Source organism: Podarcis vaucheri, assembly GCF_965113315.1.
Source record: "Podarcis vaucheri genome assembly, chromosome: 4".
Classification (NCBI taxonomy): Eukaryota; Metazoa; Chordata; class Lepidosauria; order Squamata; family Lacertidae; genus Podarcis; species Podarcis vaucheri.
In genome coordinates, this window is record NC_138762.1 from 31,089,402 (window position 1) to 31,161,232 (window position 71,831).

The 71,831-nt window shown below is 44.8% G+C and overlaps 1 protein-coding gene across 4 annotated transcripts; it reads left to right on the forward strand.

Moving 5' to 3' along the window:
• The first annotated feature begins 11,117 nt into the window (after positions 1–11,117).
• CCNA1 (cyclin A1) lies at positions 11,118–44,859 on the forward strand. Of its 4 annotated transcripts, XM_082221586.1 has the most exons (10): positions 22,070–22,268; positions 23,360–23,384; positions 25,179–25,357; positions 30,855–31,086; positions 31,404–31,531; positions 31,837–32,060; positions 33,469–33,673; positions 34,808–34,921; positions 42,689–42,822; positions 44,567–44,859. In XM_082221586.1, exons 3-10 carry the CDS (start codon positions 25,202–25,204, stop codon positions 44,616–44,618), a joined length of 1,245 nt encoding a protein of 414 aa, XP_082077712.1. In that variant the 5' UTR covers positions 22,070–22,268; positions 23,360–23,384; positions 25,179–25,201; the 3' UTR covers positions 44,619–44,859. The 4 variants fall into 4 exon arrangements, with proteins under 4 accessions (XP_082077710.1, XP_082077713.1, XP_082077712.1 ...); XM_082221584.1 differs by lacking the exons at positions 22,070–22,268; positions 23,360–23,384 and adding an exon at positions 11,118–11,244; XM_082221587.1 differs by lacking the exons at positions 22,070–22,268; positions 23,360–23,384 and adding an exon at positions 21,891–22,042.
• Positions 44,860–71,831: the final 26,972 nt, after the last annotated feature.

Consider the following 71,831-nt stretch of genomic DNA (forward strand, 5'->3'; position numbering starts at 1 on the left):
GGACCCAGCACAGAGCAAGCAGGTGTCTGTGTCTCCTGTTTCCAGCTCAGTTCACACACGCAACCTCGGGCTGTTGTTCTCCTACCTAGCAGCTATAAGGGGTGTGTGTGTGTGTGTGTGTGTGGAAAGGCCCACCCATTTGTTCTAAGTCACAGAGCATCTTCTTTGGTTCTGCTAATCGTGGTGTTTAACTAGTCAGCTGAAACCATTATCTAGACCAGTGATGGCCAAACTTGGCCCTCCAGCTGTTTTGGGACTACAATTCCCATCATCCCTGACCACTGGTCCTGTTAGCTAGGGATGATGGGAGTTGTAGTCCCAAAACAGCTGGAGGGCCAAGTTTGGCCATCACTGATAGACAAAGGGACTGCTTGGGCAAGCTTACTGTCATACATTCTACCCCCAACAGATACAGGATCCTAGGAATTGGAAGGGACTCAGGGCATCATCCAGACTGAGCCCCCCCCCCCAAATTCCCAACATTATTATTACTGCAATAAATGGTGTCAGAGACTCCTGTCATTTTCAGTTCACATGCAGTAACTTTTTCTACATGTCTCCTTGCAAGCTGAAAAAACAATCTGGCCACATGATGGAGTGACCAGATGACTAATTGCACCCTAATAGTCTCCTGTAGCTGCAATCTACCATACATATTAGAGATGCCCAGCCAAAGATGAGACCTGCCCACGTGAATTGCATCTAAAGGGGGAAATTAAGGGGAGAAACTTAATTCAGTCAACTGGCAGCTCTTATGAACATAGCTTGCACAAATCATTCATGGCTGATTCTGGTATAAGTAAGTTCTACTACATTTATTAAGATGTGCCTTGAGAGCATCTTTAAACCTCTTTTGTTATCCACCGGTATTTTGCTTTCCATTCTTAAGTTGGGTGTACTGTAGTTCCAGAATTGGCCTCCACAGTCACCTACAGACTCACAGTTAAGACCTTATTCATGGGAAGAAAATCTTACTTGGCTTCAAGTGATCAAAGAAGAAGAAGTAGTAGCAGCAGAAGAAGAAGAAGAAGAAGAAGAAGAAGAAGAAGAAGAAGAAGAAGAAGAAGAAGAAGAAGAAAGTTCTGATCTCCAAAATGATTCTAGGACAGTCCAGGGTGGAAAATGGTTGGGTCCTAATAGCTACTCCCGTAACTGGGATGTGGCAGGAATCGGGGGTGGTTCCAGACAGGCTGTTTATTCACATAAGGTTTGGTGGTTAGCTCACGCTTTCTAGTGCAATTATAACATCTATTTTTCTAGCTGTGAAAAAAATAAGAAAAGTGACAAAAATAGCACCAGTGGCCTCAATCACTGCTGTGTAACCACTGTGTGAAGATATCAGAAAACGCTAAAAGAGAGAGAGAAAGAGAGAGATAAGGTTTCGTGCCAACTTCTCAGTGCAAATGTCCCATTAACAGCCAGTCTGGAAATTTCATTTGAAGGACCCTGCTCACAAGATCACCCTGTGAAACATTTTGCGTGTGACTTGCTTCTGGCATAACCTTTCCTGTTGCTGAAGCCTTGTTTTCAAGCTTAACTTTGCAGGAGGTTTTTCCTGTAGTGTAGGCCACCTGTCCACTGTCTGGCAGCTTCCTCTGCCTCTGAGGTTCTCTCTTGTCACCTGTCAACCTGATTGACAACCTGATTGATCCAAGAGCCTCCTTTTTTGTGAATTCAAGATAGATTTAGCCAGCTGCTGTCAAGAGGACCCCAGCTTGTCACAGACACTTCATATTTTGCTTTGGGGCACATGAAAAAAAAAAATAAGGGGACACCAAAAAAAGAAAAAGAAAAACACCCACCAATAAGTAATGTGAAATATATGAAATTCAGAGTTTATATACCATTATTTTCTCCAAGGAGCTCAAGGTGTATATGGTTCCCCCCCCCATCTCATTTAAAACTCACAACCCTTTGAGATAGGTTAGCCTGAGAGCAGGGGCAGCATATTCTGTTTTGCCGCCTGCAGCCAAACAGGAAAAGTGCTGTCCTTCCCACCGCCTCTCCACCAAAATCTTGCCTACTGAGGTTGTGCACCGGTGGCAGCTTCCAGTGAGATCTTGTGAGAACTTGCCTGGTTCTGCTGCCACACCCACCCAACCTTGATGGTGGAGGGGCAAGTGGGGTGCCTACGGAATCCTCTGCCACCCAAGGTGCCTTCTTCAGCCTGCCCCATGGGTGGGCCGGCCCTAGCTGAGAGGCAGGGACTGGCCTAAGGTCACCCACTAAGCTCCATGGCCAAGTAGGGATTTGAATCCTAATCTCCCAGACCCGAGTCCAACACTAGGGAAATGCACTTAAAAAGAGTTGGACAAGGAAATGGTTAACAGGAAGACATATATACACCCCCACAAGCCAATCAGGATGAATGCTGAATGTTGTGTGGATTTTATGGAGGTTGCCCTAAACCTCCCATGACTTTCGTTGTGTGTGGAGATCCTGTAACTAGTTCCACATTTTGTTTTGTTCAAAAAATGCAGGCCAACAGGCAGCAGACACCAGTGTGGTGTAGTGGTTAAGAGCGGTAGTCACGTAATCTGGGAAACCGGGTTCGTGTCTCTGCTCCTCCACATGCAGCTGCTGGGTGACCTTGGGCCAGTCACACTTCTGTGAAGTCTCTCAGCCCCACTCACCTCACAGAGTGTTTGTTGTGGGGGAGGAAGGGAAAGGAGAATGTTAGCCGCTTTGAGACTCCTGAAGGGGAGTGAAAGGCGGGATATCAAATCCAAACTCTTCTTCTTCTTCTTCTCTCCTTCGGTGAATAATAGCCTCTGCCACTTCCCTTGCTTTATTGTAGCATTTTTGCACCTGTGTTTCACAGGGTTGTGCTGAATTAACCAGGGGAACATTACGATTCCCATTGTGCCAAGAGGAAAACTGATGGAAAGAGATACTGGCATCTCAATTAAGCCCAAGGTACCTGGCCAGTCTGCTGATTTGGTCTCATTGAAGTAAATGGGAACAAATCAATTTAAATTGGAATTACTTTGGCGAGTAGAGGAGAGAATAGAAATGCTTTCAGCACGATCCCACAGATTAGCTTTGGCACAGCAGAATCCTGTTTTAGCAGCAAGGGAGCACCTGAAACCACCAGCTCCTTGTGTTGCTTCCTCTTGAAGTTGGTTCTGAAAATCTCTAGGATCTCTGCTTTTCACTGCCGCATTTGGATGAATACAATAGATTGTGCTCTGAAGGGATTAGTAATAAGGATATTTATCTGTGTGCCACTTTGGACTGGGACATTTTTCCCGTGGACAGCCTTGTGCAAATATTCTTATCTAGCTGACAAAGATCAACAAATGAACATAGAAAAATCCTTTGAGTAAACAGTTTCTCGTGAATGCCCTTTATAACTGCTAACATTGTAAGTCAGCGATAGTCTGTTTGCTTTAGATAAAAGTGCCTCTGTATATTAGCCACTCTTGCAAGCTCATCTGAATGATCCTTGATCCATTTCAAGCTTTGCAAATGTCTCCTTTAATTCATGGGAGCAGCAGCTTTCCACATCACCCCAGAGAACCAGGCAGAGGGCCTTCTCGGTAGTAGCACCCACCCAGTGGAATGCCCTCCCATCAGATGTAAAAACAGATAAACAACTATGAGACTTTTAGAAGACATGAAGGCAACCCTGTTCAGTAAAGTTTTTAATGGTTGATGTTTCATTGTGTTTTTAGTATTTTATTGGGAGCTGCCCAGAGTAGTTGGGGCAACCCAGTCAGATGGGAGGATAATAATGATGATGATAATAATAATAATAATAATAATAATAATAATAATAATGCTAAAAGTATTTTGTTGATTCTCCAATTAGGTTGCAATATACTTCTTCAGATGCTGGAGAGCCACTGGCAGCCAGAGTAAATAATACTGGGGTAGTTGAGCAAATGGTCTGGCTTGGTGCATGACGTAAACCGGAAGCCAAAAAGAATCTTGCTTAACTACAAAATGAATAATATGCCAATAACTAAAAAGGATGCTAATGGTTTTTCTAAGCTGCTTCACTTATGATGAAATCCCTGCATCTTTTCTCTGTTCCTTTTGATAATACCTCTGTATTAAAATAAAATAAAAATGGTGCAAAAACCAAAGCATGATTAGTCAGGCAGAACATAATGCATTTAAATGAATGACTGAAAGAATTCTCTGCCTGCTCCAATCCAGGCACCTGGCAAGCACAGAATTCTATGAAGAAATCATTTTATTGCGCTTGACAGTATTATTAAACTTTAACCGCTTTCATTGTCTAATGCCGTGATGTTCCTTTAGCTGAAATAAAGAGGCTTAAAGAAGTATTTACTAGATTCTCTAACACAATGTCTCAAAGTGAAACAAAATTAAAGAGTGCTGCCAATCCAGGATTTGCAATAAATTGGCACCCATTTTATGTAAGATTTCAAATGCCACGCAGCACCAAGCAGTGTATTGAACAAGCAATGTGTGAAATGTTAAGCCTTTGGGAAGTTAATGATCAAGGACTGATGTCTCATCTCCCCCTTAGCTGTCAGTCCCAAAGTTACTTCAGGATTTGTAGAGGCGAGAGGGGAGCTGTTAGTCGTAGTAGCTGCAGAGTTTAATTGCCTGTCTAGAAGCAAATCATACACAACCCTCCCATTTGTTACTTCTCTCTTCCACTATTAAACTGCACAGGAAATGAGAGAAGAGGAACCCTCTAGACATATTATATACAGATTATGAAACATCTTCATCCTTATTCCCCCCCCCCCTGCTCATCAACTGAAAAAGCTCCCATTGGCTTTCAGAACAAGCAAGTTCCTGCCCTCAGGCTTACAATCTTAAAGGCATATCACAAAGGGGAAGGGGAAGGAGAGGGCAAAGGAAAAAAGCAAATTCAGGCACTAGTTCTTAAATTTACAGAATTGCTATAACAATCAACTAGAATGAAAGAAGAGGTCAAAAGGAGCTGGTCTCTCAGCGGTGTTGATGGAATACCCTTGCTTTTGCAGTCTGATGAAATGGAAACTTTTATTCTAGGTGACAGCAATTCTAATTACTCCATCTGAAATCCACAGATGTTGTACCATTACATTTAACATGCTTCTCAGGTCTGCTGCAAAAGATTGCGCAGCCCCTTCCTCTTTTTGAAATAATATTTTTTTTTATTAATTTTCAATTATAGTCCGATAATAGCTTCATTATAACAATACCAATTTGTTATAACATACCAATTTATAATACAATTATTAATGTCAATTGTTCAAATACCAAATTATATAATTTAGATAAAGTAGCCCCCTGCGTGCTAATTTGATGGTTTTCTTTACTTCTGCATTCCAAAATCTTATAAATTTCAATTACATTCCTGTTATAATAATAATCCCTTATACAACAACTGCAATATTAATAACTTCTATTCAAGTTGACACATAAAATGATTTATAAAAATACAAGTGAGGAACTCAAACTATATGCTTGTTCTTCCTGTGTGGGGCAATTATTCTGTCCATAGTGTTTCTTCCTGTCCTTGTAAGCTGTTATGTCTTTCTTTCCCCCTGTTGTTGCTGTTATCAGTCATGCCTTAAGCAGAGTTGATACCCCATTGTTGTTCCAGAAATTTCTCTATCGCTCCACCCCGTGCTTCATTGTTTTGCAACTTTAACAACAGCTGCAAAAGCCACTCTGTCCTAGTAAATAACCTGTTGTCACCATTTTTCCTCTCAGCATGGGAAGAAGAACGGTCTGTCGAACTGCAGATGATTCAATAAAGAACCTTATCTGTTCCTTGGCAGTTCACAGACTCCTTTCATTCTTCCTTCCAACTGAAGTTACATGAGCAATTATACTTCCAATTAAGTTAAATTCCAAGTTCTCTTAGCATTGTTCAGTTCACTTCATAAATAATATAGGTCGGGGAAGAGTCAGCTCAAAGTTTCCATCGTAAACCTTTTGCAAAATAGAGCTTCCCTCCCTTTTTCCTTTTTTTTCACACACAGTTCCCTTTTGATGTTATATTCCATATTTATAATCCAATTTCTTCCATGCTCACTTGCACAAATATCATTTGAACTAATATTTAGAGGAGGGTTACCAAATCATAAATGTAGAGAAGAAAACTTTAAATAAAACTGTAGGCTCCCCTCCCCTGCCCACCGTCTTCTGCACGGAATGAAGTCTTATCACAAGTTCAAACCTTAAAGTCCTTGCAGTTGGTTTCCTCCGCAGTTGGCGATCTCATCTATTCTAGCACATGCCTGTACTTTAGTCCAATTAAGCTCTAATTAACAGGAGAGCCCCTGCAACACAGTCCCTTCCTCTTGTCTTCCCCCTGCTGCCTGTTTGACCTAATCTCCCTCCCTAATTATTCCCCCGCCCCATAGTTTTGCCACCAAAATTAGCAGCAGCAGCAGCACTGGTGCTTTCTCCCTTCCTCACTCTGAGGAAGAACCCACAAGAACCTTCCGCAGAGCAAGGCACCCTGGTTGAGGGGGCTAGAAATGTGCCTGTACTGATCAAAAATTATGTTTGATCTTAGAAAAGGTTGAAATTACTGTGAGCCAATGAGCACCCTGTGAGCTCTCTCTCAACCCAACCTATTTCACAGGGTGGTTGTGAGCATCTTGGAGGGAAGATGAGGTTGGTGGTGGTGATAGCTCAATCGGTAGAGTATGAGATTCTTGATCTCACTGGGCAAAAGATTTCTGCATTGCAGGAAGTTGAACTATGGTCCCTCCTGGTCCCTTCCAACTCTACAATTCTATGGTGGTTAATATTATTTAGAAAGAGGGGCTCATCTAACTTTGGAATTAATCTGTCAATAGCATGTGTTAGGGCTCTCATTAAAATAAGGTTCACAAACAGCTGGTCTCATGTTTACAGGGTGTTGAAATCTAAACCTTCAAGTGGTATAGAAGGGTGCGCTTGGTATAGCTTGGACGATGGGTTTTGTTAATATGCCCTAACATTGCAGAGGGCCTTCTCAGTAGTGGCGCCCACCCTGTGGAACACCCTCCCATCAGATGTCAGACAGACAAACAATTACCGTATTTTTTGCACCATAACACTCACTTTTTTCCTCCTAGAAAGTAAGGGGAAATGTCTGTGCGTGTTATGGAGGGAATGCCTACGGGTGGCATGCCTATGGATTTTCCTCCTCTAAAAACTATGTGCGTGTTATGGTCGGGTGCATGTTATAGAGCGAAAAATACGGTACTTGACTTTTAGGAGACATCTGAAGACAGCTTTGTTCAGGGAGGTTTTTAATGGTTGGTGTTTTATTGTGCTTTTAATACTTTGTTGGGAGCTGCCCAGAGTAGCTGGGGCAACCCAGTCAGATGGGCAGCACATATAGATTATTATTATAGGCAGGTATGCAGGGGGTTTGACTAGATGACCCTCGGTGTCCCTTCCAACTCTACAGTTCTATGATTCTGTTATTCTAAGTGCTGCACGTAGTGGGGAGTGTAGTTCTGATAGTGTGCTTACCATACAAACCCAAACCTCCTTTTTTAGTGGCAGGGCTTCACAGACAGCTCATTTCAATCTAGAGATGAAAACTGTTCACTCATTCACTCTGCAAGACCTGATCCAGCGTTGTCTGAACCTGGTGGCAACAACCCCTGCTGCCTTCAATGCATATAAAACCAGGCCTGAGCATTCTTGAGTTGATGACAAAATCCATAAGAGGTAAGCTCACTTCAGAGTCTAGCTAGTGTATTTGTAGTTGATTAAAATCAATAGTTGTGAAGTTTCTGGGCTGTGCGAAGTCCTTTTTGATCTTCGCAGTCCACGGAAACAAGTGTCTGTGTCGAGCTTTTCTATTATTTCACAGGAAAGAGATCAAAGTTCAGGGGCCCATCAAGAACACACACCACATGCAATTCAATCTGGTCATAACAGTCAAGGTGCCACTGCTGTCAGGGGAAGGATAAGCAAGCTCACACAGCAACAAGCAGTATAGAATATCTGTCCATTGCAAGGCTTCACATACTGTTTCATTAGAGGCTGCACCAAGGTGTTGTTTTTGAAGACAAACATTTATTGAAGACATACTCCTACTCAGTCATAAAGGGTATTATGAAAGAAACTGAAACTTCATTAAACTCACTAGGGGAGGGGGGGAGCACGTATGTTCAGTATCTTCCAGACATAGCATGTGATCAGTGGCCTCAAAGAAAGTGAAGTATTGGGGTGGGAGAGCTGAAAATAATGCCAACATATTTCACATCTGGCAACCAATGGTTTCAGGTAGTACATGGGTAGACGAGTCTAAAAAGCCTGGGACAAAATTTCGGCAATGCACTAGTAGCTATGGTGACACTGCTAGGGCCGGACATGAGGAGCAGGTCCTTGGGAGACAGGGAAAAGTAGCCTGGTTGTCATTGTGGGGCTAATGGTCTATAGCTGAGTAAGTTCAGGGACTCACAAAGCCACTTTTGTGTGTTTGACATTAGGGTGTGCCTGGACACAGTCGGCACACCCTGTACATACACCTATGATGCTGACCCTGACAACAGTCCTGCCCTCAGACCATGCTCATCAAGTTTATGCTTTCCTTATGTCCTTAGTTGTTTAGACTGTTGTCTTTTTAGTGACTGGGTAAGCAATCCACCTCCCTTCATATAGATGTTCCTGTGGCTTTCTTTCAACTGTCCTGTATTGTGAATGATGAATTATGCATTTTGCTTTGCTCTATTTTCACCAGAATTCCTTATTTGTCGGAGTAGCTTGCCTCCACTTTAGAAGATACGAGTGACACCTGTCGCCTTCGTTGTTATGCTCTGCTAGAATCACTGAGGACATATTTTGAGAGGCCTCTATGATCCTGGGATTATAAAACTAGGCCGTTGCTTCTGAAATACTTGTCCTGTTTTCGGATTCCTTCCCCCCCCCCACCATATACTCCAGTTCCTCAGGTCCCTATTAAGCCTCCAGTTCAGTTTCTCTTTAAAATAAGCTTTGCACAAGTGCTTATTTTAATTTTTGACAGGCGCAAAAAAGCAACTTTGAACTGTATTAGAAAGGTAAACTGAATTGGAAAACAATAGCCATGATCTTCCTCAGAGACTCCATTTACTTTGATGCCCCAGCACTGCAATTTGCATTTGCAAATGATTTCTCCCCATGAACATACAACTGTGTGCCGCATTTTTAATGGCAATATCAATAAGAGCCCTTAACTGTATTCCCAGCATACTTCAAACATTTTGTCATTATGCAATGTCACTGGTTGGCCAAACACATTAATATCGAGATGCACTCAATATTCTGCATGCCAGAAGTGACTTAACTTCATTAGCAGGATGTGCATTTAGTTAAGAAATTGTATTTCTCTGACAGTAATACATGTCAGGGCTTTACATAATATGCAAAAGCATATATTTGCATGCCTAATAAACACTTTGGAATACTTGCTTTGTAAAATTGACTACAACACCTAAAATGCTTAGTTCTATTTCCAGTGAAGTTAAGTAACAAATAAGGCAACTTCATGAAGAGGGCCAGCTTCACGGTCAATATTTTAGAAATTGCACAACTACTTAAAGAGGAAAAACAGATATTTTTTAAAGGTATAGTATGGAAATAATGTGGAATACATTGCTGTCACCTCTTTTGTGTTAAGGGTTTTATAGGCTTTCACAATGCAGAGTAAAACCTTGATAATTTTTGTGGCTAGGGAAACTTTCATCCCACTATGATAGGAGAATCCTGATTGGATATGTTGTCACTGTAACTTCAGGAAATATATAAGGAATGTGGATCACAAATATGCTGCAATGCCCAAGTGATTAAAGTGTTGGACAAAGGAAACCTGGATTCAAGCACCCACTCAGTCTGGGTTTATCTCTTTTCCCATAATGGAAACTGTGAATTGATTTCCCTGTCTCTCAGAAAAACGTGTAGTAGAAGCATGGACATCCAGATTTCACAAGCCCCTGTGCTATTCTTTTTCAAAGAAATAAACAAGGAAAATCATGCTTACCAGGATCTAGTACAAAAATACTAAGCAAAGGTACCATTTTAATGTCTCTGGTAAATGTTTGTTATAGACCAAAAGTGCCCGTCACTGTGTTCTGGGACACAGCTGTCTAGGAAAGCGTCTGATGAGTTGCTTTCATCTACTCAACAAATTGCATCTGGAGAGAGAGAGAAAAAAATAATTAATTCCTCTTGCTTCAGTGTTTGTTTGATGAACTCAACTACAGCAACGGAAACAAACAGACAAATATTGGGGGAAGAAAAGTATAACCACAGATCTTCATAATGGTTTTCAAAGGTCCCAAACAGCTTCTAATGAGCTTTCAAACCCAAAGGGGACTTTAAAAGAAAAAGCAGAGAACAATTGACTTCTGTCGAATCGCTTCTTGTTCTTAGTGATCACCAAAGGCAAACAAAATAAATCAAACCGCAGGTACAGTTTGAAAGATACCGACCTAATTAAATAGAAATTATGGAGAAGCCACACACAACATTTGTAATGCGCTAGCAGATGACATCAGCGTAGCAAAAGCCAGCAGTGACTGGCTGGGTTACTTTTGTTAAGGTAATGCAGGAAAGGGGGTTTCTTATTCCCTTTGGTGTTGCTGCTTTAGGGAGCCATTCTGAGGCACCACCAGAAGTGCTCCATCGGAGAACCTCAGTGATTGAGGTGGAGTGATAATATCCACTAAAGGCGTTTTTGAAATCCATTCATCTCACAAACATAAGGTGTCAACCTTCACTTTGCCTCATTCGGGGACACATTAGCATCATGATAGCCCAACACATTACTAAAGTTTTTAAAAGACACTTTAATCAGTGATGTAATCCTGGGGAATTTTTGTATCTCATAACCTATTTATGTTGCTATCTACAGGACAAGATTTCTGGCTACAGTGAACCATAATCACCTTGCCAAGACCATGTTTTAACACTAACCTAATTGTGATATGCCATCCCTTCAGGAAATAAGAATTGTGAATTGTAATCTGATCATAGAAAAGGCATTTGTATTTGTTTTTTATTATCTCATAAATGACATGAGACCTCACAGAATACCAAGGGCAAACAGTGCCGATTGTCTAGTTCACATGGATACTACAAAGCTTGGCTTGCTCAACTCCTCAGAAGCTGTGACGGTTCCTGGCTTAGTCTCTTGAGTTAAGTATCCAAAACACAGTTTGTTTCTGGTGTAGAGGGAAACCTTTTCTGCTTTTGAATATAAATGAGGGGAGATGGCTGAACTGAAGAATGGTAGCTGCACAACAAAGGGATATACCCCAAAGTTACCTGTCTCCAAAACTGCAAGAGGTAGGCAGAGGTGACTGTTGATCTGGGATTGTGCTGCTAAGCGTTTTCAGTTTTCGATATTGAAATTTGGCTTGAATTTTAAAATACCGGTAAATCAAAATTGGAGTTGATTATAAAAAAGAGCAGAAAGAACCAAATTAATCGATCAATACATATTGTCTGTTATAACAAGGGGGAAGGAGGGTTGAATGTCCTTGCAATCAATATTATTCCAAAATCTTTAGTCTTTTTTGTACCTTTTATGGTGTTATCAACTTGCTATGTTTAATATTTTTCATATTGTGTTCCCCCTCTAAAACCTCCCAAACTAACAAAAATCAACTTGGGGAATGCATGAACTTGGATTATTTTTAGGGTTGCCATATTTCAAAAAGTAAAAACCAGGACACACTGAATGTTGTGGACAAACCACAGAGTGGTTTTACAAAAATGCCCCAAAAGACTGATTTTTCTTTCCTAAGATCCAGGACAAAGTGCCCCCTTTTGGAAATCCCCCCTCCCCGACATCAATTCCACCTTTGAAATACCAGTAATGTCCAGGAAATTCTGGGCAGAGGACAGCCCTAATTATTTTGAAAGGAGGCAACCTGTGTAGCTGCAAGAACTTGAGATGCGATCCATAGAGCTGGTCCAAATTAATAACCCAGCAGCTGAGTTTTGCACTATCTGTTGTTCCTGGAAAACCTTCAAAAGCAGATGCACCTTCAGTGCATTGCAGTATTCGAATCTGGAACTCTGTATAGTTTTGTCTTAAAGGTAAAGGTAAAGGTACCCCTGCCCGAACGGGCCAGTCTTGACAGACTCTGGGGTTTGTGCGCCCATCTCACATTTATTGGCCGGGGGCCAGCGCTGTCCGGGGACACTTCCGGGTCACGTGGCCAGCGTGACAACGCTGCTCTGGCGAGCCAGAGCCGCACACGGAACGCCGTTTACCTTCCCGCTGGTAAGCGGTACCTATTTATCTACTTGCCCCCGGGGTGCTTTCGAACTGCTAGGTTGGCAGGCGCTGGGACCGAGCAGCGGGAGCGCACCCCGCCGCGGGGATTCGAACCGCCGACCTTTCGATCGGCAAGCCCTAGGCGCTGAGGCTTTAGCCCACAGCGCCACCCGCGTCCCTTATAGTTTTGTCTTAACCCACCCTAATCATTTACCAAAATCCCTGCAAGCAATTATCCCTTTCAGAACAACACTATTTGCCTTGCTGAGTATTTGTATGTAAGGCACATACTTGCAAGTGTTCTAAAAATAACACTAATTATCAGGCTTTCATGAATCAGGAAGGCACAGTCGATAAATTATTACTTGTTATAAGTTTGATTTTTTTTTATTTAAAAAAGATTTTATATATAGACCAATAAATGATGAGCTCTTTCAGAGAGTAGATTCCATTCATTCTGAGCTCTGATAAGACACTGTCTTCCTCTGCGACATCAGAGATGGTCCCAAGTAAATAATGATGGGTCAATCAATCAGGTGGATGGATGCTAAAGGACCACAACAGCTTCTTCTCTTTCAGAGACTTGATGAATGGTTGCATTCATGCCCAACCATCACTTAAATTTATAGTAGGGAATAATTTTTTCCCCTCTGGCTAGACTGACTGGCAACTCTGGTGTTTATTTTTGTGGGAAGAAAAATAGATACAGATCACCCATGTGGGGGTAATTAATAAAAGAGTGTGCTGGACACCTACCATCCAGAAATGCAGGGCAAGCAAACTCCAATAAGAAAAAGCCCCAGCAGCAGAGTTTTAAAGTCACAAAAGCAAGCAGCATGGAAATATAGGCTGTTAAACCTTTTAAATAGCCCATCCTGAGTCTCTACCAGCACTTCCTTGTTTTTAACCCTCTTGCAATGAACAGATCACAACGCTAGTAAATTCAAACACTTTACTTACAAAACTTACAAAAATGTCAGATTCATGCATTTATCTATGCAGCAGCAAGTAAACACAGGTTGAAATCCTGGGATACAAAATATAGTGAAGTAGCTCTAAGCATATGGCCTGAACTTATAGCGAGCAAGCTCAGGTACGTCCTATCTCAGTGAGTTCACATGGTGAGGAAAAAGGGCGAACAAAAGAGGAAACAAGAGATGAGGGGCCTAGGAGTCTAGGAATGCAATTCTGTGGTCTTAACCCCTTCATGCATTAACTAGCCCTAAGCTTGCTTGTTATATTGACCACAATTTCCCACAAATTTTACCAGTGACTGGGTATCTGGGTTTCACCATGTGGCCTTCCCCCCAAAAAACTCCAAACTTCTGCTTTGTATTTAAGGCAGACCAAAGGATTTATTACTATAAAGCAAAACTGGTGGAATTTATTTCACCTGCCAACAGAAGGACAACAAGGAGGGAGCCAGTCTAGCTTCTCCAGAAAGGAAGTTCCAGGGTCTGGAAGCAGCTACCAAACTTGCCTGCGAGGGTGTTTGGAGTGAGAGAAGGGCCTCCCCTGTAGATATCAAAACCCAGACAGGTTTGTATGAGGGAGTGCCGTCTTTCCGAAAGCTTGGACTGTTAAGTAGTGGGTTGACATAGCAGATGACACAGCAATTTCTCCAAAGCAGCTCTTTATTTTGTAAGCTGGAACAGCACTAAACTGAGGAGCTCAGTCAGCCTGCTTATATAGAGCTACAGAACAATTGTAACTGTTGCAACGTTCTAAAACTATCCAATCACTGAATGTCACTTTTCGATCCTTCATTTGCATAACTATCTACAGTATCCCCCTGCTGGCCCAGGGTGAGAACTTCAGTACGTAACATGGACCTAAGCCGTATAGGGCTTTAAAGGTCATAACCAGTATTTTGAATTGTGCCGAGAAACAGACCAATAGCCAGTGGAACTGTTGTAACAAGAGAGGTCATATGCTCTCTATAACCATCTCCAGTCAGCAATCTGGCTTCTTTGAGCCAGTTGAAGTTTCTGAGCACTTTTCAAAGGCAGCCCCACAGAGAGCATATTACAGGAATCCAAATAGGATGTAACTAAGGTGTTTGTCACTGTGCCAAATAAATAAATAAATAAATCCAAAGTGTTACATTTTATGGAGAAAGAACTGATGCTCAAAGTTTAATGTGCTTTGCACTCATCCAGACAAACTTGCGAATATTATTAGGATTTGATTTTTCTCAGGAAGCTTAATAGGACTCATTACATGCTTATAATTACATATACATACAAGTGCAAATTTGGATTGGGATCTTCATTAGCGGTTATTGTAAAGTTCTTCTTCTTGTTGGTTTTGATCCTTTGCCATTACTTTCAGTTCAACATAACTTTGGTTTCTTTAAAATGCTCAGGTCTCCTGTCAAAACTGCCTTTCTAAGCTTAGGTATATAAGTGTGTGCGTGTGTGTGTGTATACATGCTGCATATGTCAGTGTACATACATACACACACTGCTTAAAAATGTTTTTAATTTTCAAAACTTTATTATGCCATTAAATTAATAACAACCTAGTAAGGAAAGTAACCCCAAGTCCTGTCTCTTATTATTTTTTGTTGAGTCAAATATGGACTTTCTTTCTGTATCAGGTCAGTTTTTGTTGCAACATCTAATTCACTCTGTGGTCTCTTGAGAATGTTCTTTATTTTATGAGGTAGTGGCTGTGAACCCTGCGGGGGGGTTGCCCCCCTTCTTTTTTAGTTATTTTATTTCACACTTCTTCCTGCTTTCAAGATCTGAGATGCAGCTAGCAAAGAGAGAAGTGCTTCGTAGTGACTTGTAACTTGAAGCCAGAGGGTCAGTTTCCAATCACAAGGCTCTCAAGTTGGGACATGAATTCCATTGAATGGAGATTAATACCAGCTGTCAAAAATATGCCATAAATGAGGGCCCCAATCCCTGCAAATGTGCTTTGGTTTCACTGAACAGCACTGTGCAAGAAAAAATCCAAGTGATTTTCTTCCCGTAGTGAAAATACGAGATTTACGATACAATAGAAAGCATACCCAGAACAACTGCATATACAAAAAAAAAAGTGAAGCATTTTCATATATAAAACAATTATATTTGTAAAACCATTGTAAAATTACAACGCATATAGAATCAATTCACATCCAGCACAGATACAGATAAAAGTCTCCACTTAGGATTGCTGAAAAAGGAACGTGTTGAAAACACAATAGAAAGCATCCAATAATTGGGCTGTTGTCATTTAACCATTTTTTGTTCAGTTCATTTGTATCTCTTAGTTCAAACCCCGCCCCCCCAATTTCTCCAAGTGGCTAACCAACAACAATCAACAAAATGCCACAAAACATGGTTTTAAAAACAGTGATATTAAAGCCAGCATCAAATAACATCAGGTATTTTTTTTTTAAAAAAATACAGCTGCAGTTAAAAGAGGCCTCTCCAAAAAGTAATTTACAGAACTAAATGTTCATTCTCACATCCGAAAAAGCTAAGTTAAGGTTTATACCAGGAGTGTCCATATCTTAAGCTTGTTCGATCTACTTTGATTTCTACTAGATCTCTGAGATCCACCAACCAGAACCAGTGTAAAAAACATACACCAAGGCTGCAATCTATACAGTGGTACCTCGGGTTAAATACTTAATTCGTTCTGGAGGTCCGTTCTTAACCTGAAACTGTTCTTAGCCTGAAGCACCACTTTAGCTAATGGGGCCTCCCGTTGCCGGCGCACCGACGTAACACGATTTCTGTTCTCATCCTGAAGCAAAGTTCTTAACCCGAGGTACTATTTCTGGGTTAGCGGAGTCTGTAACCTGAAGCATCTGTAACCTGAAGCGTATGTAACCCGAGGTACCACTGTACATGCTTACCTAGAAGTACAAGACCACCAACGGATGTGCCAACTGGGACCCTTAGACTTTCAGCTTTCTTTTTTTAAAAAATAAAATAAAATATGTAAGTCTCTACCGCCCCCCCCAAAAAAAAAAGTTATGAAGCTAAATATTTAGGTACTCTTCTAAACAAATTGTGTCAGTTAGTCAGCCTGGCTGCTCCCATCTAGCCAATTAGTGAAGGTAGAGCTGTGATTGACAGATGAATTCTGTGGGTTCCTAAAGAGCTGCTGTTTTGCCATGCCCTTCAGTGCAACACACACACCCCTTTCTGGCTTATTTTGCAGTCTGTGGATTTCTGTATTTTGCCCTTCTTTCCCCCCTCCCCCTCTAACAACCAATATGTATATTTTCTGTGGCGGATTTGTCTGAGATAAGGGATTCCCTAGGAGTTATTTTGTGTTTAGCATGGCTTGCTGACTCCCAGGTAAGTGAGTGCAGGATTACAGCCTAGGCTTTCGTTTAGGTCTGGCATTGGGGCAAAGCATAGTTCCTGGGCATTTAACAGTAGTGTGGCAGGCAGAAATCCAACAGGTTGAGCATCTTCTAGTATGGATATACAGTAAGCCCACAATTTATGCACATTTAACTTGCACACATTCAGCTTTACATGCTTGGCAATTAAAAAAAAACTTTTTTTAAAAAAAGTAAGTAAACAGGTCTTGCTTCTGAGGAGATAGCAATAGGATTGCACTGTTAGAATTACAGGATTTTGAGCCCAGGAATTTGTTGTGCCAGAACTGAACTGGTACTGAACTTGTTCTTCCCTGCTTTGAACAGTGTTCAGCTAATACAACCTGACTCATGAAAGGCAAGATACCAAGCTACAGCTGACCTTGGGGCTAGAAGCTCAACGTTGTCCATCATGCCTAATAATTAACTTCCAACGGAAGATACGAAATGCTTTCTTAGTACTCTTGTAGTTGAAGGAAACTATGGTGTCTGTTCTGTGTAACACAGCTGGACGTAAAATGATCACAAAGATGAATTTCCCTTTGAGGTAATGTTCCCCTTAAGGCTTAGATGAAGGTAATTTGCTGCCAGAACTATAAACCTGTGTGCATGTGGCTGTAAAACGTTTGTCCAGAGTTGGATGTGATGCCCTGAAGTTCTATTTAAGGAGTCTGACCATATATGAAAGGTACAGTGTGGCTTCATCTAAAATAAGACATAATTTTATTTAGGAGCATATGGTAGGTGGCAGTGGAGATGTGGTGTGTGACCTGAAGAATTACAAAGTTTCTGATATGCCTGTATTTTTTATTAATATACTGTGAGGAAAGATCCAGCCCCGCCAAAGCACTTCTGTCTCATTGAGAGAGTAATGGAAGAGATTCCATGGGGTCACAAAGAGTCGGACACGACTAAACAACAACAACAAATTCTACTGAAATCAATAAGCTGCAGAAGTGCTTAACTTTGGATAGATGATGCCCTGTCCCCTGTGTGTTTTCTGTTGATTGTGAAAGTCTACAGCTGAAACAGACTATCAAAAAGTTCCTTAGAAATAAAACATCATTATTTTTGCTGGGGTTGGAAAGAGTGCAAATCTGAAGCTATCACCCTGGTAGAAACCTAGAGGTGGCATCAAGTAAACGGATTTTTGCACTCTCTATGAGTTGATTCTCTGATGTTTATTTTGTTGTTGTTGTTGTTGTTGTTGTTGTTTAGTCATTTAGTCGTGTCTGACTCTTCGTGACCCCATGGACCAGAGCACGCCAGGCACTCCTGTATTCCACTGCCTCCCGCAGTTTGGTCAGACTCATTTTAGTAGCTTCGAGAACACTGTCCAACCATCTCGTCCTCTGTTGTCCCCTTCTCCTTGTGCCCTCAATCTTTCCCAACATCAGGGTCTTTTCCAGGGAGTCTTCTCTTCTCATGAGGTGGCCATAGTATTGGAGCCTCGGCTTCAGGATCTGTCCTTCCAGTGAGCACTCAGGGCTAATTTCCTTAAGAATGGATAGGTTTGGATCTCTTGCAGTCCATGTAAAGAAAGAACAAAACCCAAACTCCAGTTTTCCTTAATAGCCATGACTCATTCTATGCTTGAAGGCTAACAAACAAGTTATGGATTAAGGTGTGCTAGAACCAAGAATGCTAATATTACATAAATATAGGATAAAAAGATAAAGGCAAAGGACCCCTGGATGGTTAAGTCCAGTCAAAGGCGACTATGGGGTTGCGGCATTCATCTCACTTCAGGCTGAGGGAGCCGGCGTTTGTCCACAGGCAGCTTTCCGGGTCATGTGGCCAGCATGACTAAACCACTTCTGGTGCAACAGGACACTGTGATGGAAGCCAGAGAGAACGGAAACGCCGTTTACCTTCCCACCACAGTGGTACCTCTTTATCTACTTGCACTGGCATGCTTTTGAAATGCTAGGTTGGCAGGAGCTGGGACAGAGTAATGGATTTGAACCACCAACCTTCCAATCAGCAAGCCCTAGAGGTTCAGTGGTAATACCCTCTTGTGAGTGTCATAGGAAACTCTCTTATACTGAACCAGATCACAGGCATTGTCTGCCCTAATTCCAGGATTTCAGGAAAGGCTTTCCCAGCCCAGCTGAAGATGCTGGAGACTGAGCCAAGGACCTTCCGAATGCAATGCAGGTCTTCCATGGCTGCGCTATGCCCCTTCCTCAGAGGAAGGTCAGTGTGGGATAGTGGCTGGTGTGTTGGACCATGGCTGAAGGGCAGGTTACCTGTCAGAGGACTTCAGTTTCCAGAACTGTAGCAAACTACAGTTCCCAGGATGCTTTGGGGGAAGCATATGCTTTAAATGTACGGTGTGATGTGAATTTCAAATCGCTGTAGGTGAATCTAGGCTGGTCACTTTCTCTTAACCCAATCGACTCTACAGGCATGGGCATAGCCAAGAAGGGGCAGCTGCCTTGCCCCCCCATCAAGTAAAACAATAGAAATACTTAAATGACCAATCACATTGGTTCTGCCCCCCAACCAAGTCCTCCCCTCCCCCACAAAAATCTTGGCTACGCCCATGTCCATGGGGTAGTTGCAAGGATAAATTGGGGATGCGTGAAAGCCAGGTCCTTTCTGAATTCCTTGGAGGAAGTACAGGATAAACAGAGAATTTTTAAAATCTTCACCCCCTGCTCGATTTAAGTGCTGCCTCTTGCTAGCAATTTCTCAGCATTTACAAGGCCTTGTTTCCACAGGAAATGCATCAAAAACAGGATGAACTGTCCTGTGCTACGCTGTTCAGTTCTTTGCAAAGAACACCAAGGACTCAGCTGTACAGCTGCAAATAAAACGTTTTAAGTGCAATGTGCAATGTGGATAGCGATGGTGAGCCTTATGGAAAATTCAATGTATTTTTAAAAACACTTTTTAAAAAAAAGCATTTTCAGAACTTTTTTTTCAAAATGTGTGTAGATTCCACCCAAGTGGGTCTTTGGAGAAATGGCTCTTGGGCCAAGTTGTGTTTGAAGGAGCACTTTCACTCTGTTTACATGTGTCGCTGTTTCTCTCTCTATTCTGCTTCTACATCCACATGTACTGTACTCCCAACAGCCACCAGCAATGGGAAATAGCAGAAAGCCAGGATCACACCAAAGCCAAAATCCTACGTGAAGAAGCACAAGCACGACTGAACCTGTCTGAGAACACATCCCACTGAATATAAATAAGACTGACACCTGAGTAAATCTATAGAATTGGGCAGTATGGCTGCAATCTTATGCATACTTACATGGGAGTAAGCCTCATTAAGGACAGTAGAACTCTGTGTGATACAAATAACAATCTTGCTGAAGCTTGTGTGAAATCTATTTGGCAGATGAGTGAAGAAATCCCAGCTAAAATCCTGCCTCACTCAGAAACTCCACTCTCTGGGGTTGCATTTTCACTACACACTTACTTGGGAGCAAGTCCCACTGAATTCAATGGGGCTTACTTCTGAGTAGGCATGCACAAGGTTGTGCTGTAAGTCACAGTGTGTTAATCCCCCCCCCAAGCTCATTGGAGAGAGTGAAATACGAAAGTGATACAAACAGCATAGGGTTAATACAACAGTCCTACCTTTCAGGCTTGTTGTAGCAATTTCTGAGATAATGACTGCAAAGTGTTTTGAACACATAAAGCACTTGCAAGTCCTCCTTGGAAGCCAAAAGGCAAAGTAGAAATCATTTTAAACATAGAATCAAATGAAAGCTTAGCAGTATTATTGCTGCAGAAGCAAACAAACACAGGTGCCTATACCAAGGTCTCTGGAGATAGGAGTGTCAATGGTACAAAGCATCTTTCTTCAAGCACTCCTGAGGTTGCATTATGTGCTTCCCTAAAATGAAAACAGGGGTGCGGGTTGTGCTGTGGGTTAAACCACAGAGCCTAGGACTTGCTGATCAGAAGGTCGGCGGTTCAAATCCCCACGACGGGGTGAGCTCCCGTTGCTCAGTCCCTGCTCCAGCCAACCTAGCAGTTCGAAAGCATGTCAAAGTGCAAGTAGATAAATAGGTACTGCTCCAGGAGGAAGGTAAACGGCGTTTCCTTGCGCTGCTCTGGTTCACCAGAAGCAGCTTAGTCATACTGGCCATATGACCTGGAAGCTGTACGGCGGCTCCCTCAGCCAATAAAGCGAGATGAGCGCTGCAACCCCCGAGTCGGTCACAACTGGACCTAATGGACAGGGGTCCCTTTACCTAAAATGAAAACAACTCAGAAAAATCCTGAACAGGAAGAGAAGCTTAAGTATCTGTAGCTCGGATGAGATACCTGCATTTTTTTTACTCTAAAAAGTATCCCTCCCTCCCCCCGTTTTTTGAAGGAATCTCATAGACTGAGTTTGGCACTACACATCTGCTGTTATTGCAGCTCTCCATCCTTCAAACCACAAAAAACTGGCACAAAACATTAATTACGAAGAGCAGCCCTGATGATCTCAAGCAGGGAGTCTTGAACAGCCTCTCAAACACACAGAGGGAAACCAAGGAAGGAGAATAATTAGATCCTCAAGACTTGGCTTTATTCGTTTTTTCCTTTAACTAACAGATAAATGGCAAAGCAGTACTGCTCTCAGATTTACATCTGGCATCAAGTCACAGTTTGAAATATTTGCTATAAAGCCTCTTGAGGATCTTTAGCAGTTTTCTTATGAGAGTGATAGGAATAAAGAGAGGAATGAGCAAGTTAATATTTACAAACATTCTGTTGTTTTGCAGTCTGTGTGTGCATTTTTATTTATTTATTAGTGGTTTTGCAAACCCCCAGGGTTACCCAAGCTTTCCAGTTGGGCTGCTTCCCGTTTCTGCTGGCACTCAATACCTGACCTCAGAATTCAAAGTCAAAATGCTCACATTGCTGGGATCTTCTTAAAAAAGGTGCCTTCTATCAGCAACAGAAGAGCTACCAGGAGCATGCAACCCTGTCAAGTTGTGGTCCTTCATCATGGATGGGTAGAATCTCTAAAATGTTTCGCCTCGCACATTATATAGGAATGATTGGGTATTAACCACACAACCTGAGAGGCGCTTTTCGTTTTAAAGTGCAAGACTGTGTACCTGACCTGACCTGACCTGGGCCAGATTTAGGTTTGATGAGGCCCTAAGCTACTAAAGGTAATGGGGCCCTTTGTTTGTCCAGCTGTCCTTTGTCAACAACAAATTGTTGCTTTTTTTGTATTGAATATATGCTAATCTATGGACCTAACAGGTATCTGAAGCCATTTGCACATAACAAAATATGTATTTTTTAGACATGTACATGCATTTTTTTTCCTTTAATTTTTTTTTATGGGTGGGCCTCAAGGGAATGGGGCCCTAAGCTATAGCTTGTTAAGTTTGTACGTAAATCCGGCATTGACCTCCGCAGCGCACCAAGGCAAAGGCAGGAAAACGGGCGGGGAGAGAGAGATCCGGCTTCCTCCTCTCGCCCGCAAGATCTCCGGTTGCCACGGGAGCAGCCTGCCGCTTGCGGGCGAGCGCGGTGCCAGCGCCAACTGGCCGCTACTCCCAACAGTCGCGGGCGGCTTGAAAGTAAGCAGCGCGCACGCCGAGGCGCACCCGGAGGGGCGGCGGGACGGCGGTCTCCACTGATTGGCCGCCGCCTATATAGGCTCGGCAAGCGGCGCCCGGGAGCCACTTCGAGTCCTTGCCCACTAGTCCCCACCTGCGCTGCGCCGGGAAGGAGCAGGGCGCCCCCTTCAGGCACCAAGGAAGAACCGCCCGCGTCAGCCTCCGCTCTGCGGGTGGGGAAAGGCAGGTGGGCAAAGGCGCGGCGAGGGTCCGCGGGGGTCCCCGGGCAGAGTTTAGGGAGGCGCTGCCAGGGTGGCTGGGTGGGTTGGTAGCGTTCCTGCGGGTGTCTTTGTAGACCGGGCTTAGTTTCGGGGAGGGTCGGAGCGCTCACTGCACAGGTGCCTTGGGGCAATCACTGGAAACGGAGGACTAGAAACTTGGGACGTTGCCTTTGGTCCATGTAGCTGAACATAGTCCATATTTCCAGCATTTCAGATAAGGGAGTGTTCCTTCCCAGTCCTACCTGGAGGTGCCTGGGATGGAACCGAACCAGCACTCTCAGAGCGCATGCTCTACTCCTGAGCCACAGCTCTTACCTCATTTAGTGATTCCCAAGTAGACCCCTCTGCAGTTATTGCCTCCAGCAGCCTCTGTAATTTGTAATTGGCGCTGCCTGCAGGCGGGCTGAGATGGGCCTAGGTCACTTGCTGCAGGGTTGTGTGACCACAATGCTATTATAGCTCTCTATGGGAGCACCTGCCACAGGACCATCAGAAAAGGAGCTCGGTTTTTTTAGAAAATGATGCTGCAGAGTAGAAGGCTGTTTGTGTTTTGAATAATAATAAAAAACTTGCTCTGTAATATCCCTTAATAGTTATCAAATCCGAGAACAGGCTTGTGTAAACTTAGTAAAGGTAAAAAAAATGGTAAAGGATCCCTGGATGGTTAAGTCTGGTACCACAGTCCTATGTTATATTTGGAAGTAAGTTTCACCGAATTCAGCAAGGCAAAGGTGATGCATCCCTTATTCCTCGACATGTTTACTTGGAGGTAAATCCAGTGGCACTTGGTTCTAAGCCTTAGAGTTTGGGGGACCTTCAACTGTGAGCCACTTTTGCTGATTTAATCCCATTGGTTTCAGCAAGGTAAAGCTATTTGGTGGAAGGATGCCAGTTTTAAAGAAACATGTAATGTCAAGGTTGCTTTCATCTCATAAACTCTTTAATGTGATTGGCTTTCTGGGGGCTAAGAATACCGCAGTATTTGGTTTGTTACATTTATATCCCACCTTCTCCTCCGAGGAGCTCAAAGTGGCTATGTGGTTTTCCCGCTGCCCAGTTTATCCTCACAACAACCCTGTGAGGTAGGTGAGACTGCGACTGGCTCAAGGTCACCCAGTGAACACCATGGCTGAGTGAACATTTGAACCTTGCATGATGGTTGTGGCCCATCTCTAATATTGCCAGGGTTTTGTTATTTTTAAATAATAATAATAATAATAATAATAATAATAATAATAATTAATAATAATAATTTATTTATACCCTGCCCATCTGGCTGGGTTTCCCCAGCCACTCTGGGCGGCTTCCAAAAGAATATTAAAATACTGTGATACATCAAACATTAAAAGCTTCCCTAAACAGGGCTGCCTTCAGATGTCTTCTAAAAGTCTGGTAGTTGTTGTTCTCTTTGACATCTGGTGGGAGGGCGTTCCGCAGGGAGGGCGCCACTACCGAGAAGGCCCTCTGCCTGGTTCCCTGTAACTTGGCCTCTCGCAGTGAGGGAACTGCCAGAAGGCCCTCGGTGCTGGACCTCAGCATCCGGGCAGAACGATGGGGGTGGAGATGCTCCTTCAGGTATACTGGACCGAGGCCCTTTAGGGCTTTAAAGGTCAGCACCAACACTTTGAATTGTGCTCGGAAACGTACTGGGAGCCAATTTAGGTCTTTCAAGACCGGTGTTATATGGTCTCGGCGGCTGCTCCCAGTCACCAGTCTGGCTGCTGCGTTCTGGATTAGTTGTAGTTTCCGGGTCACCTTCAAAGGTAGCCCCACGTAGAGCGCATTGCAGTAGTCCAAGCGGGAGATAACCAGAGCATGCACCACTCTGGCGAGGCAGTCCGCGGGCAGATAGGGTCTCAGCCTGCGTACCAGATGGAGCTGGTACACAGCTGCCCTGGACACGGATTTGATCTGTGCCTCCATGGACAGCTGTGAGTCCAAAATGACTCCCAGGCTGCACACCTGGTCTTTCAGGGGCATAGTTACCCCATTCAGGACCAGGGAATCCTCCACACCTGCCCGCCTCCTGTCCCCCAGAAACAGTACTTCTGTCTTGTCAGGATTCAATCCCAATCTGTTAGCCGCTATCCATCCTCCAACCGCCTCCAGACACTCACACAGGACCGTCACCGCCTTCACTGGTTCTGATTTGAAAGAGAGGTAACTTTAAACAAGTTGCTCACCCTGTGCTTTGGGCTTACTGCGCTGAGTCTTGCCTCTCAGTGAGAGAGCAAAGATAAGAAAAGGCAGGCTTGTACAAACAAAGCTACGGGAAGATTTCCGTTTTCTAAGAGTCAGAATCAACTTCAGGGTTGGGTTGCTCTTGAAAGGAGTCCATCTGAGGATATTGTCAGAAATTGGGTGCATTCAGGTATTACATTAGTTTTTCTGATTTTAATGCTACCGCCTCTGTGCTGTTTCCTAACATACCTTTCACAATGCAGTAACTGTGTCCTTTTGACTGAGATATGGGCATGTCTCAGTAAACTTCATTTACACCAGTGGGGGTGATGTGACACAACAACAAATGTCGTTAGACAACGTTGCTACTCCTCACACTTCCTGCACATGCATGCTTCAGTTTCTTCATGATTCTCCTATAAAAACGGCAGGAAGGAACAACTGTATGCCGCCCCAAATCTTGTCACTGCTCTCGTGATTTTCTAGGTTAATTGGGCTGCAAATGTATTTTTTTCCCCTGGAAGTAATTAATACAGAAAGGGAGCACTAAACTTCCACTGCATTCTGCCAGGTTTCTGGAAGTGGCTGTCATATTTGGGTAGAAGCTCAAATATAATGCAGGAGTTAATAGTTAGGGAAATGGAACAGACTGCTGTGTGGGTGCAGCCTCAATGTGTGTTTCTTTGTCTTTCCAGCATCAGCTGCTGACCCTGAGGAAATGCATTGCAGCCACAATGGTGATGAGAAGGCACAAGATGAGCTTTGGGATGCCCTGCCGGCTGTAGCACAACCTCGAACCAATCAAAATCTCCACCAGAGAGCTATTCTGGGGGAGCTGACGGAAAATGGGCAGTGTTTGAGACCCTCTGTCCAGGTAAATCATGGAGGACTGGGATTCCTGGATAGTTCATATGGAAGGTTCTTTTATCACCTGGGCTTAGGAAATCAGAGATTTATTTTTTTGGAGTGGTAAAGGTGGGAATAAATGGACCAATGGTCTGTGTAAGGCAGCTTCCTAGGTTCAGTAGCTGTTTGCTACTTGTTTTGAGGCTCACTAACCAACCTAGCAGTTCGAAAGCACGTCAAAGTACAAGTAGATAAATAGGTACCGCTCCAGCGGGAAGAAGAAGAAGAAGAAGAGTTTGGATTTGATATCCCGCCTTTCACTCCCCTTCAGGAGTCTCAAAGCGGCTAACAATCTCCTTTCCCTCCCTCCCCCACAACAAACACTCTGTGAGGTGAGTGGGGCTGAGAGACTTCACAGAAGTGTGACTAGCCCAAGGTCACCCAGCAACTGCAGGTGGAGGAGCGGAGACGCGAACCCGGTTACCCAGATTACGTGACTACCGCTCTTAACCACTACACCACACTGGAAGGTAAACAGAGTTTCCGTGTGCTGCTCTGGCTCCCCAGAAGCGGCTTAGTCATGCTCTGATGGTGTTTCCTGCTTGGCAGGGGGTTGGACCCGATGGCCCTTGTGGTCTCTTCCAACTCTATGATTCTATGCTGGCCACATGACCCAGAAGCTGTATGCCGGCTCCCTCGGACAATAAAGCAAGATGAGCGCCGCAACCCCAGAGTCGGCCACGACTGGACCTAATGGTCAGGGGTCCCTTTACCTTTAACGAACTAGGAAGGGACAACAACCCTGCAGTTTCATGTTTATCCGCACCTGTGCATCTCTGAAGCACCTCCTCTGCTTACAACTGCACCTTTAAAAGCTTAGCTTTTTTTTCAACTGTAAATGAGAACTGTAAGACACTTTCTGTGTTTAAAAAAAGTGTTATGGCACTTTAAATACTAAACAGATTTTCTAAGGGCGTGAGCGTTCATGGACTCTGGGCAACCCTACAGTTTATTGGGGTTAAATCTAGCCAAGTCACACCCTGGAGTATTGTAATCAAGGGACATAACCAACTTAAGTTGGTCATTCTATTGGGTCTGCTTTGAGCACCCAACCCTTAAACTACAATTCTAATCCTGTTTACTTGAGAGTAAGCCCACTTGAGTTTATTAGAACTTACTCACGAGTAGACATGGCTAGGGTTGTGGTGGTGTTATTGCTAGCACAGCAACTCCTCTGGGCTTTGTATGTTAAAATGCTGTAGGAATGGCAGGTCAGAGAATAGTGTGACTTGAGGTCCCAGCTGCACTGTACACTTAAAGCAGTTTCGAAAAGGTTGCCCTTCCCTTTGGGGCACGCTATATTTGCTGTCAAACGGCATCCTCTGTAGGAGGTACAGAGCAGCACTGTGAGTTGTTGACTCTTCTTTTGCTCCAGTACTACCGACGTATGTTCTTTGGGCTCAACGGCACTCAACAAACTGGGCGACTGTTAAAGGGGTTTGCGCATGCCATGAGCTGTGGAATGTAGGACCACTGGAAAATGCATGCACTCTTTTTAACTGCCAGTGGGTCAAGTACTACTGAAAGGTTCCATCTTCAGTTTCTTGGAAACTTGAAGCGAGGGATTGAGAGGGACTAGAAGTCTTTCTCTCTGTGGTTTTCAGTGGGACTTAAGAATTCAGCATCTGCCCTGTTTTAGAGATATAGGTTTTTGCTGTTGTGCCAAGGAGGAGTGTTGAGCCACCAACAGTTCTTTATGGGCTAGGCTTCCTCAACCTCGGCCCTCCCAATGTTTTTGGCCTACAACTCCCACGATCCCTAGCTAGCAGGACCAGTGGTCAGGGATGATGGGAATTGTAGTCTCAAAACATCTAGAGGGCCGAGGCTGAGGAAGCCTGGTTTAGCATGTTATGTATCATGTTATCAACCATACACCTCTCTGTCTTTCTTTCATCCAAGCAAGCAAGAGGTAATCTCAGAGCTCAAGGACATATCCCAGCCAATCAAAAACACTCAAGGAGGGTGCAAAGCAGGGCTGGTAGGGAGTGTGGCTGGACGGGTGGTGTCGCCTGGAGAGAGAGAGTACTGAAGGCTAGGTAGAGAGACTTGGAGGACTGCATTTGGCCCCTGGGCATTACCTCCCTATCCATACTCTAGGCCAGTGTTTCCCAGACTTGGGTCTCCATCTGCTTTTGGACTACAACTCCCATCATCCCTAGCTAGCAGGACCAGTGGTCAGGGATGATGGGAAGTGTAGTCCAAAAACAGCCAGAGACCCGACCCAAGTTTGGGAAACACTGCGCAGTCTAGGCTGTTATCCTGCCTTTCAAACGTTTGGCAATTGATCATAACCATGACTTTCAGAGGACTTTATCAGATGCATAGAGTGTTGTCTTCAGAGACATTTTAAGTGTGAGAGATAATATGTATTTTGCACATATGGGTGGAGAGAATTGTAAACTGTGGAGGGTCAAAACACCATGAAATGCAAGAGACTGTGAAAGAGGTCACATGTATGCAAAGTAAGCAGAGCGTGATGGACTATGTCAAAATGGCAAAAATTAACTGGGAAGCTCAGAATTCGGGAAGCCAAGAACATTAAAAAAAGAATGGGAAAAGTTTACAATTTATATATGAGATCATTGTAAGCAGGTTAAAACATTGGCAGGATTTTAACCACACTTGTAATGTAACGGAATGTATGGACAATTTAGAAAGACAAAAAATTGGAGAAGTATTGATACGCAATTGAAAATATTATCAACAGGACCCATGGAAGGGATGGGGAGGAAGTCAGGAGATTCAGAATAATCTCAATATTTGGATTCTGAATTGGTTTTTGTTGTATGTTTATACTTTTTTAAAAAAAATAATAATAAAATTATATATAAAAAAGTAAGCAGGTCTGCCGTCCACAGCTATGTGAGGTTTGTGTAGAAATGCCACTGGCCCCCTTGGCCTTGTGTGGCCTTTTGGCCTTATTTTTTTTCTCCCTGTGTGTGTTATAACTATGTGTAAAAGATAAGGTGTTCTGTTGTGCCAGAAGTGGTTTAGTCATGCTGGCCACATGACCCGGAAAGCTGTCTGTGGACAAATGCTGACTCCCTTGGCCTGAAAGCAAGATGCATGCTGCACCCCATAGTCTCCTTTGACTGGACTTCACCATCCAGGGGTCCTTTACCTTTACCTTTTACCTATAACTTTGTGTACCAACTGAGGGCAATGCTTCTGCATCAAAATTGTGGACTTCCATTTCCAAAGGTTTGTGCTGCAGTTAAATCCATGTCTTTTTAAGATGCTACAAGACTAGCCTGGCTGAACCACTTTGGCTGAGCTCCCCACCCTCCCACCCCTTCTCTGTGTAGCTTGAAACGCCTGGTATTCAGTCATGGAAATTACAGACACAGTGTCTCTACGTGCTGAATGGTAAATAGCCACACCATGCAGTGTTCTGTACTGATATGGAGTACTAATGATGGTTGCTTCAAAACCAAAATGTCTTCTGGTGCTGGATTGCCAGGGCTCCCTTGGAATACTGATTTGCCGTTAACTTTAGTCTCTGTTTCGTGTTGGAGTTTTCCAGCTCATTTGCAGGCTGCCTTCTGCTTCAGAGTCTTCCCTGCCCACCTTCTTTCACAATGCATTAACTTGTTGTTATGTACTAAGCTTGGATCCTAGAACAATAGGCAGGTAGGATCCTAGAAGGCAACAACTGATTGGCTTGAAGGAGAAGACCAATCAGGCTCCAGGAGGAAGTTAATCAGCCTGTTAGGCTGGTAGGATCGTAGAATGCAACAACTGATTGGCCTGCAGGAGGAGACCAATCAGGCTCCAGGAGGGAAGCAGAATCAGCCAATCAGACGGGACTCATTTTGTAAATAATGTCTATAAAGGCCTGAGGTTTGGGGGGAAATTGAATCACTGTTTTACAAGCTGCAATAAAGAGCATGAAATCACTGCAGGACTCTGAGTATATTTCACTTGTGCTTCGGTGTACTAGGATGCAGTTTAAACAAGTCGCACACCCTTTGGTGTGAACAAGCCAAGACTCCTTCCATAGCTTTTTGCAAGCAGCTATGTTTTCTTACCAATGAGCAACCAAGTAGGAAGCAACATAAGATTAAAACTCCAGCACTATTGTCAGTGGCGTATTCACTGACAGATCAGTGTCACAGACTTGTACCTACATTCTGCCCACTCCTTGTATTCTTGCAAGTTCTGTGCAGCTACATTGGAATGTAGGAGTATTTTTTGGCTTGATCTGGGAAAGACCTCTCACATTTCCCTTGTCCTGCTGGCCCTCAACAAGAAAGAGCACCATGGGCTCCCAAACTACAGTTTTGGGGAACTGAAGGCTTTCAGAGGCCACAATCCATATGCCTTGCCCTACCCTCCAGCCTTCATAAGGGAGCTGTTTCCAGAAGCACTGTGAGAGGAATGAAACTTTGTTCTGGCAAGCAGGCAAGGGCTTTTTCTACCTGCCTTGTCCCAGCCTCCAGCCCTAGGGGCTTTACGAAGGGAGTTGCTGCCAGGGGCATTATGTGTATGTGTCTTTTGATGAATTGAGTGGAAGATTGAGTCGTGGGGGTGGAGAGAGCCAGAGAGACAGAGAAATTCAACAGTGCTTAGTTTGTTTTTGGTTGCTAGGTTGTGAATCATAGAATTGTAGAGTTGGAAGAGACCATGGCGGTCATCTCATCCAACCCCCTACAATGCAATGCAGAAATCTTTCACCCAACGTGGGGCTTGAACCCACAACCCTAAGATTAAGAGGCTTATGCTCTACCTACTGAGCTATCCGCTATCAGAAAGCCAGGGTATACTGCCCATCTGTTTTAATTGGCCAGTAAAACATTAAGGGAGCCTGCCCAACAGAAATCCTGTGCAAGGACTTCCACATTTGCAAGAGAGCTTTTCTTTGGTTAATATTGCTTTGTGAATTATGAGTGCTGGAGTACTTTGTGAATCTTATAAGATGACTATTGTTGGGTTTGTGCTGCTTCACTTATTATTTTTTTAGTTAATAGGGTTTTATAGAATGTGTCTGTTTTACTGATTATTTGCCATTGTTTTGCTGACGATCTGTTAATTACTCTCTACAATTCATGTTGTATTTGTGATGTATAGTGGTACCTCAGGTTACATACGCTTCAGGTTACAGACTCCACTAACGCAGGAATAATGCTTCAGGTTAAGAACTTTGCTTCAGGATGAGAACAGAAATCGTGCTCCAGCGGCGCAGCAGCAGCAGCAGGAGGCCCCATTAGCTAAAGTGGTGCTTGAGGTTAAGAACAGTTTCAGGTTAAGAACGGACCTCCAGAACAAATTAAGTACTTAACCCGAGGTACCACTGTACTATTACATTGTTGCTATTTATTATTTGCAAGCTGCTTTGTGATTCATTCAAGCGAAAAGCGGCATAGAAATATTGTAAGCGAACTGAACTGAAATGCATCTTTTCCTGCACTCCTTGAAGCAGGAATATAGGCTGTCCCTACCAAGAAGATTCTCATTCTTCTTTTCAGGGAGCAAACAGGCTGAGAGGCTTCTCTGGATCCGAAAATGTCTGTCCTGCTTTAACTACTGGCAAGAATATGATGCCAGTCTGCGTAGCGTCCAAGCAAGGTTTTGCTGTTTACAGAGATGAAGTGGAAGGGAAAAACAGGTACAGCTGTATGGCTGTGGAAGAATCCAGCATGTGTGAAGTTGATACCTGCACCCAAAGACCCAACATTCACCTGCTGCTGAGCTTGAGTATGTCCAATGGTATGTCCAATGGCCTAGCAGGGGCAGTGTTGATGATGGTAGAAACCTGTGACCCTCCAGAGGTTGTTGGCCCTTGACCAGTAGCCATTCTGGCTGGTGCTGATGAGAGTTGGGCTCCAACAATGTCTGGAAAACCATAGCCTACTAAGCCTTCTTTTTAAATTACAGTGTATGTAGCCTATAACATCCAAGAAATCTAAGGGTTTATGACTTCTGCTGATGGAAGCATACACTGAAACTAATGGCTAACTTAACATTTTTTTAATATATTTTAAAAATCATTCTTCCCGGTAATATGTTGGTGAATCCAGGCTCTCCGATGCTGGTGGATAAGTCGTTGCAGTCCCAAGATGAGGATCTTCAGTGTTATAAAGAGGACGTCATGTGTGCTGCGGAATATGCAGAAGATATTCATCGCTACTTGAGAGAAGCTGAAGTGAGTGGCACTTTTAAGGAGCTCACTGTAGCCTTGGCTCAGAGATAGCACCAGTGTAACATGCACTCTGCATCCTCCCTTCTTTCTGATATTCATGCCGTGAGTATGAACTTCAGCTTATGGAGCCTAAATTGCACTCAAATGCAAAGTTTAGTTCTGCCCTCTGGAGGAACAGTCTCGGTTTAGTATCATGGACATCTTGAATTCAAACTTCCTGTAAATTAACTCACAGAGGGGCTTCTCACCTACACACACACACACACACTTACACCTCCTTATTCTGAGGCCGAACTCTTTCCATGCAGGTGAAATACAGGCCCAGAGCATGCTACTTGAGGAAGCAGCCTGATATCACCTCGAGTATGCGTGCAATCTTGGTGGACTGGCTGGTAGAAGTCGGTGAAGAATATAAGCTTCGTACTGAAACGGTGTACCTTGCTGTGAACTACTTGGACCGCTTTCTCTCTTGCATGTCTGTCCTCAGAGGAAAGCTTCAGCTTGTGGGAACGGCGGCAGTTCTCCTAGCTGCGTAAGTAGGCTTGCGTGAGCGAGCAAACCTTTGGCAGATGACAACTGTTTAGGGCCACCTGGTGAGACTTGTCCGGATCTGTCTCTTGAGTGCTCATGTGTCCTAGCAAAGGCAGGAAGCCACTTTATTCCAAGTTAGTCTATCTAGCTCATGGGTGGGGGGACCTGCAGCTCTCCAGCTAGACTCCAACTCCCATCATTCCTTGCCACTGGCAATAGCGGCTGAGGCTGGTGAGAGCTGGAATCCGTGTAGATGGCTGCAGGTTCCCCGCGCCATTCTAGGTCATTACTGCCTACACTCCTGTGTTACAAACAGGGCTATTGCCCAGGCCAAATTGGGAGATGCCAAGAATTGAAGCCTGGCGCCTTCTCCATTGTGCTCTGCCAATGGACTACAACCCTGTTTCCCCATAGAGATACTTGGAGAGTGGGCTAACAGTCTTCAGATGTTGTTTGGACCCATCACTGGTTTGCAGGACAAAGTGGGTTTTCACTTGCTTTTTCATTGCCGGTGGCTCCTGTGAGCAGGTCCCAATGATGTTCAGTTGCTGCTGAAATCACTGTAGGTACATTTTTTTAGCAAGCAAATGTTTCACTTGCATCTACAACCTTAATCCACCTGAATAGTTTGTGGATCTCAAGTTCAGAGAGTGAGGAAATCAAACAAGTTGGTATGCTTTAGTTATTTGTGTGGGGATTAGCCCGGGAGACCCAGAATCATATCCCTGCTCAGCCACAAAATTTACTGGATGACCTTGTATCAAATTGCTTACCTCTTGGTCTAACCTATCCCACAGGGTGGTTATTGGAATAAGGAGAAGGAGAGATGATCATACATGTCAACATGAGTTGCTTGAAGGAAGTGCAGAATAAATATAATATAACTTACTAAGGGTGCATTTATCTTATGTAATCAAATTTTATTATCGGTTTTGTGACTACAGGTAACTCACATCTGTACTATTGGTCCATTGTTCTAACATTCAATGGGTCGTCTCTTCCAGCTGGTGAATTAAAACTTTGTTCAAATTCTTAAGAGTGTTTACATACTTTAAGATTGGGACCATTTTATGGTTAGCATCCAAACGGTTCAGTAACAGGTTTGTATAGGGACCAAGACATATTCCAGGAGCCTGGCATAATGTTATCTTGGTCTGAATGAAGTCTATTCTGAAAGGTATAAACAGATTCTTTTGTTTAGGCCATAATGATAACATAATGCATGTGCTGGTGGTGCAGTATACAAATCACTTGAAGTGGTTCTGAAAGTGTGGGACCACCACTGAGAAGACCCTGTTTCTCTTGTGCCTGGCAGTCTCAGGATGGTGATGCCAAGGGATTATCTTAATGAAGCAGAATTTAAAATATGCGGTAAGCCTTTGTAGGTTGCTATTTCTTCTGATCCCCAGGAAATATGAAGAAATCTATCCGCCAGAAGTCAAAGAATTTGTGTATATAACCGATGATACCTACACTAAAAAACAGCTGCTCAAAATGGAACACCTGCTCCTCAAAGTCCTTGCTTTTGACTTGACTGTTCCAACCATCAACCAGTTTCTCTTCCAGTATTTGCAACTTCATGGTGTCAGCATCAAGACAGAGAACTTTGCAAGGGTAAGGATATGACCTGTATGGCAAACACTTCAAAGGCCATCCAGACCAAGTAATAATAATAAAAAATCATTAGCCTAACTTCTCTGATGCCAGTGCCCCTCCAGCTGCATCTTCTCTAGAGAAGGATATGTGTCGTAGAATTAACAGAATTGTAGAGTTGGAAGGGACCATGAGGGTCATCTAGCCCAACCCCCTGCATTGCAGGAATCTTTTGCCTAATGTAAGACTCAAACCCACGACCCTGAGATTAAGAGTCCATGCTCTACCGACTGAGCTGGTTCAGTTTCAGTCTTTGCCTGCTGCCTCTGTTGTGCCCCTGTCCAGTCCTGCGTCTGTCTGTCTGCATTTCAGTGGTGACCACCATTCTTGACCAAAACTGAGACTGAGGTAGCCATGGGCAGTAGAAATCTATGAGAGAGCTCTCTCATACAATTTTTTTTGGGGGGTGTAAGTTAAGAGGAAACATTTCCCCTTCCTGGGCTACTGGGGCAAAACAAAACTCACAAGCAATTTGCAGCACTAGTTTAGATTTATAAAAATGTTCTAAATCTGCTAAACTAAATATTGGGTCTAGTCACACTTATTAGTCCATATTGAACTATGGATGACATGTTTTACAGTGTTGACCATGGTCACAACTACACCTTAATTTAAAACACTACCATGCCACTTCAAATAGTCATGGCTCCCCTCCCCCCCAAAAAAAGTCATGGGAACTATAGCTGGTTTAAGGTGCTGAGAGTTGTTAGACCCGTCACAGAGCTATACTTCTCAGCACCCTTGGCAAACTACAGTTCCCAGTGTTCTTTGGGGGAAGTCATGCTCTTAAAGAGTACTTTATAAGAGCACTTTAAATGCCTGCTGTTGCTGTGCCCCATCAGTTTTCCACAAATGGTGACATTATTATTAGTCGTCGTCGTCTCCTCCTCCTCCTCCTCCTCCTCCTCCTCCTCCTCCTTCTCCTTCCCATCGAACTAAAAACACCAAAATATATAAACACCAGCTATAAAATCACCATGGCCAATGGGATATGGGAGTTGCAGTCCAACATCTGGAAGGCTGGTAGAGAAACTATGGGATAGACTTGAATCTCTTGATTTCCCTGTGATTAAAATGGTGTCCAATTCTCTTTAGTATGTAGCAGAGCTGAGTCTCCTTGAAGCTGATCCATTCTTGAAGTACCTTCCCTCACAAATGGCAGCAGCTGCTTACTGTCTTGCAAACTACACCGTGAACAGGCATTTTTGGGTAAGCCTGACTTTTGAATATTAACCAACTCCTTACAGCTTGCTGGCTCCCGGTGTGTTCAAACCCTTCAAAGAATGAAACTGGGTACAAAACAGGAATGTGCCTTGACACAAGGTTTAGCTTTCCCTTTTTTTTAAAGCAACAAACTTAAAAAATGGCTGACGCAGTAGAAATCCTTCAGTCCAACACAATTACATTTTTGTCACTCAGGAGGCTATTAACTCTGCAGAGAAATGAACTCCGGAGCTTTCTGGGTTAAAAACAACTATGGGTTTGTTGTTTTGTTGTTTAGTCATGTCCGACTCTTCGTGACCCCATGGACCAAAGCACACCAGGCACTCCTATGGGTTTAGTTGACCTTAATGGATCTTTGTTGCTGCATCTGTTCTACACCTGCTACCTTATTAACTTTATAGGCATAAATGAGATTTTTCACTGGCACCTTCCCAACATCTGCTTTAGGAATTTTGTGAGGTAAAGGATATGGCTGGTATAAAAAATAAGCTGTCAGGGTTACTTCCAGATCCTAGCTCACAGAGGATCACGCTAGCCAGCGATCGTTAAATAAAAGTCTTTATTGAGTTACAGTCTCCATTCTCGAGCTGCTGCGTGCAACCCTACGTCTTATGCTTAGATCGGCGAAGCTCCGTCTGAGTCTCCGCCCCTTGCGCACCAACTTAATATCCTAGCCCTGCTCCACCTTTTCCGCCTGACAGTTCTCCTCTGGGTCCCTCTGCCCCCCTGGGTCTCTTCCTTCCGGGATTCTTCTGACGCTGACCCCCCTGACTCTCCTGTCTCCTTGCGCCGGGCTTTAGGACCTGGCTCCCTTTCCGGGCTGCCTACTGCGCCACCTTCCTGTGCATTTGAACTTGGCGCGCGCGCCCAACCTTCCACTTTCTGTCTAACCGTCACTTCGCTCCCCGATGAAGGTGTGGCCACTCCTGACTCATGCCCTCCCTCCTGTTGCGAGCTGCCAGCGCTTGCTCCCTGGCGCTCTTCCTCTTTCCTACTCTCTGGCGGTGACGTTGGTCCCGATCTCCAACTGCTCCCCTCTGAGTCCCCTCTGGCTCTTTCTTCCTGGGGTGTTCCCCTAGTCTCCCCCCTTGCCCTGGCCACTGGTGCTCCTTTTTGTGAATCTTCTGATTCACTGGAAAGGCTCGGAGATCTCGGGTCGTCGTCATCACTCATCCTTTCTTCTGCCTCCTCCCCCTCGCTCTCTGTTTCCTCCCTTGCCCTCGCCTCTGCTCCTGAACCCCTGACATCCATCCCTCCTCGAAGCCCCCTCTTCCCCCCTCCCCTCCTTCCGGTGCGGGAACTGGGTGCTGCAGTGTCAAAGGGACGAATGTCGGGTACAGTTCGCTTCCCGTGGCGGGCCTCCATCCGAAGTCTTCCGGTTCTTCCTCCCTGCTCTCGTCGACGACGGTCACCTCTGCTTCCATCTCTGTGCCGCCGTGCTCGAGACCCTGGTCGTCCCCGAAAACGTCCATGTCCGTCTCTCCCTCGCTTCCTTCTGGAGGCGTTGCTCGTCCTGGACCCTCCAGCCACTTCCTGCGCCACTGCTCCTCCGGTCGATCATCCCACCAATACGAGGGTTCTGAAGCAGATCCCGAGGGCGACCCCTCCGGGGAACGGGCGTCTCGTGTCGGTTCCTCATCCGAGTCGAACCCCCGGAACGTGCTGGCTGAAAGCGTGGGCGTGAAAAGCCAGTCGTCGAAAAAGTCCGCTGGCATTGGCCTATGGGGGAAGAGGGCATGAAACTCTTCCTTGAGCAGAGGTTCATCTAAAGCGTAGCCCGGCACCCAGCTGTTGGCACTGGCCGGGGTGCCCTCCTTAGCGAGAAGGTATTCTACCCCCTCTTCCCCCCATCTGGAGTCCAAAATCTCCGTGACTTCGTTGAGGCGCACCTCCTGTGCCACTCCCCGTTGCCTGGTTCCCTCTCGGAGCGGACTCGGCGCCGTTCCGGGTTCCTGAAACCTGTGCGGTGCCTTGTAGGGAGTGAGCACCGATCTGTGGAACACCGGATGCATTCTGGAACCCTCCGGAAGCGCCAGCCTGAAGGCCACCGGGTTGACCTGCTCTTCGACTTGGTAGGGCCCCAGTTGCTTATGCCCTAGTTTCTTCTTGGCCAATGACCTGGCCGGCACTGCGTGGGCTGCTAACCAGACCCAGTCTCCCACATGGATCTCTTCGCCAACCCTTCTGTGTTTGTCTGCCTGCACCTTGTATGCGTGTTTGGCCAGCTCCAGGTGCCGCCGCAGCTGATCGTGGACCTCCTGCAACTCCGACGCGAACGCATCTGCTGTCTGCGGCTCCCCCTCCACCAGTCTTTCCAGTCCCGGGAAGGTTCTGGGGTGCCTCCCGTTGTTGGCGAAGAACGGCGTGACCCCCGTGGACACGTGCTTCGTGTTGTTGTAGGCGAACTCGGCGAGCGGCAGGTAATCCACCCACGTCGCAGGCTGTTGATTCGCATAGCATCTCAGGTACTGCTGCATGATGGCATTGACCCGCTCCGCTTGCCCGTTGGTCTGCGGGTGTCTCGCCGACGCCAGGTTGATCTTGACGTTTAGGAAGCCCATCAGCTTCTGCCAGAAATTCGAGATGAACTGCCGCCCGCGGTCGGACAGAATAGACCGTGGCAGACCGTGAACCTTGAACACGTGGTCTATGAACAGTTTGGCGGTTTGTTCCGCCGTGGCCACCTTCGCACACGGGATGAAATGTGCCATCTTGGAGAACAAGTCCACCACCACCAGCACGGCCGTCTTGCCCCTCGAGCTGGGCAGATCCGTGACGAAGTCCAGGGCGACTCTCTCCCATGGCTCGACCGGAGTTTGCAGCGGTTCCAACAGTCCGGCCGGCGGTCTGTGCACTGGTTTGGCCCTCTGACAGGTGTCGCACCTCGCCACATAGTCCGCGACCTCCCCTCTCATTCCGGGCCACCAGAAATCCCTGGCGACTAATTCCACCGTCTTCTCCTTGCCAAAGTGCCCGGCAGTGGGCGCGTCGTGCAGCTGATGCAGTACCTTGGCGCGAAGTTCGTCTCCCGGCACGTAGATGGCCCCTTTGCGGATGAGCAATCCATCTCTCAGCTGGAACCCGTCGGTCGCTGCCGTGCCCCTTTGCATCTCTGCCATCTTTGCTTGCGCGAAGGAGTCATTCTGCAACGCTCGTCGCACCGCCTCCAGGTCCACTGTCGCCGCAGCGCACGCCCACACTGTTGGTGCGAAGATGTGCATGGCGGCCGCTGGCGTGGCGTCCTCCAGATACTGTGGCTTACGGGAGAGCGCGTCCGCCATGATGTTGGTGTCCCCCGGGACATACTCTATCCGGAAGTCGAAGTTCGCAAAGAACTCAGCCCAACGTATCTGCCTCTGGTTCAGGAACTGTGCCGTGCGCCAGTGCTCCAGATTCTTGTGGTCCGTGCAGACCTGCACCGTGTGCTTGGCTCCAATCAGGAAGTGCCTCCATGCTTTGAACGCTGCATGAATAGCCAGCAACTCCCTGTCCCAGATGGTGTAGTTCTGTTCGGACTTGCTGAGCTTCCTGGAGTAAAACGCTCCGGGCCTCCAAACCCCCTGCGGGTCCTTCTGCAGCAGGACTGCTCCGACGGCCCTGTCCGAGGCGTCTGTTTCAACTCTCATCGGCCTGCTGGGGTCGACATGAAGCAGCTGTTCCTCCGACGCGAAAAGACGCTTGAGTGCCTGAAAAGACTGCTCCGCCTGCGCTGTCCAGATGAACTTCTTTTTCTTGGAACTGAGCGTGTCCGTGATGGCCGCTGTCTGCATAGCGAAGCCTTTGATGAACTTGCGATAGAAGTTCGCGAAGCCGACAAACCGTTGGACCTCCTTCCGGTTGCGTGGGCTTTTCCAATCCAACACCGCTCGAACCTTGGCGCTGTCCATGGCGAGCCCCTTGTCAGACAACTTGTAGCCCAGGAAATCCACCTCCGTCACGTCGAATTGGCACTTCTCCAGCTTGGCGTAAAGCCTATGTTGCTGGAGCCTGCTCAGCACTTCCCTGACGTGTCTGTCATGCTCCTGCTGCGATTCCAAAAAGATCAGGATGTCATCCAAGAAACAGACGCACGTCTTGTAGAGGAGCCCCGCCAACACGTGATGCATGAAAGCTTGAAAAACGTGGGAGCCATTTTGCAATCCAAAAGGCATAACTCTATATTCGTAGGTGCCCAGGGGCGTGAACATGGCTGTCTTCCACTCATCTCCCTCCCGCATGCGAATGAGGTTGTACGCCCCTCGCAGGTCCAACTTGGTGAACACGCTGCCCTTGCGTACTTTTGCGAGGAGGTCGTCGATTCGGGGCATGGGGAAGTCCGATGGCTTGGTGACACTGTTCAAAATGCGGTAGTCCACTACGAGTCTTTTTTGGGGCGTGTCTCGCTTCTTCACAAAGAATACAGGACTGCCCCCCGCTGCCTGGGACTCTCGGATGAAACCGCGCTTCAAATTATGATCTATGAACTCTTTGAGTTCCTGCAGTTCGTCTTCAGACATGGAATACAGCTTCCCTTTGGGCAGCGCCGCCCCCGGCAGCAGGTCAATTTTGCAGTCATATGGTCTGTGGGGGGGTAGCTTGTCTGCCTCCTTCTCGCAGAAAACCTCCAAAAATTCTGCGTACTTGTGGGGAATCGCTTGCAGCGTGCCTAGCAGCATCTGTGACTCCTCTTGCTCCCCTTCCTGCTGGGGCATGATGCAGTGTTCAGCACAAAAGGAAGAGCCGAAGGTCAGCTGCCTCTGGTACCAAGCCAGCGTCGGGCTGTGCTTGTCCAGCCAACTCATGCCCAATACAATAGGCGTGTCCGAGAGTTGAGTGACGTTGAAGCTGATGATTTCCCTGTGATTTCCAAGGCGCAGCACCATAGGTGGCGTCTGCTTCACCACTTGCCCCCCTAACAGCTCCCTGCCATCCACCGTGACAACCTGCAGGGGCAGCGTGGCAGGCAGCAACTGTATAGCGTGCCGGTCGACAAAGTCCTGCCCTATGAAGTCTGCATTGCTTCCCGAGTCGACGGTGATTGGCACGTCCATGGTGATTCCATTGGGTAGCTGGAGCGATGCGGTGAGCCTCACTACTGGCTTGGGCGGGAGGGGGTCCATGGACGGTAAACTCTCTGGGGACTGCTTCACTGACACGTCTGGCTGGGCCCCAGTGCCTCTTCCTCCAGCCAGACATCGTCGTTTCCCTGGTGTGGTTCTCCGTGCTGCGTTGCTGCAGTCACCATTGCTGAGGCTGCAGTGTGCTTGTGGAGCCTCTGGGGACACTCTTTCGCCATATGCCCTGGATCCTCGCAGATATAACACTTCCTGTTCCCTCTAGGAGGCTTCGCTTTCACTGCTGCCGATGCTAGGGCTCTGGCTGCTGACTGAGCCCTTGCACTCCCGACCTCCATCGGTTCCACCCCTCCCCTGTTGGAGGCGTGGATTGCGCACGCGCTGCTTCTCTGGGAAGGAAGGAGGAGCCCCTGGCTGGTTCGCGCCCGCTGCGCCCTTCGTCCCTGCTCCACGGACGTTCTTCCAGCCGCACCCCCACCGCCAGCGCCCTCTGAACGATCTCCTGCGTGGTCCGGGGTCTCTCCCCCCTCGCAATCTCATCTTTAACCGAGTTGTGCAAGCCCTCCCAAAAAAGGTCTCTGACAGGAGCCGAATCTCTGTCCCATTCCAGGGCACTGACCAAAGCGAAAAAGCGGGCATGATACTGCCTTACGCTGGCCCTCCCTTGCCTTAGTCCATGCACCTCCTTTCGGGCAAGATCCACGTCAATGCTTGATAAAAAACAGCCATCCATCGCTTTAATAAAGGCGTCCGCATTTTGGAGCGCAGGATCCTTATCTCTCCACAAATTGCGCAGCCATGCTTTTGCGTCTCCATGCAAATGGGACATGATGAACCCCACTTTCTCTTGTTCATCTCTAAAGTCTTTGTGCAGTAGTTGCAGTGCACACATTACGTCTGCTCTAAAGTTGGGGTACTGTTGCAAATTCCCATCGAAGTGCGAGACTAGACCGCCTGTGCGTCTCCCCAACCCAATCCCCTCTGATTTGGGTGTCTGTTGCCCTTGCTTCGTAAGCACGTCCAACCTGACCTGGAGATCCCTGTAGGCGGCAGCTGCTTCCTCCTCTCTCTTCCTGGACGCCAGCGCCTCGGCATTCAGTCGTGAAACTGCTTCTCTGAGTTCCGTTATTTGCTGTTCGGCCGTCATATTGTCTGCCGTTCGTGAGCTCTCTTGTAGGCACCCGCTTTCCCTCCTCTCCGCGAGGCCGTGGATGCCCACAATTTGATGAGACGGAGCTTACTGTCAGGGTTACTTCCAGATCCTAGCTCACAGAGGATCACGCTAGCCAGCGATCGTTAAATAAAAGTCTTTATTGAGTTACAGTCTCCATTCTCGAGCTGCTGCGTGCAACCCTACGTCTTATGCTTAGATCGGCGAAGCTCCGTCTGAGTCTCCGCCCCTTGCGCACCAACTTAATATCCTAGCCCTGCTCCACCTTTTCCGCCTGACAGTTCTCCTCTGGGTCCCTCTGCCCCCCTGGGTCTCTTCCTTCCGGGATTCTTCTGACGCTGACCCCCCTGACTCTCCTGTCTCCTTGCGCCGGGCTTTAGGACCTGGCTCCCTTTCCGGGCTGCCTACTACGCCACCTTCCTGTGCATTTGAACTTGGCGCGCGCGCCCAACCTTCCACTTTCTGTCTAACCGTCACTTCGCTCCCCGATGAAGGTGTGGCCACTCCTGACTCATGCCCTCCCTCCTGTTGCGAGCTGCCAGCGCTTGCTCCCTGGCGCTCTTCCTCTTTCCTACTCTCTGGCGGTGACGTTGGTCCCGATCTCCAACTGCTCCCCTCTGAGTCCCCTCTGGCTCTTTCTTCCTGGGGTGTTCCCCTAGTCTCCCCCCTTGCCCTGGCCACTGGTGCTCCTTTTTGTGAATCTTCTGATTCACTGGAAAGGCTCGGAGATCTCGGGTCGTCGTCATCACTCATCCTTTCTTCTGCCTCCTCCCCCTCGCTCTCTGTTTCCTCCCTTGCCCTCGCCTCTGCTCCTGAACCCCTGACATAAGCGTTTCCCAAGCGTTCATGAAAGCACAACTCTGCAGTGTCCCTTCCTGGGCGGTGCACTTTAGTATGGGCTGCTTCTCATGAAAGGAGCCACTACCTCCTGTGTAGGGCGGTGGAAAACCAAGGTTGTATTGCGTACAAGTGGAGCACAAGGAAGCTGCCTTATACAAAGTCAGCAAATTGACCTGAATAGCACAGTATTGCCAACAATGGCTGCTGGTGGCTCTTCAGAATTTCATACCAGAGTCTCTCTTCCTGCCCTGCTTGGCACCGTCTGCACCCAAAGCATGTGTTTTGCCACGGCCCTTTCCCCTAAAAAAGTGTTTCCCAAACTTAGGTCTCCAGCTGTTTTTGGACTACAACTCCCATCATCCTTAGCTAGCAGGACCAGTGGTCAGAGAAAACAGCTGGAGACCCAAGTTTGGGAAACACTGCCCTGGAATAACTGGGGTAGAGGGTCTACCGGATGTGAGTGGAGCTTCTCTGCTGGATTTTGCTCTGTGCTTGCCTATTCGAGCAGCCTTTTCCCCTTGCACCCAGCAGCAATTGGTGAAAAGTTGAAACAAAGCTACTGAGTGAGGTCTCTCCTAAACTTGATGCTGGCTCAAGGCAGGAGAGTCTCTTTCCAAGCGTATGTGATTGTGACACGTTCTTACCTGAATGGAATAATAAAACTCTAATCTCTCTTCTTCTGATCAGCCAGAAACCCTTGCGGCCTTCACTGGCTACTCACTAGGTGAGATAGTGCCTTGCCTAAGTGACTTGCACAAAGCCTGCCTTGACGCTCCACACCGACCACAGCAAGCGATAAGGGAGAAATACAAGCTGGCTAAGTAAGTTCTTGGGCCAACAACTGCTTTCTGAACACCTCAGCAGCTCTGTAAAATTGTGACCAGTGGAAATAATGGCTGTTAGAAGAGGAAGAAAGCTGGACACCATGTGGGAATATAATAGAGAGGTTGCAAATAATGCCAAACCATAGCTTAGCAGTATTGCAAGGGTGGGAAACTAGGATTGCATCTGGCCCTTGGCTTAATTTCAAAAATCCTCTGTTAGCCCTCTGCTTTTTCCAGGCGGTTGAATCATCTGTCTCTTGCCCAGTAGCCTACTGGTTAGTGGGGAAGAGGAAGGGCAGGAGGGAGAGAATAGAGGTCATATAAAGAGATAAAATGGGATGCGGGTGGTGCTGTGGGTTAAACCACAGAGCCTAGGACTTGCTGATCAGAAGGTCGGCGGTTCAAATCCCCGTGACGGGGTGAGCTCCCGTTGCTCGGTCCCTGCTCCTGCCAACCTAGCAGTTCGAAAGCACGTCAAAGTGCAAGTAGATCAATAGGTACCCCTCCGGCGGGAAGGTAAACGGCGTTTCCGTGCGCTGCTCTGGTTTGCCAGAGGCGGCTTAGTCATGCTGGCTGCATGACCCAGAAGCTGTACACCGGCTCCCTTGGCCAATAAAGTGAGATGAGTGCCGCAACCCCAGAGTCGGCCACGACTGGACCTAATGGTCAGGAGTCCCCTTACCTTTAATGAGATCAAAGAGGCTGGCCTGCCTACCACTAACTTTGACCCTGTGCAGCCCCTGGCAGATTTGACCTGAAAGGAGTTCATCCCTTCAATGAGAAAGAGGTTGCCCATGACTCACTGAGGAGGATGAGCCGCTGATAGCTTTAGGCTCATGTGCTCCCCTCTCTGCCACTTGCAGAGGAGGAATTTGGACACTTCCGTTTCCATTTTATATTGACTCCAGCACTGCCTGCCTCTGAAACCCCTAAACCGTGGTTAAACGTGAGCAATGGCTCATTCGGACAAACCAGCTGCTTAACCTGTGGCTTGAAATGGTTTGTTGAAACAAGGCAGCAGTTTGGATTAGCCGCAGTAGTTTGGATCCGAACAATCCATGAAGTTCAAAGTTAATCCAAAAAGAGGAGGGAGAGCTTCCAAACTCACTCTGAAGCAGCTGCCGGAGGGAAGATTAGGCGATGGGTGAACCTAAGGCTTGCTGCATCTCATCCTCACAACATTCTGGCTTAGCATGACATGCAGCCTGGCTCAAAAGCGTGGGTAGGATGTATATAATGAGTGCCACACACATGCAATTTAAACTTTGTACCAAGAACAATTGATTTTTGTCAGACGCATAAAGCTTTTGAAACTGTTAAATGGTAGCTTCCCCTATGACCACAGGAAATCTGTTAAGAACTCCTCTCTGATATCTCACTTGGTGTTGCCTATATGCTTTCAGGCTTATTTTCTCCAAGGATTATTTTTTTTAAAAAAATTGGAAATTGCTTCTCCCCTGAGGATGCTCCAAGCGATAACCAATACGAACACAGCTGCCGTCAGAAGGGCCAGAGGCACAGGCGTGTTTTCTTTTATAGAAGTAGAGATTCCTAGGCACTTGCAAATAGCAGAATAAACCCCACAGCCATAGATGTGACTCTTGTCTTTTTTAACTTAAATCCAGTGCAGATTTCCCAATCATGATTACGCAATCTGCTAATCTCGAGTACTTGAAGTGCTGCAGAATTATCAATGGGGAGTTTGATAACTCTTTGTACTGAGTGGTTTCTTCCTTCGCAGGTACATGCAAGTATCCCTCCTGGAGCCCCCAGCCATTCTACCTCTGCTATGAACTGCAACAGACGCCAGTAAATGCACAGAAACTGAAGCACTTGCCTCCTGATCAATAGAGTTGATCTGGCCAAATTATTATGTTTTTAATAGGGCATTGCAGGTCATGTGTCTAATCTTGTTGCTTGAACTATTTTTAGAGGACCTTTAGTATATAGCTGTACTGTATCACAAGGACTCGGGACTGTAGTTTTACCACAAACTAAAAGCACTTTTAATAAACATCTTTTCATTTAAAAGAACTCTTGGTGTCTCTGCATGTGTGAATTGTTCTAAATTGCCATGCCTGCGTGACGGCAGCCTGGAGAATGAACACTAAACTTCCCAACAAAATGAAAAGCATGAATAGGAATTGAAGAAGCTGCCATATACGGAGACAGACTGTTGGACAAGACCTTCTGATCGGCAAGCCCAAGAGGCTCAGTGGTTTAGACCACAGCGCCACCTGCGTCCCTATTCTACCTTTACCAACTCACAATTTCAACATTTCACTGGGAAAACTGATGATGGTGTACATTTTTAATATACCCTCAGAAAGCCGGGAGCGTTGCTATAACTAGAACAGACGAGAATGATAAATATGAGGCTGTCTCTTTGCCATTATAGAACAGTGCTGTTAATTCCAATATAGCATTGTAGAATTAGACTAAAAAGTACTTGAATGGTGGGCCAGCGCTGGGACTGATGGCAGTTGTAGTTCGAAACATCTGGAGGGCACCAGCTTGGCGCAGGCTGTTTTGGGGGTACACACCAGAACTTTGAATTGGGCCCAGAATCAGATAGGCAGCCAGTGAAGCTGTGGCAACTGGTGAGATGTGTTTGGAGTGAGCAATGTCCATTGCATTCTGCTTCAGATTAGTTGTCAGAGGCAGCCTGCATGATGTGTTGTGGTAAGTGAGTTGGGATGTCTTCCTGTCCTACTTAAGACACAATCTTGTTCCTGATCTAGGATTGAGGAACATTTGAGGTCCAGAACAACACAACTCTTTCTTTCTCTTTCTTTCTTTCTTTCTTTCTTTCTTTCTTTCTTTCTTTCTTTCTTTCTTTCTTTCTCCTTCCTTCCTTCCTTCCTTCCTTCCTTCCTTCCTCTCTCTCTCTCTCTCTCTCTCTCTCTCTCTCTCATTTTTAATAAGCCAAGTACAGTACTACAAATATGGCACAGGAAAATACACTGCAGAACCTTAATAGGAATTAAAGTACATTGGTCTGATTTAATTGTGATACATTTGGTTATTATCTTACGTGGCAAGAGAACAAATGCTGAATGTTTGTCCCCTTGGAGAAAAATAGTTCCACAAAGCAATCTGCAGTGTAATTAACACCAGTGTAAAGGATGCACTCCAGAAAATGCAAGAAAAGAAAAGAAAACCAGGCCTTTAGAATTATAATAATGAAAGCCTGTAAATGAGATGGGAATGCTGCTGTGGTAAAATTAGGAGAAGCCCAAATGGTGTTTGTAAAGTACATAGGAAGTATAACATAAATTCTTATCTTACTGTTTGGGCAGGGGGAAGTAGCCTGTATGCCAAGACCCCTCTAATCCCTGGATCTACCAAGTGTCAGAATTCAGTCAAGGCTTTCAGTTCTTGGAGTAGCCAAGCTAGTCTCCTGGTGAGCTGATAGCCTGAGTGATGAGCCATTGAGGAGAACAAAGGAAGGGGCTCTGTGGAAGATTGCAAATGGGTGGAACCCCTCCCCCTCCCCTTTCCCCACTTCCTAAACTCATAGATGGTAAAAAGGACAAAACCAGGGTTGAGAGTTTTTTGGGGCATTGATGTGACCTAGGAAAAGGTAGCAAGTTGGAGAGAGAGTCAGAGCAATGTCTGAGAGCAAGGTTTGATTTCTGTTTAAATCCAAGGCTGTGACTATGGGAGAAACAAGACCCTCTTGGGATGTTGATGCTGTGAACCCCTCCACTGTGGGCTCAGGTTGTAAAAGGTAAAGGGACCCCTGACCGTTAGGTCCAGTCATGGCCGACTCTGGGGTTGCGGCGCTCATCTCGCTTTATTGGCCAAGGGAGCCGGCGTACACCTTCCGGGTCATGTGGCCAGCATGACTAAGCCGCTTCTGGCAAACCAGAGCAGCGCACGGAAACACCGTTTACCTTCCCGCTGGAGTGGTACCTATTTATCTACTTGCACTTTGACGTGCTTTCAAACTGCTAGGTTGGCAGGAGCAGGGACCAGGCTACGGGAGCTCACCCCGTTGCGGGAATTCAAACCGCCGACCTTCTGATCGGCAAGTCCTAGGCTCTGTGGTTTAACCCACAGCGCCACCCGTGTCCCTGGCTCAGGTTGTATATGTGTGTAAATAAACTCGTATCATAAAGACACCACAGTATCCACTTTGCCTCATTTCCAAAGGAAACACGAACCCTGGGTAAGTGCATGGAATCTGGCACCACTTGGAGACGGGTGGTGTGTAACACTTGAATTTATACCACACCCTTCCCTTCTCAAGGAACTCAGGGAGATATATGTCCCTGTAGGTTCCATCTGAAGTTTCTAGTCTTGCTTCCTTGTATCACACTACAAGCAACTCAAGTAGAAGCAATGTGCTCTGAACTGTTGCCAATAGTGGGTTATTTTTACGGTACCACCCAAGCGTGTAACTTTTTTTAAATAATAAAGCAGATTAGCCTGCCCTGAGGGGCGTTGAATCTAGAAATCAGAACAGATAAGACAACCGTGCAAGGGACTGGGAAGGAAGCCTGGGATAAAGAGGAACAATATGCAGTCATTTCAGAAAACACTGGGGTCAGGGGTGGGCAATGAAATAGGAAGGACCTCAACTCAGTGACTGAGTTCATTTGCTTTGAATGCAGAAGGGCCTCGATTCAATTCCTGACATCTCCCAGATGGGCTAGGAGAGAACTCTGACTTTAATCCTGGTGAGCTGCTACCAATTAGGGCCCCAGCTGTGCTATTTGCTTGGTGAGCCTTGTACAGAAGAGGGAGGAAGAGACAGCTTGACTTCCAGAGCTGTCCCCAAGTTATTGCTCCCCAGTGGATTTCTAGGGCAGGATGTCCAACGGAGCGATCGCGATCTACTGGTAGATCCCCACGAGGTTTTGGTAGATCACGGTCGATCTCAGGCTCCCTTTCCTTAGCATTACTAAAACTGATTCCTGCCCTGACCTCCAATGTTGTTTGATCTCTAGAAGGGAAGTCGGAGCTTTCATCCACAGCAATCTTCTTGTGGAAGTTTCCCCCCCAAAAAAGCTTCTTCTTTTTCTCCTCCCTAAAAAAAGCTCAATAACTGAACCCCTAAAAAACGGGGCTTTCCTCCTGCCTAGAAAAAGCCACTCTGCTCTTCAACTGCAATACAGACCTCTGTCTCAGAGCCTGGGTGAGGCAAGCAGCTTGATGACATCATCTCCCTTCAGGGAGGGAGAAGCTGTGGAAAGCAGCCTCTCAGAAGGAATCTCTGGCCATTTTCTTAGTTAAGCAGACAAATGCATCATCTCATCTCATTACATTGCATTTATATTATATATACCGTATATATTATCTTGTGAACTGCTCTGAGATCTTCAGATGAAGGGTGGTATATAAATTTAAACCACTGAGCCTCTTGGGCTTGCCGATCAGAAGGTTGGCGGTTCAAATCGCTGCGATGGGTTGAGTTCCCGTTACTCTGTCCCAGCTCCTGCTAACCTAGCAGTTCGAAAGCACGCCAGTGCAAGTAGATAAATAGGTACCACTGTGGTGGAAAGGTAAACAGCATTTCTGTGTGCTCTGGTTTCCATCACGGTGTTCTGTTGCACCAGAAGCGGTTTAGTCATGCTGGCCACATGACCCGGAAAACTGTCTGTGGATAAACGCTGGCTCCCTGGGCCTGAAAGTGAGATGAGCGCCACACCCCATAGTGTGACTGAACTTAACCATCCATGGGTCCTTTACCTTTTTTTTTTTAATTGCTGTCCAGGAGGAAAGAAGCCATGTTTTTGTCCTAAACAGGGTAGCGAGTTCTTGCTATAAAACATCACTCCTTTTAGAGCAGCGGTGGCAAATTAGAATGATCCCAAAGACTGAACATTTCCGTTTTCTTAATAAAGAAACTGCCGATAAGACTTTTTTTGAGACACACACACCCGCTGCACAATAGAGTATCACATAATTATTCACCAGTTTCTTTGGCATGAATTTAATTCCAGCATTCCAGTCACATTGTCACTGTGGATACTAAGAAACAGATCGAGTAATTTAAGTTTTACTGAATTTGGGTGCAAGTTCCTCGCCCACTTGAAATCTATTATTTCCTTTCTTAGTGCATGTGAAATGAACTGGCAAAGTTAGGAGTTCGTCATGTATCAATGATGAAGGGTCCCCAGCAAAACACAACTGGAATGAAAATGAGGGGGAAGCCTAGTATTATTCAAGGAAAAGGTTTCCATCAGTAAAAGTTACAGAGAGCATGCAAAGGGAATGACTGGTGTACTGGAATGCTAGCAGTTTGCTAAGAATAACTAGCATTTCTCTACCACATACTGGATATTTATATAATAAATAAAAATAATAAAATTTTATTTATATCCCGCCCTCCCCAGCCGAAGATTACAGTTATATGTAATCTTGCATCTTATAAATTAAATCAGCACTATACAAGTGGGAATGGGGGGGGGGGACTGTTGCAAGAGATTCTTGCTCCCTAAGAGAAATATTCCTATTTAGGGAGCTTGCCACATTTAAGGAACCCACAAAGATGCCCGGGAGCTGTAATTTACCCCTTACAGAGTTGCAATTACCAGTACCCATATCAAACTACAGTTCCTAGGATTCTTTGAGAGGGGGAAAATGTGCTTCAATAGAATGTTTGCTGTGTTTGCAAACATTGTAAGCTACGAGGGGCTTAAGGAACATAGAAAAAACTGCTTTATAACAAGTCGCACCATTCGTCCATCCAGCTCTAGATTGCAGGGATGGGGCAGGACGTAGGGGCCCAATTCACATATCATGAACTGGGCCCAGGATATCCTCTTGAGGCCCCTGCATACCTGCTTCAAGGGGTTTGTGACTAATCTGATTTTTGAGCTGGCGATTTCTGACTTGCCCTGCATCAGCTTTTGGGCTGTGAGCCGAGTTCAGCATCATTAGTATGCATGCTCTGCTGTGGCTCTCCCAAGCAAATGGTTTTGACTGAAATGGTGCTTGAGAACAAAATGTTGCCATCATTAAAAGCCACAGGTTCCAGGAAGAGGTTCATATGTAGCAGCTGCAAAGGCAAGCAGTGTCCCTTTGTAAGAACAACCAGAACTTGCAGGTATTAAATATGTTACTTTCTTGGCCCTAGCTTTCCTTAATCTGAACCACTGGGACTGCTGGTTACTCAGGTGTGTGGGGAAGACACTTCACGTATGTTCATAATCTTATCTATTTGCATATGTCATATTTTGAAAGGAGTCTAGTCTCAACACTGGGATACAAAAGAAGATCGTGGCAGGATGGCCTCAAATTACATGCTATAATTGTCTAAACGGCAGAACAACACTGGCTCTCACCTACATCTCTGAGCTAAAACCACTCAGATCTATTGTCTTACAGCCTATCCCGGGTGGTAGGCCTCAGTGGCATAGCGTAGGTTGCCAGTGCCCGGGGCAAGTATTGCATCCCCTAACATGTGGACCATTAGCATAGATGCCAAGAGGCTGCACCACAGAGCAAACACCATGGAGTGCATGTGTACTTGCCACTCTTGTCCCCCACCCCCTCTTGCACCTGGGACACTGGGACGCTTACGCCTGGTGCCACAGCCCCTCTGTCCCCCCTCACCCAACACTATGCCGCGGGTAGCCCTGCCCTTGCTTACAAACACCCCCAAAAAGCAGCTACTCACCAACAACAGAGGGTCACATAAACAAGTCCCAAACACAGGGGCCAGGCCCTGCAACAAGCTCAGATGCCAGTTTTGCCTTTTGTCTCCTCAGGCAACATTATTTCAGTACCCAATAATGCCAGCCATAAGACCACAGGCAACTGAATTATTAAACCTTTTGGAATAGAATCATAGAATTGTAGAGTTGGAAGGGACCCTGAGGATCATCTAGTCCAACTCCCTGCAATGCTGGAATAAGCAGCTGTCCCATATGGGGATCAAACCTGCTACCTTGGTGTTATCAGCACAAATGCAGGCCTGTAGCAGCTTCGAATATGCATAAGCTGTGCACACTTTTCCTGTGATGTTTGAGGAAATGCTTGTTTCATAACTACCCAGCAGGGCATTATGCATTTTTAAACTTAGTTGTTTTTCCCCCAATCCAAGATTTTTTTCCAAGGCTCTTTTAGGCTTGAGGCTTCAGTCCTGGCAGGGGGGGAAGCAGTAACCTTTCAGACAGTCACCAACAAGAGGTTGGCTCACCATAATGAATCTGGCTGCAATAGCAAGTCTGATGTTATGAGCAGTAAAGGCGCAGTAAAATCTCAACTGTGTGGTGGGCAGGTGCTTGTGTTGTTGGCACTGAGGAAAGCTGAAGCAGCTGCTCACATTGGAAGCTGCCTCCTATCAGATCAGGTCATTTGTCTGTTCAGTCAAGTATCATCTATTCTGATTGGCAGCTGCTGTCTAAGGCAGAAGTCTCTCACCTGAACCCTGATTGTTTTTAAAAACTGAAGATAAGAATAAAAGCCACACCTTCCAAGTGCCTCGATAAAAAGAGGGACATCCTGTTTTTTCTCGCAAGATCTCGGCAGTCATTTTGGGTGCCTCAATCTCGTGCTGCACAATCACTCCCCAAAAAGCACTTTGTTCAGGGTGAGAGTGAGGCTTGAGTCACTTGACTCCCCGACTCTCCAGCATCTCTCCGTTGAAAATAGGGACGTCCCATTATACCCCACACATCTTACTGGGTTGCCCCAGCCACTCTGGGCAGCTTCCAACACATATGAAAACATAATAAAACATGAAACATAAAAAACCCCTTCTCTATACAGTACAGTGGTGCCCCGCAAGACGAATGCCTCGCAAGACGGAAAACTCGCTAGACGAAAGAGTTTTCCGTTTTGGAGGTGCTTCGCAAAACGAATTTCCTATGGGCTTGCTTCGCAAGACGACAATGACTTGCGAGTTCCTGCTGGTTTTTTTCCCTCCCCCCCTTTTTCTAAGCCGCTAAGCTGCTTATCAGCTGATCCGATCAGCAGATAAGCCGCTAAAAGCCGCTAAAAGCCGCTAAAAGCCGCTAATAGCGCTAATCCGCTAATCCGTCAATGGGCTTGCTTCGCAAGACGAAAAAACCGCTAGACAAAGAGAATCACAGAACGGATTCTTTTCCTCTTGCGAGGCACCACTGTATTGCCTTCAGACAGCTCAGGGGTCAGGTAACTCCACCCCCTCCAACATTTATCCAATGAAAATTGGGACATCCTAAGGAAAAGTGGGATATTCTGGGATCAAATCAGAAACCGGGACAGCTTCTCTAAATCAGGGATGCCCCTGGAAAATAGGGACACTTGGAGGGTCTGGACTCACCCAGGAGTGCATCCTGGAAGTGTTTGATAAGTATTGTATACAAATGCAGATTAGTTTGCTTTTTTGACTAAATCTTCTGCTGTTATTTTTATTCTTATCTATTAAATTCAACCTTCAACCGGCATCATTTAGCATTAATGCAAGATGCATGTTTCCTATTCAGGCACCTATACCAGAGCAGTACGGGGCAAGAGAGAACCGGTTGTATTCATGGCAGGCATTGATTATACCTTTTAACTCCAGGTTTCTGTAATACATGATGTCCCAAAGTCCCAAGGTCTTTCAAATGAGCTGTCAAAAAAATAAATAAAAATTCAGTGCTCTTAAGTGACAGACAGCAAGTGATGTGGACAGATCCTCTTGCTGGCAAATTCTTTCTCCTAGAATGCACCATCCACAACTGGAGCTGGAAAAGAAGCAAATCTAAGGCAGAGACAGTGCACTTCAGTTAGAGATCGTTTGTGATACCTGCTGTAATCAGACACAAGGGTTTTTGTTTTCTCTCCAAAAAAAGTGGGATTGATATAATCATATGTAGTGACAGTGGCCCCAATTTTCTGAGTGTTGATTTTTATATCATGAAAATGACCTCACCCACGTAGAATAGGAAAGTTTCCATATGCTTCAGGAAACCCAAAGGTCTGCAGAACTACAAAACACACACATGAAAGCAGAGTGGGGAGATACCTACATAAAAGCCACCTAAGGAGGACTGAGCATGCTCAGTGGGCACAGAATGCTGACTGACTGTTGAGGGAGAGGGAGGTGGAAAACTGATGGAAGGGGAAATGGGATGGAATGTCGGGAGGCCTGAGCAGAAGCACTCTGCGCTGCAACATTTTGTTGTAGATCGCGCTTGTGTTATCCTATTCAGAGAAGCATGCTTTCATTATAATGGAAAGCATTACTGCAGTGAGGCTATTTACAAACCATTTCCCTTTCACAGTGGTATATATGCTCAATTGGCATTTCTGTAACTGGAAAAGAGAAATGTGACGATAGCAGGAATTTCAGGAAAATGAAAGGGGGGCATAGCTTGATGTCGGGATGCCAACAGGAATTCCTGGGTCTGGTACACTGTATGTGGATTGGGACCCCTCCATCTCACCTGCCCCTCCTCAAACTATTGACAAGAGCCACTGCTTATGTACATATGTTAACCTAGCCGACCTCACAGGACTGTTGCTATAATATGGGGGAGGGGTGGAATATGTATAGAACCTTGAGCTCCTGGGTGGCTTTTAAAGAGGTTTGGATAAAGTGATGGGGGATAATCAGAGGGCTGCTAGCTACAATGCCTATGGTCGGTCCCCTCCAGTTGGAAGGGAGGTCCACATTCCTTCCTTTGGTCCCGTAACAGCAATTAAGCAATTACGTCTCCTTAGCAATGGTGCTGCCTGCTGAGGGCAGAGGCATTACAGCCGCCTCTGCAGTTTCTGCTTTAACTTTCTTCAGAAATGTCAGATTGACTTACTTTTTTGAAAATAAAATAAAGATAAAGCTAAGTGCCTTGGCTCAAGGATCCATTAAACCCTACACCAGTGGCCCTTGGCTTAATGGCAGAGCTGAGCACATCCTGTTCATCTAGGAGGTCTCTGCTTCAGGCCCCGGGATCATCTGGTGAAAAGGCTTCATGCAGACACAGCCTGGAGAGGCACCACCAGCCCAAGTAGTTAGTACGGGGCTTGGTGGCAGTATGATCCAATGTAGCTTTAGCATATTCTTCAGATGGTTAACTTCTTATCCTGCAAGACAGTGTAAGAGGAATGACATCAAGATTAATTGATTCAACCTGGTGTGAGTCAGTCCAGGACACAGAGCTTGCAGAGGAATGGCGCCTGCATCACAAATGTGCACACAACTAATATATACCGCACAGGCATGAGCTGAGCTGGGGGAATGACTCATGTCCATACCCTGGGGAAAGTGCTTTGCTTACCAAGGTGCTATCTAAATCAGCATCTGCATACCTCCTTGATTAAATATATCAGGTGCCATGGGGACAAACATTCCGTTCTGCAAGAAATGTTGGAAAACTTCCCAGTGCATCGAGCCTTTAGGCTTTGTTTATCTTTGCAAACAGGATACTGGCCTTCTAATATAATTGATGTTGCAGGACAACAGAGCTTTAAACATCTGGAGAGACATAGGTTCCTTATCCCCTCTCTACAGCAATAATATAAAATACTATCTAAAACTTATTTCAGATGTGTCTGATTTGACGATTTTCATAAGCAAATCTCACTTTTATTTAACAGATTCTTTGTTTGCCCTGGGTTGTTCAGATTCTTTCACAACTCGAAAGCCTTGACCAATTATTTGCAATGGGTTAGTCCGCTGGGTCCAAGAATGATTCTGAGAGTTACACATAAGTAGAGTCATGCAGAACAATCTCTGGACCATGACTGGTAAGAACGGCTGAAGACCCAATACAATTTCATCATGTAACTGTATTTGTTATTTCTGGTTTTTTTAAAAACAAACCAACAAACCTCTGATTCTGGCTCTTGATGAACTAGGTGCACCAACATTTCCATTTGATATTCTCTCATACACCCTGCTACTGTAAACTTCTCAGCCATTCCTTCTGAAGATGACACAGTGCACTCTGCACTTGAATAAAGCAGAGGTGCTTTCTTATATGTATGCTTAAGAGGCTGGCAGAGGTGCGTGTCTAGCACAGAAGAGTAGCAGAAATAGAAGCTTAGGGGGTGGGCAGCACAGTTGTAAGGTGAGCCCTGTACAGGCTTCAGCAGTGGCCATGTCAGTTTCTGTGTCATCCCTGCTCCTCATCCAGTTGTCTTTGAGCTGGAAGGTGGGAAACAGCAGCAGGCAATACACCTCACTGCGTAGAATCATAGAACTGTAGAGTTGGAAGGGACCCCGAGGGTCATCTAGTCCAACCCCCTGCAGTGCAGAAATCTTAACTAAAGCATCCCTGACAGATAGCGGAATGTGCAATCTTGATTGTCTTATATTAGTTGAGCGGATTTTTTTAATTATTTTTTTTACACATCTGCCAATTCACATTTTAAGCTCAGGCTGTGCTCAGACATATTGAAGCCCCAAAGCACAGGTGGCTTAAGATATTTTATTGCCTTTAGGCAGATGTGTCTCTTTCTCCCAAAGAATGGTGCAATGTCAGATTCCCAAGCACACAGAATGGACAACAGTACCTTTAAGTCCTTTTTAGTGGGGTGCAGTGTCTTGTGAAAATGGTCTCAAACTTCATCTGAGCTCTGTTGGAATGGCTCTGGATTTAATGCTAAAATATGAAGACTCTTCACAGAAGGCTGACCCTTAGTTTCAGACTTAGGATCAGTCTTCTGGAAGGCACAAAATTCCATTCTTTTGCTGGAACTTACGCTTTGCCACGGTTTAGAATCAGGAACAGCTGGTCACCATTCATTTGGTCCTCTCACAGGGTCATTGTGCTCTGTGACATTGTTCATTGAATATGTCTGTAAGGCACCTTTGATTGGTTTTTGCTTAGAAAGGCAGGCTATACATTTTGGACTCCACCAGGGATTGGAGATGGATTCCTGAGCCCTTGCTCATGTGCCTACCTGGAAGGGAAGTCCGGCTAGTGTCTACAAGGAACAGAGCCTTTTCTGCTGGGGCCCCACAGCTCTGTCATTCCCTCCCCTGAGGCATAGCAGCAGCCGCTCCTTGGCAGTGATTAGGTGGGCTTTAAAAACATTTGGGATTGCTTCCAATCTTCTTTGGGTATGGAAATATTTATATACTGACATTGTCATTGTTACAATGGAAGGCAGCTAGTAAACATTTTTAAACAAATTAATAAGCACAGCCATATCATCGCCAAGGAGACAAATCAAACCAAGCAAAGGTGGGGGAGGATCCACCACAACCTCTGAGCAAAGTGAAGGAAAGCCGTCATTTCCATTGCAATATGCTTTTCTGAGTTAGAATTAACCTGGTAGTGAACAGCAGGTGACAGCAATGCACTGGCTTAATACAATTTACGCACCAATGGAACACTTGAAAAGGTGTCAGGTAGCTTTCTTTATCAAAGTAGAGCCTTGTCATCCGAAACCCCACTGGACGGCTTCTTGAACATCAGCATCCCTTTTGCTGCAACGATTTATGGCACTATGACGCATGTTTCAAGCATCCGCCTATAGGAAGCCTTATGTCTCATCTCTCCCCCACCCTGATGTGCTTTTACAACTCAACACTTTTTGTTTCCCCCCAGTTTTACTAAACAGGGGGGAATAATTTGGCTTGCAATCACCGTCACCCTCTTGCCTCGGCTATGTACATGCGCCAGCTCTGAGTCCTGTGAGAGCATTAAAACTCACAGGCCTCTCCACTTCCCTTTCCGGAAAGATTTCTAGCAGGGGAAAGAGATGATGACACTTGGCTCAAGCAGCACTCAGGACTTGGGCGGGGGGGGGGGGTGTAGGGGGGAGAACTCCTTGTCCCTACAGTGGAGGAAAGGATTTACACATGGGGAAAATGCTTACATCTCTTGCTGGCTTAGGGCAATGCTATTTTAAAACCTGTGTACTGAATTGAGCGATTGACCCAATGCAAGCTGAACCTGTTTTCTTTAGCTGTACTTGTCGAGCATGTTTTGAATGCTAATCCTAGCCAATGGCAAGAAGTATTTTCTTATCTGCATTCCCAGGAAAAGCACAGCAGCAAAGCCCACCTTGTAGCCCCTACATTGAATTTTAGCAGCCACCTCAACTTTTCATTCAATTCTTATCTGCCAATTTGCTTCTTCTGGGCAAACTGGACTGGTAGATTTCATTGTCTGTTAATTGCAGCAAGGTGATGGGCTATTTATCTGATTTCCTTATTTCTCACTTTAACCCTTTTACCGTGTTTTTTTAAAAAAATTATTTTGGCAGAACACAAAATCCTTTTGCAGTGGGATTAATTTGCTGTATTGGCTGCTCACCGGAGATCACAGGTTCATTCCCACTAACAGTCAACAGCTGGGAAGTTTGGAGTTTTGTCAGCACAAGGGAGATGAGTCATCTGTGACAAATGGTGGTTCTCTGAGAGGTAATAAAAAAGCACAGGGAATGGATCGAAGTTACCCAGTCTAATGAACGAGAAGATTCCATGGGAACCATAGTTAGCTTCAATGATTCCTTTAGCTACAGCTGAGTGTTTGAACAATTCCCAGAGATAAGTCCAGTAATGGGAAGGAACAGACTGCAAGTGTTCATAAGGGAGTCATTTCGCTGCCTTTCCTCATCTTTCCAGTTGTTCTTCTGTGCTCTGATCCAGGTTCTCTTTAATTCTTGTCTGCACCAGATGTGCCTAGCATGTGGCAATATCTGCTTCTCTCTTTGTCCAGAGAATGTCTGCAAGCAGTTTGGCATCTTCTACTTCTTCCCAGTCTTTGCTATATAGATATAGATGATATAGATATAGATGATATAGATATAGATATAGATATAGATATAGATATAGATATAGATATAGATATAGATATAGATATAGATATAGATATAGATATAGATATAGATATAGTAAAGCTTTTTAAAAGGACTTTGTAAACTTTGTTGCATATGTTCCAACAACTGTAAAGTGCAGGCAAAAATCACAGATCATGTTAGGTGGAACACCTTGACTGAAACAACTGGTACAAAACACTGGAACACATAAGGACCCTTCTTCAAGCACAAATGTTCAAAGCAAGAAAATGGATAGTTAATATACCATGACTGAATATGCAGATCACTCTTATATTACAGTTAGGAACTGAAACTGGAGGCAAAAGGTGCAATTGCCCAGAATGTTCTCAAAAAGAACTATAAATAATATTCACATTATACTTGCCTCATGGATGATGAGTGATGTGTGATGGGTGTCAGGTAAAACTGAGGCTAGAATAAATAAAGTTTCCAATAGTTAGCAAAGGACTCTTCAGAGTTCTCTGTCCTTCCCCTTGACTAGCACAAGCAGAATAAATTATCCCAAATAAACTTGGTTTACTTATGCAGATCACAGAATTCAGCTTTCCTTAAGGCAGAAAAGGGCAAAGTACACAGAGTGCTGTCCATGGTGCTTAAAATGCAATCTGGATGTTGTTCTGTATCCCATCCTTCTGTTCTGCTTCAATACTGTGAGCTCAGTAATCGTCTGTCGTGTAGGCTTGAAGGTTTGTGATTCAATGTAAATCTCTAATTAGTTAAATATCAGTTTGCATTCAAATAGCCCACACATTCAGTGTAATGTAACATTTGCACAAAGCACGCACGCAGGTTATTCCCATGGCTAATTGCAAGCAGAGAACTTAATTTAAAGTCTGCTGTGGGCATTCATGCACCATGAGCTAGCAGATGCAAGCTGTTAGCAAATATAGATATTTGGTGCCCTTTCTATTTATACAATTCCGCCAGGAACATCTGCTGTAAGAGCCCCTTTGCAAGAAATGGATATTGCATATCATAGTGAATTGTACATATACTATGCCCGGATTTAAAGCAATAATATGTAAAAGAATAGGAGCTATAAGAACAACATAATTCTATTTTCAGAAACTGTACATCTGTGCAAGGCTGAAACTTAACTTAGCTCCAAGGTAGTTACTCCATGAAGACAAAAACAAACTGCTGTTTCTCCCAAGTTTGACTCCCCCACCCTTCAGTATACTTTATCTCACAACAAACCTGTGTAGTGGATTAGACCAGTGTTTTTCAACCACTGTTCCGTGGCACACTAGTGTGCCGCGAGATGTTGCCTGGTGTGCCGTGGGAAAAATTAAAAAATTCGAAAGTTTTTTTTTTTAAAAAAAAGTCAAATTTTCGATTGGGGCGCCGTCCCCGGAGGGAGGCGGGCGAGTCAGGCGGCGAGATGCGGAGCGGCGGCAACAAGGAGAGGCCGCCCAGCGCGGGGCTCTCGCCGTCTGGCTGCCTGCAAGCTCGGCGGGCAGCGCCTCCGTCCGCAGCGCCCGCCTCGCGGCTCTCATTCCCTGCCCCTGCCAAAGCTCACCCAGCCAAGCCACGCTCTCCTTCCTGCCTCGCTTTGCTGCCTCCTCCCCCCCCAAGCTTGGAGGTTCCCCGGTGCCGGCCCGCAGGTTTGACCCCCTTCTCACACCTGTTCGCGCTCCTTGCATGGAAAGGGGCGGATGGGGAGGAATGGGGCTCGCCGCTGCCTCCGCTCACCCTCCCCCCTCCTTCGTGCGTCCCTCCCGGCGTGACGCTGCGCGCTGACGTCACGGGGCTGTAACATGGTGTGCCTCGAGATTTTTTTCATGAAACAAGTGTGCCTTTGCCCAAAAAAGGTTGGGAAACACCGGATTAGACTAAGAGATTGTGAGTGGTCCAAGGTCATGCAGGGAACTTCATGATGGATTTGAACCTAGTTCTCCCTGATCTTCTTGATCATCCACTGCACCACTCTGCCTTGATTTATTTCATACATCGCTGAAAACCTCAGAGGTGAATTGTCTTTCCTTCACGAGAGTACAAAAAAAGCAAGCTGGCTGGCAAGTATAACAAAATGGTACAGAGAAGCATTTCATTTATCTTCTAAGATAATTAATGCACCCCTTTTTGTTAACTGTGACTAAAGCTTTTTTGGTTTTCAAACAATGATTATTAGCGTGGGTTCTTCTTATTATCTTTTCTCCCCTAAGGAATTGGTCTTAATGAGTATGAAGATAATATTTTATTTGCAAATCAAGAACTTTTAAATCAAAATCTTCATAAGAGGAAAGCTCTGAACATTTTAAAAACTAGATACACAGTGTGCTGTGGCTAAACTAGACGCAATGCTAATTGTGTGGGTGCAATTAAAATGTATAGTCTGGCGATTAGAAGAATAAGAAATATTAAATGCTGGTAGGTTAAAATCCAGACTCCCCAAAATGACTTAACAAATTCATTCATTTCAGTAGGGTTGGATGTGCTGAGAGTTGCCTGCTCCATTGAAGTGAATGACAAAATCTGCTTCATGAGAGTTCCATTCATGAAATGGAGTGACTCCTATCAGAGTCCTATCTCAAGAACAACCCAATTACAATGCCAGCCCATTACAGCTGAAAACCATGAAAATAAGGCAGGTGTGCAGCACCATTGCCTATATTTGAACATTACCTATCTTGCAGTTACTATTTTGTGACTTGTTTCCATTGCCAGATTGGTGTGGTTGCCAGCCAACACAGCATGACTCAGTTCCACTGAAATCAAAGGCTTAGTCATGTTTACATTTAATTCCATTGCATTCATTGAGACTGGATGTAAACACATTTCTTCTAAGCTGTGCCTATCTACTGAGAAACCACAAGCCAGCTATGTGGTATTATGGAACACTGAAATATAATTCTTTGTGTTGTTTACTTTTTAATAATACATGGAAGATGGATCTCCCTCGGGAGGTTGTGGACTCTCCTTCCTTGGAGGTTTCTAAGCAGAAGTTGGATAGTCATCTGTCATGGATGCTTTAGCTCAGTTTCCTACATTGCAGGAGGTTGCACTAGAAAGATGACCTTTGGGGTCCCTTCCAGCTGCATGATTCTATGTGTTTCATTATGTCATTTTATGTAATTGTATTTTGTATAAATTATAAAAAATATAAATAAAACATGCTCTATTTACAAACAAATATTTTAAATACCGTATTTTTCGCACCATTGGACGCACTTTTTTCCTCCTAAAAAGGAAGGGAAAATGTCTGTGCGTCTTATGGAGCGAATGTGTGGTCCCTGGAGCCAAATCGCTGTTGCCCTATGCTGCTGGGGTGCTCTTCGGGGATGGGGGGAGGAGCCACGGTGCTCTGCCGGCTGCCTCCGCTTTCCCCTGAAGCCCCGGCAACGTTTGCAAGCAGCGGGAAGGCTGTGCGTCTTTGCCCTGCGCTCCTGGGGTGCTCTTTGGGGGTGGGGGAGGAGCCACGCTGCTCCGCCTATAGCTTTTGCATTCCCCCTGAAGCTCCACAAGGTTTGCAAGCAGAGGGAAGGCTGTGTGATCCTGGGGTGGAGGGGGGGAGGAGCTACACTGCTCTGCCTACAGCTTTTGCATTCCCCCTGAAGCTCCGACAAGGTTTGCAAGCAGAGGGAAGGCTGTGCGTCTTTGCCCTGCGCTCCTGGGGTGCTTTTGGGGGGGGGAGCCACACTGCTCTGCCTATAGCTTTTGCATTCCCCCTGAAGCTCCGACAAGGTTTGCAAGCAGAGGGAAGGCTGTGTGATCCTGGGGTGGAGGGGGGGAGGAGCTACACTGCTCTGCCTATAGCTTTTGCATTCCCCCTGAAGCCCCGACAAGGTTTGCAAGCAGAGGGAAGGCTGTGTGATCCTGGGGTGGAGGGGGGGAGGAGCTACACTGCTCTGCCTATAGCTTTTGCATTCCCCCTGAAGCCCCGACAAGGTTTGCAAGCAGAGGGAAGGCTGTGCGTCTTTGCCCTGCGCTCCTGGGGTGCTTTGGGGGGGGAGCCACACTGCTCTGCCTATAGCGTTCGCATTCCCCGTGAAGCTCCGACAAGGTTTGCAAGCAGAGGGAAGGCTGTGTGATCCTGGGGTGGAGGGGGGTGGGGAGCAGCAAATTGCTTTCTCTCAGTGCCTCCTAATTCAACTGCAAAGGATTGCCTAACCGGATTCTGAGCTCCATTTGAAGTTTAAAAATACTAAGTTTGGGGATTTCTTCAGGTAGCAGTTTTGCAGAAATAGTCATAAATACATGCAAAGCATTTCCACAATTCAGTATTAGTGAGCTCAGCTAAAACCGAGCAGGCATCTGGCTCAGTAACAGTTTAAACTAAACAACTATAACCAAAATAAAAAAAATTCCTTCCAGTAGCACCTTAAAGACCAACTAAGTTAGTTCTTGGTATGAGCTTTTGTGTGCATGCACACTTCTTCAGATACACTGCTCTGTATCTGAAGAAGTGTGCATGCACACGAAAGCTCATACCAAGAACTAACTTAGTTGGTCTTTAAGGTGCTACTGGAAGGAATTTTTTTATTTTGACTATGGCAGACCAACACGGCTACCTATCTGTAACTGCAACTATAACCAGACATCCTGTGTGTTTGTGTGTGGACCATGTTCCTAGCAGCTAATCTTTATTGCTGAAAAGAGGCACTGATTTTCCACTCCAAATCTATAATTCATTATACAAATTCTTACAAGTACAGTCCACCTATACCAAACCAAAAACATTGTGTTCTCTTGTTATTGAATGGGAGCTATTTATCTGCCCTCTTTTCCTCCTCTGTTCTTTGCTCAATCACTCCATTTCCCACTCTTTGAATCTTCCTTTCAAAACAACCAGGCCTGTTTTGAGAAAACTTCAGAGATTTAGGATCTGGAGCGCAATCATTGGATCTCTTTGCTGTTCCTCCATACTCCAAGCACTTCTCATTTGCACAGCCCTGGTTTCTCTCCCTGACTATTAATATTCTTGATTAATAACAGTAAAATGCTCAAATTTTAATTTTTGTGACTGCTGCCAATACTGACTTCCCAGTGATGATGAAAACAGCTACATTATAATGGAATGTCTGTCCTTTTTCCATTCTCTTCATTATATATTGTGGCTCGCTTTAAAGCAGCAAAGTGGACAGGAGCCACCCACTTTGCTGTTTTAAATAGTTTAGTACAACATTTGAGTTGGATTTTTTCTTCTTATTTTCCTGCTCTAAAAACTTGGTGCGTCTTTTGGTCAGGTGCGTCCTATGGAGCGAAAAATACGGTAGCTACCTTTATACTGGTAGGATGGGGGGCATGGGTGTAGCTAGGACTTTTGTTAGGGGGCAGGCTTTTGTTGGGACAGGCAGAACCTCTGATTTGTATTGACTTTTATTTATCGGGGGGCAGATGTCCCCCCCCTTGGCTACACCTATGGGGGGCACTGAAACATCCTTAGGAGTTGTCTTGCATCTAGCTCATAATGAATGTTCCACAGAGAGCTGTCCAGAGTTCTGATCCCAGGTGACTGGACAGTTCTCTTGCTGAGTCTCACCAGCACCATTACAGTGGAACCTCGGATTAAGAACTTAATTGGTTCTGGAGGTCTGTTCTTAACCTGAAACTGTTCTTAGCCTGAAGCACCACTTTAGCTAATGGGGCCTTCGGCTGCCGCCACCACGCAATTTCTGTTCTCATCCTGAAGCAAAGTTCTTAACCCGAGGTACTATTTCTGGGTTAGCGGAGTCTGTAACCTGAAGTGTCTGTAACCTGAAGCATCCGTAACCCGAGGTACCACTGTATAAGGTTCCAGCCCTGAACAGGATGCATGCAAGGACATAACACATGCACATGTTATTGAAAATATAAATTTCTCATGTGCACACCTTGTTTTGTTTACACATAAATTCCACTATTTAGTACAGAGATAGGTGGGCTTGAAGCAATGGATGCCAATGCATTAGGGCAAGAATAAGACATTGTCGGACTTCCGGGGTGGCGCCATCGGTAATGGCAGATTCCCTCTGATCCGGAGGGACTGGCTCCACGGAAAACGGGTCTGTTCCGCTATGGCGATACGGGGACCCTTTAAAAAATCACAGGTGGATGAAGCCTGTGACCATGGGACTCGGCGGGCCCCTTTCGCGCCCCCCCAATCTGTAAAGGAACCCAATAACGGGCTCTGGAGCGAAGAGGAGCTAGTGGCGCGGTGCTGAGAGTCAACTGCTTCTTCCGTGGAGCGAAGCCGCACAGCTGTTGCCGGAGAGCGCTACCTTTTTCCTGGGACAATTTGGCTACAAAAACAACTACCCGTGAGCAGATCAAATTTGGACAATTGGACTTTAAACAACAATCTGTGAGTAGAACAGAAAATTGGATTAAGAAATTCCTCTTAATTTGGCACTGAAGCGGGAAGGTCTAAACAGGAAGTCAGCCTTCCGTTTCTTGTAGATAGATTAAAGCAAAGACATGGCAAACTAGAGTTTAGGAAATTGTTTATAAAGGATCAAATTTCATCATCTAAAACTACTGAACCCCCTTCGGAAGCAGGAGAAGAGGGGGGATTTTTTCCAGATTGTTTAAACCTGCAGAAGAGAGTGTAAAGAAAAGTAATTTTCCACCGTCTTGAACCTGGGAGCGGGGTGTCAGGACAGACGTTTTTGGGAAGTTCATTGACTATAGACAAATGTTTTTGACAGACAGTTAAAAGAAGAGAAACATAGTGATTCCATTGTTCTCTTTCGCATTTTAAAGGAACAAATATTGACAAAATATCTGAAAAAGGAAACTTTGTTGTTAGATTGATACAAATAGAAGTTCCTCCCCTAGAGGGAGCCTGTGAAACTGTTATTAAATTTGAACTGGGGAGCTTCGCAGCTGCAAACAGATTAAGATTGTGGGAACAGACTTCTGACCTTGCATAACAATGTATTCAGAGGCTTTGGTGTGCGCTTTCTGCAAGACAAGTGCTTTATTGGAACAGTTACATGAGAAGACAGATTTGATGACTGTTGCGATTAGAAATTTTGGACAGGTAGTGGGTATCTATATAGAGCCCACTCAGGAATCAACTCAGGAGTGTGCTCTGACAGATCAGATGAGGGAGGAGGTTGTTGCTGGACCTCGGGTGGCAGAGATGGAGGGAGCTGAGGCCCAGCAGGAACATGAGTTGTTGGATCTGACAAATGAACTTGGAAAAAGCCAGATTTGGAGAGATAGAGTTTTGTTTGGCTTGGAGATGGAGGGCTGGATAGACCCCCCTATGCAGGGATGTCTTGACTTTTCAAGTCTGGCAATGGGCCGTGAGGAGTTTGGGGTTGTGGGGGTCCTCAACTCTGGAGGGACCTTGAAACATGCTTTTAAATACCACATGGAGTTCAGTGTGGACTATGGAAAAGGGGCTGATCTGTCGAGAAGGGACAAAAATACTGTCAAGTTGGAGTTTCCATGAGTGAAAGAACCAGGAGACAAAGTAAAGTACAGGTATAAATATGAAGAAGATCTGCGGAAGGGACATGGAAGAGACTTAAGGGCCTCGGACATAAGATTACCAGGTTAATGAACTAGATGGATGGGATAGAAAGGACTGACAAAGCCCGGGACCAGGAGGAAGAGACGTTGGATGAAGATTGGAAGAAAGTTTTTAAAAAATTCTATTTAGGATTGTTTTGTAAAATTAATGAGTATTAGAAAAATGTTGGAACGAAATTATTTGGCTTTAGCAGAAATGTTAAAAAGAACTATGCAAGAATATGTTATGGTTATGAGAAATTGGTATAAATAAGATTTAAGTTTTAAGTTTTAGGGTTTTTTATAGTAAGATAAGGTTAAAATAGCTTAAGGTAATTTAATGACAGAATATTATGAAAAATGGGAAGGATTTGCTGTGATAATTAATAACCAGAATACAAAAAAGGGAGGTATGAGGAGGTCGATGAAATTAGGTAATGGCAGTTAAGGATTTGAGAATATTGGATCTGTTTTTAAATTTTTGTGGTTTACTTTTGTTTTTTGATTTTGATGTGTTATGTGTTTTGCTTTTGCTTTTTGCTTTTGATTTTTATCGATTTGTATTGTTTGATTGCTGTTTGTTTTTCCCTTGTTTTTTTATTCTTTGTCTCTTTGTTTTTTTAAATTTTAAAATGCTTAATAAATATCATTATATATATATATATATATATATATATATATATGGAATAAGACATTGTGACACCTTAACAACTAACCAATTTATTTTAGCATGCAATTTTTTCTAGGCAAAAGCTCATTGAATCTGATTTCAGGCACAACGTAAAAATTGCCCTTCACTTTTTGTTAATGTATTCCCCATAGGAATAAAGATGAGAGAAACAGGTGCTTTTGTAAACTGCAAGAAGGTGGAGGCTAAAGGTCTATGTTTAGCAGATTTCTATAAAAATGCCGCTCGTAGGGAAACAAATGTGGTGTTCAAGAGCGTCAATATTTGGTTTTTATAAAATATTGCTGAAGCTTTAATGGGGAAAAGGAGTGATTCTTCTGTGTGCTGAAATCAAATACTGACAAGGGGGAAAGGATGAAGAATGGGAAATTAAAGGCATCCAGTCAGCAATATGTCATTAACACATATACTAGTTCAATGCAGGGTGGCCCATTCATCCATCTCTGTGCAATCTGCAAGCAAGATGGATGGGACTGTAGCCTACAGAAGCTGCATTCTGTGTCCTCATCATTGTACCACTTACACATCTGTGCGGTAACCTTGAAATGCAGATTTCAAAGGACTTTTCCAGGATCAGTGCATTCAATTCAGAAACTCTTAACACCAGCCCTTGGTTGAAATTACTTAACTGTCAAGGATTTGTAATATGTGGCTTTACTATTACACTGTGAAATACAGACACTACAAATGAATGTTGATGATGCTGTGTAGACAGCACAGAAAGCCGATGGGCAAATGATTTTGATTTTTTAAAACGTTATGCAGGGTAGAGTGGGAATAAATCAGAGCAGCTAAAGTGCATGGATAGCATCACCTTTCGTGCGCTTCAGATTGCCTCTTGACACTTGATTATAAGTAGAAAAGTGAGGGGAAGGAAGACAACAGATAGCTGTCCTTTATTTCTTATGCAGCTTAAAGTTAATTCACACTACAGTGCCACAAGTCAGATGTTGGGCAGATGGTTATTGTCCTTGTTTTCCCCTAGATCTCCATCCTCTGCTGTTTTGATCCTAAGGATGGGATGAGGAAATTTCATCAAGTTTTAAAGTCTGATTTTTGATAGATTAAGATTTAATTAACACACCCATAAAGGGAAGGGGGGGGGAGAAAGGTGTGATTTAAGATAACCTATGTACAATGGTGGTTGTCAATGATCATCACCATAACAAGCTTTTTAAGGTAAGTGAACTCCAGACTCTTTCAAAAGTTTTGGATGAACCCAAAGGGATTTGACAGGCTCTAGCAACTTTAATAGAGGCAGCATGGCATAATGGTTAGAGTGCTGGACTAGGAACTGAGAGAGCAGGGTTCAAATCCCCACTCGGCCATGAAGCTCAGTGGGTGACCTTGGGCCAGTCACCATCTCTTAGCTTAACTTACCTCACAGGGTTGTTGTGAGGATGAAAAGGGGAGGAGAACCATGTACATCACCTTGAGATCCTTGGAAGATAAAGGTAGTATAAAAAATGTAATAACAAATAAATAAATAGTAGGGGTCACTTAATTTACTGACATTCCTTCCACACCAACACTTTTTGTGATTTCCCCCCACAGGTTTCAAATGATCCCATATATTAATATCAACAATTTTGTCTTGAATGTGCAGTGACAATATATATGCTTCCCAACAACAGAGGAGGAAGGATGAGGACTTAAGGATGTAGAAGATTGTAATCAACTAATTGATACACCAACATCTCAGTTGCTCGGCCTGACTCTACTGAATGAAGGCCATTGGATACTATGGTACGGTTGCCATACTTCTGGAATTTCCCAGACATACCCAGAATACCATGGTCAGAAGCAATGTCTGGGCAGGAATTGCTAAAATACCCAGGAAAATCCTGATTTTCAGTTTGAAATATGGCAACCCTACATTATGGAGATAAAGTCTTTATAATTCTGCCTCTCATACCATCATAAATTTTACATTATACATGTCAATGTAAAAGTAACACTCTGTCCTAGACCAGAGATATTGTTTTTAATGTGGGTTATAAAACATACATTAGAAGTGTAATGTGTGATTAAATATTTGTCCCACTTATTTTTTAAAAAAATATTTAGTACCTCAACAAGTAATACAAAGTCATGGGCTGTATCCAGTGGTTTTCCCCCCACTAGTGCCAGGGCTCTTGCACTAGTGAATGGGTGAGTTTTAATTTTGCACACCAGAGGAATTCAATGTAACAGTTGTGATAGGAGGAACTCATTGCAGAACAAATTGCACAATCCATTATGCAACAAATCACCAGCAAGTTTCTTATGCTATTATTATTGTCATTTATTAGCATAATAATAAAAAAAATTATTTATACCCTGCCCTCCCCAGCCAAGGCTGGGCTCAGGGAGGCTAACAAGCAATAATAAAACAAGTTGAATGAATACAACTTAAAAACAAGATTAAAATACAACATTGAAACATTAAAATGCAGCCTTATCACAGGAGGAGAAAGGAAAAAAGAAAGAGGGGGAGGGAATCAAATTGATTCTAAGCCAAAGGCCAGGTGGAACAACTCTGTCTTACAGGCCCTGCAGAAAGAAATCAGATCCTGCAGGGCCCTGGTCTCATGAGACAGAGCGTTCCACCAGGCCAGAGCCAGTGTTGAAAAAGCCCTGGCTCTGGTTGAGGCTTATCTCTAACTTCCTTAGGGCCCAGGACCTCTAGGGTGTTGCTATTTATGGACCTTAAGGTCCTCCGTGGGGCATACCAGGAGAGGCTGTCCCGTAGGTACGAGGGTCCTAGGCTGTTTCTTATGCATTATCTTATGCAACTATATTCTGCAGACACAAAAATTTCACCAATGGGACTTTCACCCTCTTGTTTTTCATGATTGGCACTAGTAAAAACATGGCACTTTCATAAACTAGATACAATCTTATTTTGGTCTGGTATTCTTTAAAAAACCGCACCACAATGGTATTTTAAAAAGTTCAGAATGGATGGGATAATTTGCAGAAAGCTTGAATGAAAAGCTATTTGTTTCAGCTTTGTTAATGATGCTTTCTATAGTCATGTCCTAAATGTGCTGCTGTCTCCATAATAAACACATATTCAGTTGAGAATTACCTCCGAGCTTATTGTCGGTTTAAAGTTCAGCAGATGACTCATGTTCTAGATGAAGGTCTCCATTCGTTCAAAAGGCAAATCCAAACTCATCACTAACTGATAACTTGAAAAACCTGCCAAGCATGAGTAAGCTCTCAAGCGGAGTCTCTCCAACCTTATACATATATTATTAAGCATTAGGAAATGCCTTGGGGTGTCTTAAATGTCTACTGTTGAGAATGAGTTAGTGAAGCTGACATTATTCCTGGCTTTAATGAAACAGAACTCACTGTGTCTTGAAGACCCCATCTCCAGAGACGTTGTGTCTGAGATATTTCTGCTATTAATATAAATGAATCAAACTGCCTTAATGTTTTATCTCATCGTTTTCTATCTTGCAGGTAAAATTCAGACAGGATAAATATGGAACAGAATGCCCAGTAGGACTACTGTCTACACAGGAGTTCATTTTTTATTTTATTTTGTCAGAAGCTCTTTATTTCTCCTCAGGTACAAATTCTCAGCACAAAACAGGGTGTTTTGCAAAAACCTAATAGACAGAAAAAGTGCGAGAAATCATTCAGAAAGTACAGAATATGACACAAGATAAGACAAAGCACTTAAGAAAACTTTGGAAGGCTTCATATTAAGGACACTTAGCTGGGAGTAAGTCCCACTGAACTGAGGAAAACTTAATCCTGACCAATCACACAAACAATTGCACCAGAAATGGACAGAATTTTTCTTTCTGTAATGGGAAGGCTTACAGATCCCAGAGAGAGCTGCATTATGACAGACACATTGTATAAGCAGATAATACAAACACAAGCACCGCCTTGGAGAATTCGGAGAGCAGGATTTGCAGAGTTCATAAAAAGGTGCATCCGCAGATAAACAATGGGGAGGAGGCCTCAGTAGAGACAGGTGTGCTTGCATAAGTTAGAACAGCAGCAATGTCATGTGGTAAATTAAAGGAACAGTGAGGTACAATTGTTGCAAGGCAGGGAGATGTGCAGTGACCAAATGCTATTTCAATAATGCAGATAGAAGAAAATGCAGCGGGAAGAAATGTGGGGAAAACCTGAGAAGATACAACAGCAAAGCCAAATACTGGACCTAGCTAATGTATTATTAATTTTAATATGCATGGAAATAGTAAAATATTATATTGTGATAAACTTTACAGCTGAACAATATTGCTCTCTCTTGAGAGTGGGAGTGGAAACGGAGGTGTTAGGTTTTCTCATTAGAAATGGTTTTTATCCCCTCATTCCTCTCCCATCTCAGCAATATTTTTAATCACAATATTACATTTTATCATTCATTGTTAAGTTACATTTTGATAGCTGGATCATGGGCCTGTCTGACTGTAGGGCTTTAGTTGATTAACTGTCTTCTGCTTAGCTATCTAATTGGATTTGTTATCTGATTAGATTAAATACAAGAGGGTTTTTTTCCCCCTTTGGAGATTTATTGAGGGTAACAGTTTATAGTTTAGAAATCATCCGAATAAGAATGTTAGAAGTGTCTGCTGCACCAGGCTAATGGCCCATTGAGTTCAGCATCCTCTTCACATAGCGGCCAACCAGATGCTGTAGGACACCTATAAGCAGAGTCCCAGCACAAGTGCACTCTCCATCCCACCTGGCTTACAGCTGGGATTCAGAAGCATCACTGACTCTGGCCATGAAGGCAGAGCATAGTCATAATATCTAGTAACCATTGATAGCCTTAGCTGCCGTGAATTTGTCCACTTTATGGTCATCTAGGTTAGGGGTCATCGCTGCCTCCTGTGGGAGCGAGTGCCAAAGCTTAACTATGACCTGTGCGAATATGTTATAATATTACTTTTAAAAAGATGGGCATGCATATGTTTCCTAACTACTCACCAGGCTTCCTCCCCTTTTTTAATGGATTGAGGCCCTGTGTTTTTAATTTCTGAGTTGCACACCATCCCAAGCAAGATTCCAAGGTTTCCAGGCGCATATCCAGGTTTGTCTTCCTGAGAATGAGTGACAGCGGAGACTGTGATATCTGCATACAACCTGAGAGTATGGTGGAAGGGCTCACAGCATTCACACCTTTTGCTTTTCCAATAGCCGCAGCCTTGGATTCAAGCAGAAATCAAACATGTCTCTCCCTCAGAGGCTTCAGCCTGCTGCCTGTGTCTAGCTTCTGGCTCACAAACACCTCAGCACACCCCATATTAAATAGGAACTTTGTGTCAAGAGTGTGATGATATATGTGTGCATGGCCAACTCCCTACGTATCCTCAGTCACACTGGGTGTAAATCTCTCCTGCTGTTTTGAGGCATCTGATCAAGGCTTGTATTTTAAAATGAGCTTAAAAGATATATTTGCAGATGCTTGTGTGTTTCATGCCAGGCATAAAGCAGCTGGCTGGGTGCTTTGGCAGTTGTTTGTCTTCCTGCTCAGAGGCCCCTCTGATTTATAGCAGTAGCAGGAGACACGCTTCTCAAAGTTGTAAAAGGAAATTACAGGCTGGGAGCAAAGGTTACAGTGACCCTACATATTACAGAATACAATCAAGCTGCAAAAACACAATTAAGAGTTGGTAAATAGTGAGATTTATTGTTTAACAGAAAATAATACTAGGTGCCTCCCGTTAGACTTGAGCCATATTTTCATAAGGTTAAAGGGCAAGAGCTAATAGAAACAGCAGCTGGCTTGAAAGGAGGGTGTAAATTTAAGGGGTTGCTTTTGGAAACTGTTTTTACTAAGTTCCTTTCCTTCTAAAAAGCTATATATGTTAATGTATGAAATATATTGGCTTAAATGTAATTATGCAAAGGATTTAGAAAGTAAGAAATGTTAGATTCTTATGTTAGATTCTTATTTCATTGATGGTGTGTGAGAAGGTGAACCCAAGATCTCTGTTTAATATAAAAATTTAAAACCATGAGCCATCTGTTTTAGCTATCTGTTTTGGAGTGAATAGGGCAATAGGGCAATAGGGCAAAGATGATCTGATAATTAAGGTGCCTTGTCGAGGCAAATGTAAGATATATGGCTACTTGTCTGCCATTTATGGATAGAAGGAAATATAGCTCTTTGTCTCCCATAAAAGGTAATAGGAAATGGGTGTATCTTTTATGATTGGTT

Excerpts from the sequence above, each read along its gene's own strand:
- CCNA1 (XM_082221584.1), top strand. The coding sequence starts at position 11,169 with ATGGCTGAACTGAAGAATGGTAGCTGCACAACAAAGGGATATACCCCA. Across the intron at positions 11,245-25,178 it reads TGTCTCCAAAACTGCAAGAG|CATCAGCTGCTGACCCTGAG; the intron begins GTAGGCAGAGGT and ends TTGTCTTTCCAG. Across the intron at positions 34,922-42,688 it reads CCGTGAACAGGCATTTTTGG|CCAGAAACCCTTGCGGCCTT; the intron begins GTAAGCCTGACT and ends TCTTCTGATCAG.